Here is a 71,784-nt window from a genome sequence, read left to right as displayed (position 1 = left end):
CTTCTTCCTAAGTGCCACATCCAATCTTGCTTTGAACACCTCCAGGGACAGCGACTCCACCACCTCCCTGGCAGCCCATTCCAGTGTTCAATCTCTCACTTCTGGGAAGGACTTCTTCCTAAGTGCCACATCCAATCTTGCTTTGAACACCTCCAGGGACAGCGACTCCACCACCTCCCTGGCAGCCCATTCCACTGTCTGATTGCCCTTTCCATGAGGAAATGATTCTTAACATCCAACCTAAACCTCCCCTGGCACAGCTTCAGACCATGCCCACTCCTCTTGACACAAGTTGCCTGGGAGCGAAGCCTGACTCCCACCTTACTACAGCTTCCCTTCAGGTAGCTGTAGAGTGTGATAAGGTTCCCCTTGAGTCTCCTCTTCTCCAGGCTGAACACCCCCAGCTCCCTCAGCCTCTCCTCATCAGACTTTCCCTTCAGTCCCTTCCCCAGTCTCATTGCTCTCCTCTGGACCCCCACCTTACTCCAACTTGCTTCACCAAATTCCTTCACTAGCTTTCTTGTAGGGCCCTTGTAGACCTGTTCCACCAGAAGTGCCTCACCTCCCAGTATTCTAGACCTTCATTTGTGGGACATGTAAAACAAACCCAACCCTCATTAGAAAGGTTTTTAGAAGTGTTGATGTAGTTAAAGGTCTGGGAAATAAAACATCTGTCCCATTTTCAATCATTTCCTAAACCCATGCATCAAAATGGGAGGATTCCTTTTTCTCTGCTCCCTCTCACTAAGTTCATTTGAGTTGAGTAGAGAAGTGAAACTACTTTGTGGCTCAGGTGCTGGAGGAAGGGGAAAGTTGTCTAAATTCTTGGAACTGGAATAGGATTCTTGTTTGATCTTGGTCCAGTCATTGTGGCCAGCAGGAGCAGAGAAGTCATTCTGCCCTGTGCTCAGCACTGGTTAGGCCACACCTGGAGTCCTCTGTCCAGTTCTGGGCTCCTCAATTTAAGAAGGACATTGAGACACTTGAAGGTGTCCAGAGAAGGGCAACAAGCCTGGGGAGGGGTCTGGAGCACAGCCCTGTGAGGAGAGGCTGAGGGAGCTGGGATTGCTTAGCCTGGAGAAGAGGAGGCTCGGGGAGACCACCTTGCTCTCTCCAATTCCCTGAGGGGAGGTTGTAGCCAGGTGGGGGTTGGTCTCTTCTCCCAGGCAAGCAGCACCAGAACAAGAGGACACAGTCCAGGGGAGGTTTAGGCTGGAGGTGAGGAAGAAATTCTTCCCAGCAAGAGTAATTGCCCACTGGAATGTGCTGTCCAGGGAGGTGGTGGAGTCCCTATCCCTGGAGGTGTTCAAAAAGGGATTGGATGTGGCACTTGGAGCCATGGTTTAGTTAGTCATGAGGTGTTGGGTAACAGGTTGGACCTTTGAGCTCTTTTCCAACCTGGTTGATTCTATGATTCTATGATTTAGTTAGTTTATCTGCAGCAGAAGCCTGCTAGCCACTTTTCTCAATTCAGTAAGGACTTCAGAGGAAAAAAACAGCCTGTTGGACAAGACGACCTTTGGGGTCCCTTCCAACCCAATGCATTCTATGATTCTGTGATTTCTAATATGCCAGAAGCAAGGGAACAACTCCTGACTGGGGCTTTTATGTGTGACACAAATAATAGTAATTTATGCAGAGAGGTAGGAAACTTGAAGTCCTTCCATATCCCTTATGAAGGGTTATTTAACATCTCAGCTCCCTGTGCTTCTGAATTAAGCAGTGTTAACCTCATTTACAGAAGGAGCTTGCTTTTAGGAGGTCAGGAGCAGGCAGCAAGCTGCAGCAGCAGGAGCTAGCAAAAGGTACTGAACTCAGAACCAAGCTGCTCTGATTCCACTTTCTTTAATGTGTTCTTTCTAAATATCCTCCAAGCCCTGCTCTGCAGCAGCTTCTGTGTTGATTAGTGACAGGAATTGAGCAGAAAGTGACTGCAGTGCCAGAAAGACTCGGGGGCACTGAATCTGGAATGAGCCAAACAGATTTAAAGCTACCTAATGTAGTGACATCTTGAAGCAGCCTAGGGCACAGAAGTTTGCTCTAAACAGAGGTTTCTAGCCCACAAGAACTTGAGTATTTTTTCCTGAGTAAATGATGCTGTGGCATGTGCTCTAATTAAAATCCTGTTGGGCTTGCTCCATCCTCTTACAGAATCACAAAGAATCACAGAAATTAACCAGGCTGGAAAAGACCTCAGAGATCACCAAGTCCAACCTGTTACCCAGCATGATCTCCAGAGCTTGCTTCTTCACCTTCCTCTGCCTCACCTTCCAAGCCCTCCTTGCTTACATTCCAGCCATGCAGACCATCAATGCAGCCAATCCCATCTAAAATGGACCACATGAATGGAATGGGGAACACCTCAAAGAACAAAGTTGGTGTAATTCAAGCTGTATGATGTATTACAGTCCAAAGATAGAATAGAATAGAATAGAATAGAATAGAATAGAATAGAATAGAATAGAATAGAATAGAATAGAATGGACTGGACTAGGCTAGGCTAGACTAGACTAGACTAGACTAGACTAGACTAGACTAGAATAGAATAGAATAGAATAGAATAGAATAGAATAGAATAGAATGGAATGGACTGGACTGGACTAGGCTAGGCTAGACTAGACTAGACTAGACTAGACTAGACTAGAATAGAATAGAATAGAATAGAATAGAATAGAATAGAATAGAATAGAATAGAATAGAATAGAATAGAATAGAATAGAATGAAGAGTTAACCAGGTTGGAAAAGACCTTTAAGATCATTGAGTCCAACCTATCCTCCAACACCATCTAATCAGCTAAACCATGGAACCAAGCACCCCATCCAGTCTCTTCCTAAACACCTCCAGTGATCATGACTTGGGTGGTGGAACACTGGAAAAGGTTGCCCAGGAGGTAGCTGAGGCCCCATCCTTGGAGATATTCAAGGTGAGGCTTGACAAGGCACTGAGTAACCTGATCTAGTTGAGGATGCCCCTGCTGACTACTAGAGGGGATGACTTTGGAGGGTCCTTTCCATAGTCTTAAAGCCCTTTATAAGACTAGGCCACACCTTGAGTTCTGTGTCCAGTTCTGGGGCCCTCAGTTTAAGAAGCACATTGAGACACTTGAAGGTGTCCAGAGAAGGGCAAGGAGGTTGTGGCCAGGAGGGGGTTGGTCTGTTCTCCCAGGCAAGCAGCACCAGAACAAGAGGACACAGTCTCAAGCTGCACCAGGGGAGGTTTAGGCTGGAGGTGAGGAGAAAGTTCTTCCCAGAGAGAGTTGTTAGCTTCTCGAATGTGCTGCCCAGGGAGGTGGTGGAGTCCCCATCCCTGGAGGTGTTCAAGAGAGGATGGGATGTGGCACTTGGAGCCATGGTCTAGTCCTGAGGTCTGTGGTGCCAGGTTGGACTTGATGATCTTTGAGGTCTCTTCCAACCTTGGTGATACTGTGATTCTGTGATAGAATTAAAGCCCTTCATAGGGCACCAAAAGGGACAGCTCTTGTAAAAGACAATGAAATGTTTATCTTGTGAAGCTTGGGCAGAAGAAAGCCTTCAACTGATGTTTAGAAGAGTCCTCTGAGCCAGGCTACTTGGGCTTCGGAGTGTCCAAACTTAGACACTTACGGAAACAAAGTAATTCATAACTCTGTGCTTTTGGAAAGTCTGAGGCAGAAGGCATTATTTTTTATGCTCTGCAGGGGCCGTGTTTTCCTCTTTGGTTTGTGCACAGTGGCTTTGCTCAGCTATTTGGTGCAACTGGAATGAACTGAAGAATGTCAGAGACTCCTAAACGCGCTCTGCCTTAGGTAGAGGACGGCGTTAGAACGCGAGAGTCGGGGTGGCTGGCAACGGAAAATCCCAAGGGGATGTGTGCCCTGGAGCCTGAGAAAAGAGGCTGCACTTGATATTTGCAGCTTGCCTGCTATTCCCCCCCCCAAGAATCCCAGCGAGCTGCCTTTTTGAACAAATAGTTTTATATGCCACATCCTCACCATTGATCACTCTGTCAGAGACTGCAACGAGAAAATAGATTCCCTTGGCTTGTTTAGACTGGTTTCCCCAGCGCTAAACAGCACTTGCCATTTAATGTTTGGTCTTTGCAGCCCTCACAGCTCAAGTGAGAGAAAGCTTTGACCAAAGCATTATTTCCTTTTTCATTTAATTTGTTTTCTTTCTTTCTTTTCTTTCCCTCTCAACACTGAGGAAGGAAAAAAAATTGCACAGGGAAGAATTTGAGGAAATTAAATTTTCATGACCCCAAACTGGGCACAGTCAGCCACAAGGATTTTGTCTGAAAAGGGGGGGGGGGGGGGGGGGGGGGGAAAAAGAAGCCCTGATATTAAAAATTCTCTTCACATTCCTTTGGGAGGGGTGCTAAAACCATTTGCTAATGTGGAAGATCCCTTTGTACAAGAGCTGGTATCCAGCACCAGGTCTCCCTCCCCTTTCACAGCTGCGTAGGCTGCCTCCGCTCTTACTCACGCTCAGCGAAATACCCCCGTGGCAATGACAGTGGTTACTTCCACAGAAAATTAATACTGGGAAAGCATTTCTGCATTTTGTGCTGGGCTCGAGGGTGATAAATGTTTTTCTCTTGCTGAAAAAAAAACCAAAAACACAACACAAAACAAAAGCCACTTGCATTTTCTGCTTTTGTTCGTCGTCTCCTCCCATCTGTTTTGTTTCTCTTCGCTGGAAATGAGAATAACAGCTGACTCTCTGTGGATTGCCCGTGGTCTTTGGAGGGTTGGAAGGCCTCTGTAATATCTTTGAAGCTCCTTTTTTACAAGTAATTCTGTCCCAGTTCCTGTGAAAAGCTGGATAATTCTTTCATCAGATCATAATTGTGGCAGTGAAAGGACTAGACCTACTTTCTGCTTTGTCAAGAGCGAGAGTTTCGTGACCGTGTGGCCCACTGGACATCCAGCACGTTATGTTTCCAGCCCCAGAGCACAAAAGCATTTGTCTCAAATGCAAGCTCACTGCAAGGGTGATAAAATTGTTTCCTGCACCCAAAGTAGCAGACTCAGTATATCTTTCCAGATGGCTGTAAAAACATTAAAGGAGGTGTTCAAGAAGTGTGTCGACCTGGCACTCTGGGATGTGGTTTAATGGCCATGCTGGTGCTGGTGTGGCAGTTGGACCTGATGGTCTCTTCCAACCAAAACACTTCTATGATTCTGCAATAAACATTGCCTGAGAAGTTCCTGGGCATGGATTCTTTGCTGTCTGAGACCTCAAAATGTTTCCTTCTGTAGAAATTAGGTTGGCTGTGGGGCCCAGCTGTCACGCAGATCTCCCCGATTCCCTTATCCCTGGAGCTAATAAGGGCAGGAAGAAGTGTCATCTGGTTCCTTGTAAACTTTTTGTTGTGTGTAAACTTTTTGTTTACAAGGAACCAGAGGTTCCTGCCCAGGGAGGTTGTGGAGTCTCCCTCTCTGGGGAGGGAGCTCACCTGGATGTGTTCCTGTGTGATCTGGTGTAGGTGATCCTGCTCTGGCAGCGGTGTTGGACTGGATGAGCTTTCAAGGTGCCTTCCAGCCCCTGAAATTCTGTGATTCTGTGCTTGGGCTAAGATCTGAAAAATGAGATAGAAGGCACTGAAAACATAGTAGACTGCATGGAGAACCTAAATGGCTCACAAGTACTGCTTGACTTTTAAGCTTGAGATCTGTCGGATGCTGACAGACAAGGGATGTGTTTTGTCGTTCACAGCACTAGCTTAAAACTTCAACCCCCTTATTAGCATGAATTTTGGAAGGGCTCTCCCATGTGGTAATCAACCATCCTCTCTTTCCTGACCATGGCCAGCAAACCCATCTCTTTTCCCCCCCCGGCCAGCGATGACGGCGACTGTGTTATTGCACAGCAGCCGTGGGGCCTCCTTCTCTGGCTTCGAAACCACAAAAGCCCAAATGTTAAAGACATTTTGAGCCTGGAGTTGACCATTTCTTTTGGGTTGTTGGTTGTTTTTTTTTTTGCCTTCTCCTTCACTTCCCATGCCTGATCAGGATTGGAAAAGGAAGTGTTGAAAGACTATACTTATGCATTATTCATTGAGCACTGACACAGTGCTTGGAGTTTAACGACCCAGTGAAATACCACAAAAAAAGGCTATGTTACGGTATTTCAAGCCCGACCAGAAAGAGAAATTACTGGAAGTTTCACAAGAATACCCTGTTTTTGCAAGACTTCCAGGCTAGTTCTGGAGATCAAAGATGGTCAGGCAGCCTGGATGAAACCCAAATGAACGTTCAAATATTGGGTCCTTAGCCAAACCAAAGCGAACCTCTGAATCGTAAGGTTTGTTCTTCCTCCTGTCCTTCACTATTGTAAGTGCTCAGGTTAAGCCCTGCCTGGTTCAATGTGGAGTTTCTGTTTGCTGCACAGACAGTGTTTTGGGTGCCCTGTGTATGATTTTTTCCTGGTTTGCTGACAGGTTTTCAGATATTGGTTTTGAAGAATCACAGAATCAGCCAGGTTGGAAGAGACCTCCAAGACTTGGTGCCATGGTTTAGTCATGAGGTCCGTGGTGACAGGTTGGACTTGATGATCTTTGAGGTCTCTTCCAACCTTGGTGATTCTGTGATCATAGAAACATAGAATTATAGAATCAATAAGGTTGGAAAAGACCTCAAAGATCATCAAGTTCAACCTGTCAGCCAACACCTCATGACTAACTAAACCATGGCTTCAAGTGCCACATCCAATCCCTTTTTGAACACCTCCAGGAATGGGGACTCCACCACCTCCCTGGGCAGCACATTCCAATGGCAAATTACTCTCTTGCTGGGAAGAACTTTCTCCTCACCTCCAGCCTAAACCTCCCCTGGCACAGCTTGAGACTGTGTCCTCTTGTTCTGGTGCTGGTTGCCTGGGAGAAAAGACCAACTCCCACCTGGCTACAACCTCCCTTCAGGTAATTGTAGAGATGGCAATAAGGTCTCCCTGAGCCTCACCAAGTCCAACCAATCACCCAGTCCTATCTAACCAACTAGACCATGGCACTCAGTGCATCATCCAGTCTCTTCTTAAACACCTCCAAGGACTTGGTGTGAAATCTGGTGAACCACAGCTGTACATGGAGCTGATTCATATCCAAGTGAATGTGAGCTGGTCCTGTAGCAGTTATTAGAAAGAATGATTGCACTGTTCTGCTGTGGGAAACAGAAGAGTGCTGACACACCTGAGCAAGGCTCATTGCATTGTGCCTTATGTGTTAGGGTGGGTGTACTGCTGCACACCAGTGAAGTGCCTTTGTGTTTTGGGGTCTTTTTAAACTAAGTGTTTGCAGAGAATTATCATTGTGTGCCTCAGCCAAAGACTTTCAAATGCTTGGCCTGTGCTGTTAATGCTGCACTGCATATCTACAGCTTTACAGACTCACAGAAGCATTCAGGTTGGAAAAGACCCTCAGGATCACCAAGCCCAACCCAGGACCCTACTCTACAAGGCTCACCCCTAAACCATATCCCCAAGCACCACATCCCAATGACCTTTAAACACACCCAGGTTTGATGACTCAACCACCTCCCAAGGCAGCACATTCCAGTGCCTGACCACTCTTGCTGTGAAAAGATGTTTCCTAATGTCCAGTCTAAACCTATCCAGTGGCAGCTTGAGGCCATTCCCTCTTGCTCTATCACTACCTGTGAGAGGAGACCAGTACCAGCCTCTCTACGAGCTCCTTTCAGGGAGTTTTTACACAGCAATGAGCTCTCCCCTCAGCCTCCTCTGTTTCAAACTAACCATCCCCAGCACCTTCAGTCATTCTTCATAAGATTTATTCTCCAGGCCCTTCCCAGCTTCCTTGCCCTCCTCTTTAGGTCCAGCTTTGATAAAAATGAAGGCAAAATGTGGACTTAGCTGCACATCTATGCCTCATCCTACGCAGGCAAATAAATCTTGCTCTTGCATAAAATCAATATTTAGTGGTCAAATTTCCCTTGTTTCCCCACTAATAGTGGATGGAGTCATATGGCTCAGCTGTAAACTCACCAGCTGGAAGCAATGAGATGAACTGTCCACAGCAACATGAAAGATAGAGATGCCTGGTCAAAGCCAGCCCAGCTGTGGAGATCCACGGGGAAGGAGAGAAGGGAATTTTATGGAGACACACAGTCAGTCTCTCATGATACTGTAGGAGCTGGGGGGGAGGGGGGGAGCTAATCTTTACATTTAACTATTAAATTAGGGAGGGCAAAGCCTACACAATACCAATGGTATTAGTCATGTCTGGAGGGGCATCCAATACCAGATGTCACTTTTCTGATCTTTCATGCTCGGCTCTTCGAGTTTTTGGCACGTCAGGGTTCGCATCTGAAGACAATTTAAGTTATAACAATACAATCAGCATGTCTAACTATTTTTGCCTTTCTCTCTGCTATTTTGGGAGCTAGGCTATGGCAAGCCTCTGCTGGTTAACCTAGAAGCCTCCCTTGTCCCCTATCTCCAGCCTCATGAGGTAATGCTGGGGGATGTCAGGGGCTGGTGTTAAGGAGCGGTTGTTTGACAAGCGCTACTGGTTTTACACTGCTCTGCTTGTTTATGGGCTGCACAATTAGTCATCTGTTAGCATAGCATAAGGGGGTGTGGGGGGGAAAGGCCTGTTGGCAGTAAAATAGCAGATTTTCTTGGTGGAAACCATTTGATTTCAGTGCACATCTCACTGTTTGAATGGGAGCACAGTGCTGCACGATGTAACAGGAAGGGTTTGTTAATTTGTTTAACGAGCACACAAAAGCTTACTGCGGGCAGAAGGAAATAATATGTGAAGGGAACTGTGTGTGGAGGAGCACAGCCTGCTCCTCTGACTTGCTGCAAGATAAAGTCATCTCCCTTTATGCAGATTATTCATGTTTATTTATGACATTCTTCGAAAGGAAAGACACTCACATGCCGCGGGGCTGTGGCCCAAGGTAAATAGCTTGTCATAATATACCTTGCAAATGATAATGTGAAGCACAGGAAAGCCAGGGAGGAGGTGCACATGCATTCCAAAGCTGGGAAGGTATTGAATGTTTAGGCTTAAGGAGCAGATAGTTTTGATTGGGGCTATTTCCCCTGTACCTGTGTGCTGGATGAATTACTCTGCACGAACGAGAGCCATTGTCCTGTGTTTATTCCCTTCTGCTTTTGTCCACCAGTCACTGTGGTGTCTGCCCCTTTCCCAGAGATGTTCTGTATAACAAATGTGTGGAGTCTGACAAGGAATGGGAGGTAATGCAGCATCAATGCCCTCTGGGGTTAGGGACTGCTCTGCTTAGTTTTGTGTCTCTGTAAGCTCACCATCCAAGCATCTGTACGGATGAAATCTTGACTCGAGGTCAATGCAGAGAACTTTCCACTGGGGGAGCTGGTAGCCTGGGTTTGAACAGTAACACCAGGAGCTGCATCTGTGCAGTCCTTGTTGCACTCAGGCTTGTTGCTTTCTATTCACTGTTTGGCTCCAGAAAGGGCTTAATAAGGGGGAGCACATGAGATGGATTAATTCAGTGAGGGATTTTTATGAATGATGTGAATAAAGAAATGCTTAGGTTGAGGCAAGGCTGAGGTTTGTGCCTTGAGCACAAGCCCTGTGAGGAGAGGCTGAGGGAGCTGGGGTTGCTTAGCCTGGAGAAGAGGAGGCTCAGGGGAGACCTCATTGCTCTCTACAACTCCCTGAAGGGAGGTTGTGGCCAGGAGGGGGTTGGTCTCTTCTCCCAGGCAAGCAGCACCAGAAGAAGAGGACACAGTCTCAAGCTGTGCCAAGGGAAGTTTAGGCTGGAGGTGAGGAGAAAGTTCTTCCCAGAAAGAGAGATTGGCCACTGGAATGTGCTGCCCAGGGAGGTGGTGGAGTCCCCATGCCTGGAAGTGTTCAAGAGGGGATTGGATGTGGCACTTGGTGCCGTGGTTTAGTTGTGAGGAGGTGTTAGGTATCAGGTACTAGGCTGGACTTGATGACCTCTGAGGTCTTTTCCAACCTGGTTGATTCTATGAAACAAGAGGCCATAATAGTAAGATGATATTGCAAGATTGCCCTGAGGTGAAGTGAGGTCTTGGGTGAGAGGTTGGACTTGATGATCTCTGAGGTCTTTGCTGGAATTTGGGGTGATTTCTGTTGTACAGCTTGTTAATATTTTTTTTTCTGAGATATTTAACTGAATAGTCTCTTTTTTTTTTGCTGAAATATTGAGATTGCTGAATATTTATTATATGTTTTCTTTTCTTTTTCATGTCAACTACCTACTGTTGGAACTGGACCTTGCTATGCAGGCTGACCATTGTATAAAGTGTTTAAAGGAGATTCAAGCCTCTTGTCCTCATTCTCTAATCATGGATCCCATCCAAGCCTCCCTTCTGCCACTCTCCTCTTCTCTTGTGAGATAACATCTGGAGGACCATGTCCAGCTCTGGAGCCCCCAACACAGGAAGGACATGGACCTGCTGTTTCAGGTCTAGAGGAGGGTTGCACAAATAGGCTAAAGCATCTCTCCTATGAAGAGAGGCTGGCAAAGTTGGGGTTGTTCATCCTGGAGAAGAAAAGGCTCTGGGGAAACCTTACAACAGCCTTCTGGGACTGGATGGGCACTTGGTGCCATGGTTTAGTTGATTAGATGGTGTTGGGTGATAGGTTGGACTTGATGATCTCTGGGGTCTTTTCCAACCTGGTCAATTCAATTCAATTCAATTCAATTCAATTCAATTCAATTCAATTCTATTCTATTCTATTCTATTCTATTCTATTCTATTCTATTCTATCCTATCCTATCCTATCCTATCCTAGCACTGTCATGTACTTCATTGGCCATTGGAATGTGCTGCCCAGGGAGGTGGTGGAGTCACCATCACCGGAGGTGTTTAGGAAGAGACTGGATGAGGCACTTGGTGCCATGGTTTAATTGATTAGATGGTGCTGGGTGATAGGTTGGACTCAATGATCTCAAAGGCCTTTTCCAACCTGGTTAATTCTGCATTCTATTCTATTCTATGTTATTCTATTCTGAAGGTGGCTACAGGAGAGCTGGGGAGGGACTTTTTAGAAGGGCTTGTAGTGGTAGGACAAGGACATGGGGATTTAAACTAGAGCAAGGTAGATTTAGATTGGACATTAGGAAGAAGTTCTTCACTATGAAAATAGTGAGACATTGTATTGTGTTGGCATGGGAAGTGGCCACATCCGTGGGAGTGTTTAAGACCAGAGTCTGAGCAACCTGTTGTAGTGGCAGGTGTCCCTGCTCATGACAGGGGAGTTGGAACTGAATGGTTTTCATGATCCCTTCCTACTCAATCCATTCTATACTTCTGTGACTGAGCTGTCATCTAAAGATCATGATCCCATGTGTAATCCCATCAGATCCCATCAGAATGAAGATTTACCTTGGGTTCTTCTTTTTTTGAGCATCCCCAGTAATTAAACAAAAAATGAAGCCAGAGAGTTCTTGAGCACAGCAAAATGGTACAGTTTTGAAGGAAACAACAGTGGCTCATGAAATGCCATCATATCAGGGAAACAATGACACAGCTGGGCTGGGTCTGGCCTTCTGCAAAGCCCAGAGGAGTCTGCATCTGGCATTTTGCTTCAGATCTTATTCTGAATGTAGTAAAACATTGGCATTTAACACATCTAAGTGCTGGGTTCTGCACTTGGTCACAACAGCCCCATGCAGTGCTACAGGCTGGGGTCAGAGTGGCTGGAGAGCAGAAAGGGAGCTGAGGGTACTGGTTGACAGCAGCTGAACAGGAGCCAGCAGTGTGCCCAGGGGGCCAAGAAGGCCAATGGCATCCTGGACTGCATCAGGAACAGTGTGGCCAGCAGGAGCAGGGAAGTCATTCTGCCCTGGACTCAGCACTGGTTAGGCCACACCTTGAGTCCTGTGTCCAGTTCTGGGCTCCTCAATTCAAGAAGGACATTGAGAGACTTGAAGGTGTCCAGAGAAGGGCAAGGAGGCTGGGGAGGGGTCTGGAGCACAGCCCTGTGAGGAGAGGCTGAGGGAGCTGGGGTTGCTTAGCCTGGAGAAGAGGAGGCTTAGGGCAGACCTTCTTGCTGTCTGGAACTATCTGACTGGAGGTTGTAGCCAGGAGGGGGTTGGTCTCTTCTCCCAGGCAAGCAGCACCAGAACAAGAGGACACAGTCTCAAGCTGTGCCAGGGGAGGTTTAGGCTGGAGGTGAGCAGAAAGTTCTTCCCAGAGAGATTGGCCACTGGAATGTGCTGCCCAGGGAGGTAGTGTAGTCCCTGTCCCTGAAGGTGTTAAAAAAAACACTTGGATGTGGCACTTGGAGCCATGGTTTAGTTGTGAGGAGGTGTTAGGTATCAGGTACTAGGTTGGACTTGATGACCTCTGAGGTCTTTTCCAACCTGGTTGATTCTATGAAACCAGAGGCCATAATAGTAAGATGACATTGCAAGATTGCCCTGAAGTGAAGTGATTCAAAGATGCCAGCATGACACCTCAACTATTTTCTAATACTTTTTTAGTTTTGTTTTGATTTTTTAATGTCTTTAGTCTTACAGAAATTGCCTCCCACAGTCCTGGGAATTAGAAGCCAGGACAGATTTCGTCTCGTGTGTGTGCGGTTTTCCCCTCTCTTCCCTAAAGAGGCAGGATTATGTAACCTAATAAATTGGTCTCATTACAGAGCCACTGACAGACAGACATACAGGCTGCTGGCAGTGGGCATGAGTGCTGATGGCAACCTTGCTGAGGGGGTGCTGGAAGCGAGCAGTGGATGAGGCACTCAGACACTATCTTGGCCGAAGGAAGTCATGCCTGTTGCATAAAGCAGGGGGAGATAAGGATGTCAGCAGCGTAGAGGGTGACATCCATCAATCAACTTCTTCATTAGAGCAAGAATGAGCTCTGTGGGTCCCTGGGAGGGAGAAGGAACTAGTGATCCCTCATCTCACAGGTGGCAAGTCTAAAAAAAAGGCTAACCTTTCACATTTCCAGGGGCAGGCAGGATGAAGAATGTGTTTTTAATGAATTACCCATAACCACACACACAGAGCCCTACACAATATCCTACTTTCATATCTCTCTCCCCTTCAGGACAAAATAATTCAATTGAAAAGTCTCTCCCTTATTTATTTTGCAAAAGCAGGGCAGTCTGTCCCACCAGGGTGTGCAAATAGATGTGTGTCATCTACACCAGGAAGTATGTTTTCCAGGGCTCTGGCCAAGGAAATAATTCTTTCTCATGAAGTGCAGAGAGTGATTTTCTGCATTTCTATTTCACTCCAAAGGACAGAGGGGGGAAATGGTAGGAGGAGGAAATGTGCCAGAAGGTAACGTGACTAAAGGCTGCCCAGGGAGGTGGTGGAGTCCCCAGCCCTGGAGGTGTTCAAGAGGGGATTGGATGTGGCACTTGGAGCCATGGTTTAGTCATGAGGTCTGTGGTGACAGGTTGGACTCAATGATCTTTGAGGTCTCTTCCAACCTTGGTGATTCTGTGATTCTGTAAAGGAGCACTCCCAGCATTTTTACTCAACTGAAGTAGGAATGAGACGATTAATTAAACCTCAAACTATGAATTAGAAGCTTAATTAAACCCCAGGCCTTAGGGACTGAAGTATGAAAGAGTCTGGTCCTTTCTGCACACCCAAATACATTCCACAGTGCATGGAGGAAGATTTTTGTATCCCTCTCAGAAATGGCACTAACCACTAGAAGCAGAAGAGAGTTTGCATTTTGAAAACTGAGGATGAACACAAAACCCTTGGGGGGGAAAAAAAATCATCTTTAGGCCATCCAAAGATAGCCAAGAGAATTAAACCGATGGAGGAAGCTTCTGAAAGGCTTTTAATCATTCCCATTACATTGCAAAAAGAAGAACAGGCCTGAGATAAGAACCCTGCATGCTGTCAGGTAGGGTAGGGTAGGATAGGATAGGATAGGATAGGATAGGATAGGATAGGATAGGATAGGATAGGATAGGATAGGATAGGATAGGATAGACCAGGTTGGAAGAGACCTTCAAGATCATCACGTCCACTCTAACAGCCATATAAGTCTGACCAAGCTGGCAGGCTGAGAAATATGTGGTCAGCACAGAGCAACTGCACATAAGTGCTTCCAGAGGATGAGGAGGGCATGGAAACCCTGAGCTACCCACTGAACAGATCTTTCTGCCACCAAGCACAGAGCAAAGCCACTAGAGTGACTTAGATCCTAACCAGTTCCTAAATTCAGAGATAGGTCCAAATCTCTCCACCTGTTTCCCTTCCTTGATCACGCAGGGAGCCTTTAGGAAACCAAACCAAACCACACCAAACTGAAACAAAACAAAAGAAAACAAACTGAAACAAACCAAACCAAACTGAACTGAAACAAACTAAACCAAACAAACCGAAACAAACCAAACCACACCTAAACAAAACAAAACTGAAACAAACCAAACTGAAACAAACCAAACCAAACCAAACTGAAACAAACCAAACTGAAACAAACCAAACCAAACCAAACTGAAACAAACCAAACTGAAACAAACCAAACCAAACCAAACTGAAACAAACCAAACTGAAACAAACCAAACCAAACTGAACTGAAACAAACTAAACCAAACAAACTGAAACAAACCAAACCAAACCTAAACAAAACAAAACAAAACTGAAACAAACCAAACCAAACCAAACTGAAACAAATCAAACCAAACCAAACCAAATCAAATCAAACCAAATCAAATCAAACCAAACTGGAACAAACCAAACAGAACCAAACCAAACCAAACCAAACTGAACCAAACCAAATCAAATCAAACCAAACTGGAACAAACCAAACAGAACCAAACCAAACCAAACTGAACTGAACCGAACCAAACCAAACCAAACCAAACCATCCAAACCGAAACAAGCCACACCAAACCAAACTGAAACAAACCAAACCAAACCAAACCACACCCACAAAGATAAAGACAACCTCAGGTGAGGAAAACATCCTTCCATTTGATGATGGCTGAGCGCTGGAACAGGCTGCCCAGAGAGGTTGTGGGATCTCCATCTCTGGAGGCATTCTAAACCCACCTGGCTGTGTTCCTGCGTGATTTACTCTGGATGATCCTGCTCTAGCAGGGGACTAGATGATCTTCTGAGGTCCCTTCTAACCCTCAACATTCTGTCATTCTGTGAGCTGGTCTTATATGGCTTACAGCATCCTACATGAAGCTCTGGAGCTAGGGCTTAAGTGCTAAGGTGATGCCGAGCTGACTTTACAGGACTGCTCCTCTGTAATGCTGCAGGGTTTACAAGATCAAATCTGCACTCATTTCTCTCACTGAACACTCACTGATCTTAACTTTCTCCTTCACAGGGAAATGGGGATTTGGCCCTGCCTGCAGATGAAATCCCTAACGTCCCAAAATAGCCAGACAAAGGAGGAGGGGGAAAGTTTGTAGGACAAGGAGGATTTCTTTCCCCTCGCTTCTCACATGATAGCCATGTTTTGGCAGTGGTAATGAAGCCAACAAGGAAAAATGTTCCTGAGAGCGAGGCCTCAGCCTCTGACAGGGAGCACAGTTTCTTGTGTATCATTATTATCTCAGTGTTCACCTCAGAGTGTGTGCATTAGATTAGGTTCAGCTTTCTTCCTCCAAAAGCATCAGCAATCAATCAGGTTGGAATTGAGAAAGAGCTAACAGGGCCTTTATTTTTGCAGGTCATTAAAGCTGACCCAAGGGACCAATTTTCTGTACTTTTGCTCAGTTTCCTTCTGATTCCAGTCATTAAGAATGAGAAACACACGGTCCTGTGGGGAGACAATGGCCCAAATTCTCCTCTTGCTCATGCCGATGGGTTCTGTTAAAGTGGAGCTGGAATAAATGAGAGGAAGGTTTGTCTGACTTTCTCTTGGCAGCTTTGACTCCAGTCCACACGAGGCTGAATTCCTTTCTCAGTGAAAGGTGCCTCAAAGGAAACCTGAAGTGACTGAATTAAATTGCACTCCAGCCCTGCAAAGATCAGGAGGTCAGATTCAAACCTGGTGCGAGCAGTGGTAATGAACTTGCCCACACACAGGGTCTATTCTTTCTCTCAGGGCTCTGTCTAAACTCAGGTGTATCATTAATGTATGGGATATGATTTTGTCTCAGTGATGCTGAGCTACATTACATTTTAACCCACTGACTGAACTGAAGCACCAGGAAACGACCTGGCCATTCCCCTGCAGAAGTGTGCATAGGAAATGTTGTGTCACTGCTGCTGCAAGGTGAATTTCTGTGACTGAAATAGGCACTTGTCTTAGATTGCTGCTTCCCATTGGCAAGGGAGAAGTGGGAGAAATTCAGGATGGTCATTTCAGTTGGAAGAGACCTCTAAGATCATCATGCCCAAGACCACCATAGCCATTAAACCATATCCTGAAGTGCCCTGTCCACACAGTTTCTTGAACTCCTCCAGGCAGGGTGACTCCACCACCTCCCTGGGCAGCCTGTTCCAATGCAGCTGAGGACTGGAGCACTTCTCTTATGAAGACAGGCTGAAAGAATTGGGGCTGTTCAGCCTGGAGAAAAGAAGGCTCTGGGGAGACCTTACACAGCAGCATTTCAATGTCTGAAGGGCACCTACAGGAAAGCTGGGGAGGGACTGTTTAGAAGGGCCTGTGGTGATAGGATGAGGGGCAATGGATTTTAACTGGAGCAGGGGAGATTAAGGTTGTACATAAGGAGGAAGTTCATTACTATGAGAGTGGCGAAATCCTGGAACAGGTTGCCTAGAGATGTGGTTGAAGCCCCATTCCTGGAGACATTCAAGGTCAGGGTTGATGTGGCCCTGGGTAGCCTGCTCTAGTTGACTATGTCCCTGCTTACTGCAGGGCAGTTGGACAAGAATGACCTTCAAGGGTCCCTTCCAACCCAGTACATTCTATGATTGAGTGCCAAATACTAGCTGCCCTTAATCTAAAAACTATTAGAATAGAATAGAATTAACCAGGTTGGAAAAGACCTCAGAGATCATCAAGTCCAACCTACCACCCAACACCATCTAATCAACTAAACCATGGCACCAAACACCCCATCAAATCTCTTCTTAAACACCTCCAGTGATGGTGACTCCACCACCTCCCTGGGCAGCACATTCCAGTGGCCAATCTCTCTTGCTGGGAAGAATTTCTTCCTAACCTCCAGCCTAACCCCCCCTGGTACAGCTTGAGACTGTGTCCTCTTGTTCTGGTGTTGGTTGCCTGGGAGAAGAGACCAATCCCCACCTGTATACAACTTCCAGTCAGATAGTTCCAGACAGCAAGAAGGTCTGCCCTGAGCCTCCTCTTCTCCAGGCCAAGCAACCCCAGCTCCCTCAGCCTCTCCTCACAGGGCTGTGCTCCAAACCCCTCCCCAGCTTTGTTGCCCTTCTCTGGACACGTTCAAGTCCCTCAATGTCCTTCTTAAACTGAGGAGCCCAGAACTGGACACAGGACTCAAGGTGTGGCCCAACCAGTGCTGAGTCCAGGGCAGAATGGCTTCCCTGCTCCTGCTGGCCACACTGTTCTTGCTGCAGACCAGGATGCCATTGGCCTTCTTGGCCACCTGGGCACAATTCTTGGTAGTAACACTGTCCTTGATTTATTCTGCACCAGCAGCTTCTTGCAGGCTTCTAACATCCCACAAAACCTTCTGACATTGAAGATATTGCAGGTGGCAACATGAAGCAGCGGTGCAGAAACTCTTACTGCTTTACTAACCCCAGCCATGCACTTCCTGATGCTCCCAGACACTCATCTGGTTTCCTGATCCGTTTTTACCCGTCGTGATTTGATGTCAACATCTCCCAAGCCAGTGCATAAATCCACCAGGCTCGGATTCTGTTTCCTAAATCCTGGCTGACATGTTTTAGAAGGAGTTGTGTAAGTTGACCTAGCTGTGAAGAGTGATATATGAGCTCTCCCCCTCCCTTCCCTTTATGTTTTTTTAGTTATTTATTCAAAGCAATGCAGTCAGAGCTCATCTGTACAACTTGCCAGGCACCCTGCAAAATGAAATAGTGATGACACGCCGAGGAATCTGAAAACACTCAGAGCTGTCTTATTGTGAGATAGAAATCAGACTGAAATTGATCCTGAGAGGAGATAAAACCTCTGGGAAGAATAAGGGAAAAATAAAGGGGGTGAGGGGTGAGGGTTCATGATCACAGTGAGTTTGTGCTTCACAGATAAGATGAAAATATAAATGGAATGGAATGGAATGGAATGGAATGGAATGGAATGGAATGGAATGGAATGGAGTAGAATAGAATAGGATAGAGTAGAGTAGAGTAGAGTAGAGTAGAGTAGAGTAGAATAGGATAGGATAGGATAGAATAGAATAGAATAGAACAGAATAGAATGGAGTAGAATGGAATGGAATGGAATGGAATGGAATGGAATGGAATGGAATAGAATAGAATAGAATAGAATAGAATAGAATAGAATAGAATGGAATAGAATGGAATAGAATAGAATAGAATAGAATAGAATAGAATAGAATAGAATAGAATAGAATAGAATAGAATAGACCAGGTTGGAAGAGACCTTTGATATCATCAAGTCCAACCTATCACCCAACACCATCTATTCAACTAAACCATGGCACCAAGCACCCCATCCAGTCTCTTCCTAAACACCTCCAGTGATGGTGACTCCACCACCTCCCTGGGCAGCACATTCCAATGGCCAATCTCTCTTTCTATGAAGAACTTCTTCCTAACATCCAGCCTAAACCTCCCCTGGCACAACTTGAGACTGTGTCCTCTTGTTCTGGTGCTGGTTGCCTGGGAGAAGAGACCAACCCCCACCTGGCTATAACCTTCCTTCAGGTAGCTGTAGACAGCAATAAGGTCTCCACTGAGCCTCCTCTTCAGGTGGGTAACTTTAAGAAGCACACTGGTGTCTTCTGCAGGAGCTGTTGGAGGGACAGTACCACCTTTCCAAGCCATTTGTGTTGCACATCAGATGTCTGGCACTAACTGGCCTGCTCTGAGTCTCCCGGGAAGCGATAAATTTGCCCACTTCCTTGTTTATCAAGAGATCAAAACTCTCCTCTGAATTACTGTCATCCCTTCTTTCAAACCCATTCCCCTCGTGTTAATTAGTTAGGTAATCACAGCCAGCACTTTTTTAGGGGGATGGGGTAGAGTGGGATTGACTTGGTAGGTGAGGAAAGATCAAAGCAATGCTCTAGCAAATTATTATGGTAATTAGTGTTAGTCTTGTAGTTGATCTCCAGGGGGGCTTTTAATAGAAGCAGTGAGAGCTTGGGAAAACCTGCATGCAGGGTAAGCATGCACTTGAGGGAACAAAGCTTGCCAAGCTCACAGGGCAGGGGGATTGGAGATGAGTGGCACAAGGGGAAATTAAAAGGCATATCAAGCAGTGAAGGGGAGAAGTGATCTGAGTAGCTGCACCGCTTTTGGGCTGCAAGAGACATGCTGCATCTCTGGGTTCCCCTTCAGCCCTGCACAGAGCTCTAATAGTCCTTAGATATGTTGAGCCTTAGCCAAAAGGGCAGCTGTTGCTGGTGATTACATCCACCACAGAAGCACAAATGTCAGAGGCAGACAGTAGGTAAATGCACCTCCTGCCTGCCTGTTATCTCCCCTATGTCTGCTGGCACTTGCTGCAATCTAGTTTTAAGTGATTCAAGCCCTGGATTACAACTTTTCCCTTAAGAGGCTGTTATGCTGCCAAGTGAGGAGGAAGAATTTCTCCTTGAGCTGCCCAGCACATGGTGGGGGAACACTCTTCTTCGGGGAGGTGCAGCACTCTTCTTTGGGGAGGTGCAGCACTCTTCTTTAGGAGGTGCAGCACTCTTCTTTGGGGAGGTGCAGCACTCTTCTTTGGGGAGGTGCAGCACTCTTCTTTAGGAGGTGCAGCACTCTTCTTTGGGGAGGTGCAGCACTCTTCTTTGGGGAGGTGCTGCACTCTTCTTTAGGAGGTGCTGCACTCTTCTTTGGGGAGGTGCAGCACTCTTCTTTGGGGAGGTGCTGCACTCTTCTTTGGGGAGGTGCAGCACTCTTCTTTGGGGAGGTGCTGCACTCTTCTTCGGGGAGGTGCTGCACTCTTCTTTGGGGAGGTGCAGCACTCTTCTTTGGGGAGGTGCTGCACTCTGGGGAGGTGCAGCACTCTTCTTTGGGGAGGTGCAGCACTCTTCTTTGGGGAGGTGCTGCACTCTTCTTTGGGGAGGTGCTGCACTCTTCTTTGGGGAGGTGCAGCACTCTTCTTTGGGGAGGTGCAGCACTCTTCTTTGGGGAGGTGCAGCACTCTTCTTCGGGGAGGTGCAGCACTCTTCTTTGGGGAGGTGCTGTACTCTTCTTTAGGAGGTGCAGCACTCTTCTTCGGGGAGGTGCTGCACTCTTCTTCGGGGAGGTGCTGCACTCTTCTTTAGGAGGTGCTGCACTCTTCTTTGGGGAGGTGCAGCACTCTTCTTTGGGGAGGTGCTGCACTCTTCTTTGGGGAGGTGCTGCACTCTTCTTTGGGGAGGTGCAGCACTCTTCTTTGGGGAGGTGCAGCACTCTTCTTCGGGGAGGTGCTGCACTCTTCTTCGGGGAGGTGCTGCACTCTTCTTTAGGAGGTGCTGCACTCTTCTTCGGGGAGGTGCTGCACTCTTCTTCGGGGAGGTGCAGCACTCTTCTTCGGGGAGGTGCAGCACTCTTCTTTTTGGAGAGGTGCAGCACTCTTCTTTGGGGAGGTGCTGCACTCTTCTTTGGGGAGGTGCTGCACTCTTCTTTGGGGAGGTGCTGCACTCTTCTTTGGGGAGGTGCAGCATGTCCCCCGCTCCTACTTCTGCAGTATGGCTCCATGAGCTGGGGAGCATGGAGCATGAAGGTGTGGGCATACTGGCTCCCTGTGAGTGTCTTTCCCTAGGAACATTCCCCCCAAAAGCCCACATGTGGTCACCAGTGCAAGGTCACAGAAAGACTGGTTAGACACTGGGATGTGCTGCCCAGGGAGGTGGTGGAGTCACCATCACTGGAGGTCTTTAAGAAACGACTGGATGTGGCACTTGGTGGCATGTTTAGCTGATGTCATGGTGTTGGGTCATAGGCTGGACCTGATGATCTCAGAAGTCGTTCCCAGCCTCAATAATTCTGTGGTTCTGTGAGGATGCAGAGCCAGGGTAGAAAGAGACTCTGCATTGTCTCCAGCCAACCTTGTGACTGTTTGCCCGATAGTGAGGGGAGCAGTTGAAGCTCTCCCTGATCCCTTCATTTGTACCCAGCCTCCCAACACAGTGCCTATTTTTTCCCTAGCCTAAGTGCTTCCCTGTTAAGGCATCCATAGGGATATGCACAGGCAGGGTCCTTCCATGTTACTGCTTGGTTTACTGCAGGGTCTGTAGAGGTCCCCTGGAAGGACTCCTTTAGTGGTAAATCTATTTATCAGTACAGGTTAGGTGCTGACCTGCTGGAAAGCAGCTCTCAGAGAAGGATCTGGGTGTGCTGGTGGACAACATGTTAGCCATGAACCGGCAATGTGCCCTTCTTGTGGCCAAGAAGACCTCCTGGGTGAATTAAGAAGAGTGTGGCCAGCAGGCCAAGGGAGGATCTCCTGCCCCTCTACTCTGCCCTAGTGAGGCCACACATGGTATATTGTCTCCAGTTCTGGACTCCCCTGTTTAAGACAGACAGGGAACTACTGAAGAAAGTCCAACAGAGAGAGGGCCACAAGAGTGCTGAGGGGAAGAGAAGAAGAGCAGGCTGAGAGGGGATCTTCTCGATGCTGATCAGTATCTATAGAGTTGAGGTTCTGAGGATGAGGCTGAGCTCTTTTCATTGGTGTTCAGTGACAGGTCAAGGGGCAATGGCTATAGACTATAACACACCTCAAGTACTGTGTCCAGTTCTGGGCCCCTCAGTTTAGGAAGGAGGTTGACTTGCTGGAATGAGGCCAGAGAAGGGCAACAAAGTTGGTGAGGGGTTTGGAACACAGCCCTGTGAGGAGAGACTGAGGGAGCTGGGGTTGCTTAGCCTGGAGAAGAGGAGACTCAGGGGTAACCTTCTTGCTCTCCACAACTACCTGAAGGGAGGTTGTAGACAGGCAGATGTTGGTCTCTTCTCCCAGGAAGCCAGTACCAGAACAAGGGGACACAGTCTCAGGTTGCACCAGGGGAGGTTCAGGTTGGATGTTAGGAAGAAGTTCTATACAGAGAGAGTGATTGCCCATTGGAATGGGCTGCCTGGGGAGGTGGTTGAGTCACCATCATTGGAGGTGTTCAGGAGGAGACTTGATGGGGTGCTTGGTGCCATGGTTTAGTTGATTAGGTGGTGTTGGATTGGTTGGTGGGTTGGATGCAATGATCTTGAAGGTCTCTTCCAACCTGGCCTATTCTATTCTATTCTATTCTATTCTATTCTATTCTATTCTATTCTATTCTATTCTATTCTATTCTACAGGAAGTTTCACTTGATCTTAAGAAGCTTCTTCTCTTTGAGGGTGCCAGAGCCCTGGAGCAGGCTGCCCAGAGAAGATGTGGGATCTCCTTCCCTGGAGAGATTCCAAATTTGCTTGGACACATTCCTGTGCAACTTTCTCTAGGTGAGCCTGCTTTAGCAAGAGGGGTTTGGAGCAGCTGGTTTCTGGAGGTCCTTTCCACCCCCACTCTTCTGTGCTTCTATGCTTCTGTGATTCCATTTCTTGTGGCGCCCATGGGGGAAGCAGGGTGATGTTATTCACTGCTTGGAAAGGACAATGCTAATGCCAATGATGACAACGACCCAACCAGATCTCCTCCAGCTGGCCTGCTGCCAAGACCACAATCTGCCCACCCCTGCAGTCCCAGCATCTGGCCGCCTGCCAGCGCCACTGCCTGGCTGCCACCCCCCAGATTGGCAGGGCTCCTTTGCCAGGCTGGAAACTGCCTGTAGTCAACAGCTCGTTATTAGTGCTCTACTTTTCGCAGCAATTAAGTCAAGAACCATGGCACCTGTTCATCTCAGCTCCCTCCCAGGAATTCACATGCCGTATGGGAAAGAGATTTGCATGCCGGGGGTGGAGGGTTTGGGAGGGGGGGCAGGGGGGGAAAGAGCCTCCTTGCATCTGTTAAAGACAGACAGCAATGCACTCGAGGTTCTTGGGGGAATAGCAGGCTTGACGAATTTGCAAGAATTTGGAGGAGGACTGTTGGGGTTTTTATGTTTTACCCTGGGGGAGGTGGAAATGTCCCAGATAATTTGATTTTAAGTAGATGTTCACTTTGTGCTGTTAGGAATCCTCACGCCTCAGTGAAAACTCACTGAAGAGACCCCGACGACACCTCAAATCTGTTTGATGACGAGAGCCTAACTGCCTGAGTTTGGATGAACAATGCTTTAATCTGTGCTGCTCCCACGTACAAAGGCTCTGAAATGGACCTCGGGTTTGCCTGGGGATTTGCTGTGTGTATCTCCTCAAGCAGTGAACCCGAAAAATGGCATAATTGTTCCCCTTGCAAAGGATTACCTCATTCAGTCTAATCAACCTGACAGGACAAAAACAAACCAATCTTATTTAAAGATGGATTTTGCTTGCCTGCCTTCTTTTCTTTTTTTCTTTTCTTTTCTTTTCTTTTCTTTTCTTTTCTTTTCTTTTCTTTTCTTTTCTCTTTTCTCTTTTCTCTCTTCTCTTCTCTTCTCTTCTCTTCTCTTCTCTTCTCTTCTCTTCTCTTCTCTTCTCTTCTCTTCTCTTCTCTTCTCTTCTCTTCTCTTCTCTTCTCTTCTCTTCTCTTCTCTTCTCTTCTCTTCTCTTCTTTCTTCTTTTCTTTTTTCTTCTTTCTTTTCCTTTCTTTCTTTCTTTCTTTCTCTTTCTTTCTTTCCTCCTTTCTTTCTTTTCTCCTTTCTTTCCTCCTTTCTTTCTTTTTCTTTCTTTCCCTTTCTTTCTTTCCTCCTTTCTTTCTTTTCTCCTTTCTTTCCTCCTTTCTTTCTTTTTCTTTCTTTCCCTTTCTTTCTTTCTTTCTTTCCTGCTTTCTTTCTTTCCTCCTTTCTTTCTTTCCTCCTTTCTTTCTTTCCTCCTTTCTTTCTTTCCTCCTTTCTTTCTTTCCTCCTTTCTTTCTTTCCTCCTTTCTTTCTTTCCTCCTTTCTTTTTCTTTCTTTTTCTTTCTTTTTCTTTCTTTTTCTTTCTTTCTTTCTTTCTTTCTTTCTTTCTTTCTTTCTTTCTTTCTTTCTTTCTTTCTTTCTTTCTTTCTTTCTTTCTTTCTTTCTTTCTTTCTTTCTTTCCTCCTTTCTTTCTTTCTTTCATTCTTTCATCCTTTCTTTCTTTCTTTCCTCCTTTCTTTCTTTCTTTCCTCCTTTCTTTCCTCCTTTCTTTTTCTTTCTTTTTCTTTCTTTTTCTTTCTTCCTTTCTTTCTTTCTTTCTTTCTTCCTTTCTTCCTTTCCTCCTTTCTTTCTTTCCTCCTCTCTTTCCTCCTTTCTTTTTCTTTCTTTTTCTTTCCTCCTTTCTTTCTTTCTTTCTTTCTTCCTTTCTTCCTTTCCTCCTTTCTTTCTTTCCTCCTTTCTTTCTTTCCTTCTTTCTCTCTTTCTTTCTTTCTTTCTTCCTTTCTTTCTTTCTCTCTTCCTTTCTTTCTTTCTCTCTTCCTTTCTTTCTTTCTCTCTTCCTTTCTCTCTACTTTGGTTTTTTTTCCCCTCTCCAGGAAGATGTGGGTGTTAGGAGGCTATGCAGATGCTGTTGGTTCCAATTAAAATCAATATCTGCCCTGATTTGCGGCTGTTGTCTCTGTGACAGCGAGGGGGCTAGATAAGGGGAACCCATCTGCTGAGCTTTCCCAAAGGGGCTCCAAACAAGTGAATGACCTGCAGTGTTTATTATTAAGTTTTTCAAAGGGAAACTTGTTTTGGTCTAATTGAAGGAATAATACGAGAGAGGTTATTTCTGGTCAGTTCCCTGCTGTTTTCACTCCAGAGAATATATTCCAGGTGTTAGCTAGACGATGCTATGATACAGTATTGACTTTCCCCTTGTGTTTAGGCATGCTAGTGCCAATGGGCCAATAAACTGCAGCTCTGAATGCAAAGCCAGCCCTTTCAGAGGACCTTTCTTGTTTTTTTAGCTAACTATTTAGTAAGCCAGACGGTTAATGACTGCATTCATTTGCAAAAGCTCCGTTCCCCGGCTGCCAAGTAATGCAATTTTTCAAGCCCCCTCCTTCTTCTTTTGCATCTTTTTTTTTTTTCCCCTTCTTTTTTAATTTCCCTTCTTCTCTCTTGTACTCTTAGCAAAAGATTGGTTGTAAGAGTGTTGGTTTGTGCTAAATATCACCACAGAACTGTTGGGGGAGACCTTTGAAATCAACAGGTTGCCCAGGGAGGTGGTGGCAGCCTCCTGCCTGGAGGTGTTTGCAGCCAGGCTGGATGTGGCTGTGAGCAACCTGCTGCAGTGTGAGGTGTCCCTGCCCATGGCAGGGGGGTTGGAACTGGCTGAGCCTTGAGCTCCCTTCCAACCCTGACAATTCTATGATTCTATGATTACTGTCATTTTTAATGGCTTCACTTTCTTTCACTCTGCAACACAAATATTCTCCCTAGGGATTTAATGCTCAAGCATTTTAGCTCCAAATCCAATTGATGAGACCTGTGCTCAAAAATTCACACCTAAAAGCATTATTCTTTGTGTTGCTGAATCCATTTACCAGTTTATAAAAGATGACTGACATTCATCTGCATGGAATTTATCTCTACTCACTTCCCAGCTGCCTGCAACAAGTGAGGAGGAGGCTGCTGATACCACACCACAGATTCTTTACATTAGGAATGGTATAGCTGGAGTAGGGTTTCTGAAGTTGCCAGCTCAGGCTCACTCTGCACATACTCCTCTGGATCAGCCTCTGCAAATGCCAGCTGGATATGGATGGAAAGAGACAATTTAATGGATGCAGGATCAGACTTCCATTAGTAAAAGTTCAAGGATCAATTAATTCAGGGCTACCCCTCCCTCTGCTTTTTGGCTGTACCCACAGGCCTCACAGCAAAACAAATGTGAAAGCAGTGTGAGGTGTCCCTGTCTATGCCAGGGAGGTTGGAACTGGATGATCCTTGAGGTCCCTTCCAACTCTAACAATTCTGTGATTCTAAGTCCAACCACTCACCTAGAGCTGGCAATCCCACCACTGCTGAGCCACTACCACAAAACCATATCCCTAAGCACCATGTAGATAATGGTTTCTTCCCCTTCCTATGACAACATCTTATCATAGAATCATTAGGGCTTGAAAAGACTTCTAAGATCATCAAATCCAATCTGCTGCCTAACACCTCCATAGCCATTAAACCATGTCCCAAAGTGCCACATTTACTGGTTTTTTGAACACCTCCAGGGATGGTGACTCCACCACCTCCCTGGGCAGCCTGTTCCAATCCCTGACCACTCTTGCAGGAAAGATGTTTCCTAATGTCCAATCTAAATTTCCCCTGGCATGCTTGAGGCCCCAACTTCAGTCTAAATAATGGGAGAAAATGGGGCTCAAAAGTTAACAGAGGTTTCATGTGGCAGATGATAGATAATCATTACTGTATGATTCTTTAGAATCCTGAATAATGTCATCTCTGAATCATACATATGTTAGATATTGCCTGTATGTGCCTCTAAACAGACAAAACAAAACATAAGTGTCCTGGTTTCCACTGGTAACATGCAGAGCAGGCACAGAATCCTACAACTGTTGAGGTTGGAAGAGGCCTTTGAGATCATCAAATCCAAGCACTATCCCAGAGCTCACAACCCTACCACTGCTGCTGAACCGCTGCCCCTAAACCACATCCCTCAGCACCACATCCAGTGGCTTTTAAATACCTCCAGGGATGATGATACCAACTCCTTGGTCCAATGCCTGAGAACACTTTGACTCAGCCTAAGTCACTACTGGTGAAGTGACTACTGGTTCTGGCTTTGTGTCCTCAGGCTGGGTCATCCACATGGAACCATAGAATCCTAGAATCACCAAGGTTGGAAGAGACATCAAAGATCATCAAGTCCAACCTGGCACCCAACATCTCAGGACTAACTAAACCATGGCTCCAAGTGCCACATCCAATCCCCTCTTGAACATCTCCAGGGACGGGGACTCCACCACCTCCCTGGGCAGCACATTCCAATGGCTAACAACTTTCCCTGTGAAGAACTTTCTCCCCACCTCCAGCCTAAACCTCCTCTGGCACAGCTTGGGACTGTGTCCTCTTGTTCTGGCATTGGTTGCCTGGGAGAAGAGACCAACCGCCTCCTGGCTACAACCTCCTACAACTCCTTCAGGGAGCTGTAGAGAGCAATAAGGTCTCCCCTGAGCCTCCTCTTCTGCAGGCTAAGCAACCCCAGCTCCCTCAGCCTCTCCTCACAGGGCTGTGCTCCAGACCCCTCCCCAGCCTCCTTGCCCTTCTCTGGACACCTTCAAGTCTGTCAATGTCCTTCTTAAACTGAGGAGCCCAGAACTGGACACAGGACTCTAGGGGTGGCCTAACCAGTGCTGAACACAGGGCAGATTGACTTCCCTGGTCCTGCTGGCCACACTATTCCTGATGCAGTCCAGGATGCCATTGACCTTCTTGCCCCCCTGGGCACACTGCTGGCTCATGTTCAGCTGGCTGTCAACCAGTACCCCCAGGTCCCTTTCTAGAGGAGGAATGTGCTCAGGAAACTAATCTATGAGCAGTTCTCTGGAGTTAAATTAGGGACTGGGAAGAGCAAGGCTTTGCAGTTTTCATTGCTGGAAAGAACAACTAGAAGAAGATCCTCAGTTTAGGTGGAATTGAAATAAAAACTCTCAGAATGTTAATAAAAACCAAACCCCACACTAAAAAAAACAACTCCTTTGTTTGACTTGTTAGTTTTTCCTCTTTAAAAATGCTATAAAATACTATACCCCTTAAAAAAAAACCAAACCCAAACCAGTTCAGTTTCAAACAGTATCTTTTAACTTTTCCAAACTCCTCCAATATCTTTTTCTTTAGATTCCTTTAGACCTTAAATGAATGTGATTTGAGTTCCAAAATGTTCTTGAGTCTTGTATGAAACTCAACATGCTGAAGGGAGCTACAAGACAGCTGGGGAGGGACTTTTGAGGGTGTCAGGGAGCGATAGGGCTGGGGGGGATGGAGCAAAACTAGAAATGGGGAGATTCAGATTGGATGTCAGGCAGAAGTTGTTCCCTAGAGGGTGGTGAGAGCCTGGCACAGGTTGCCCAGGGAGGTGGTGGAAGCCTCATGCCTGAAGGTTTTTGCAGCCAGGCTGGAGGTGGCTGTGAGCAACCTGCTGCAGTGTGAGGTGTCCCTGCCCATGGCAGGGGGGTTGGAACTGGCTGAGCCTTAAGGTCTTTTCCAACCCTAACAGTTCTATGATTCTGTGCTGGTAATGTGGGCTGCAAATAAAAAAAAAAAAGAGGAAAAGAAAAAGGAAAGAAGAATGAATTGTCTGTATGGGAAATGAATATGCATTTAATTGTCATGGAATTTATACAAACAACAGAGGGATTATTTTTTGTTGGAAATACTTAGTGTGTCTTCAGGGATATATTTTTAATCATTCTTAAGCCATTTAGAGTCCTGGTTGACATTTTCTGTACTCTCTTAGAATTCCTTCCTGCCTTCCTTCCTTCCTTCCTCTTTCTTTCTTTCTTTCTTTTCTTTCTTTCTTTCATTCTTTCTTTCTTTCTTTCTTTCTTTCTTTCTTTCTTTCTTTCTTTCTTTCTTTCTTTCTTTCTTTCTTTCTTTCTTTCTTTCTCTTTCTTTCTTGCTTTCTTTCTTGCTTTCTTTTTCTTTCTTGCTTGCTTTCTTTTTCTTTCTTTCTTTTTCTTTCTTTCTTTTTCTTTCTTTCTTTTTCTTTCTTTCTTTCTTCCTTTCTTCCTTCCTTTCTTCCTTTCTTCCTTTCTTCCTTCCTTTCTTCCTTCCTTCCTTTCTTTCCTTCTTCCTTTCTCTTTCCTTCCCTCCCTCCTTCCCTCCTTCCCGCCTGCCTTCCTGCCTGCCTCGCTCCCTCCCACCTTTCCATTTCCCCCTCTATCTGCTCTCCTTTCCCCATTTTCTCCCTCCTTACGTAACACCTGTGCTGGGGAAGGGGGGACACCCCACCCCACCCCAAAAGGTCTGACCTCTCCACAGCTCCAAAAGGAATTATTCACTCAAAATACTGCACGAATTGCGAATGTAAACAGGAAGAGAAGTTTTTAATTAGACCTAGGAGAAGAAGGAGCTTAGCCCCAGGATCTGTGGTGTGGAGATGATGGGGCCCTTCCAGCAGCTCTTTTCCTGAAGTCTGCGTGGCCTGACGCCAGCTACTTTTTCGCTCCTGCAAGAAGAATCAGGTTAATCAAAACGATGACAGCCAAACGGACAGAGGAGCAGGACTCAGCCAAGCCTCTTTTGTCTCAAGCTCCAGATGGAATTAGAAAGTTAAAGCACAGACAGCACGGCCAGGATGGCCGGGCCCTCATGTGACAAGCCCTGTCTCCAAATCGTTTCCCATTAATTTGCAACTGTCAATCACCTCAGCATTCTGCTCCGGAACAATGGCTGGCCCCGGATCACAGCTTCTCCCCAGCGCCTCGCACCAGCGCGGCGGAGAATGAGCGATTTTAAATCATCTCGCCCTCCCTCTTTCTCTTCTTGATTACTAAAGGCTCCTCGGTGCAGTGCGACTGCCTTGGTGTTAAGAAAATAAGCTGCTTGGAGGGCCAAGGGACGCTTTACAGGGACCCAGCCCCTAATAAAGAGCTACAACACTTTAATGGACTGCATTTAGTGGCTGCCTTTGGTCTGTGTGAATCACAAACTTTGCAGCCTGGCACCCAAGTACAAATAAATGACGGCAGCGGGGAGGGTGAAAGTTGGTTTGAAGTCAGCTTGAAAGCAAGGGGAACAAAAAGCCAAGATTCACCACCCCTCTGGAGGAGGGGGAGACAGCAGCATCTGTTTCACCCAATAGCTCATGGGTGGCTTCTCTTGCCCAGGGTGACCTTACCCACAGAGGAGTCGAGCGTGGGTTCCAGTCACCGCTTCAGTCAATATAAGGAGAAGCACCACCAGGAGAAACTGAGAACATCTTTCCTCAGCTGTCTATAACTCACTGCTTTCTGCACTTTCTTGGAGGAGGCAGGGTGGCTGAGTTCAAAGTCAAGGGAAGGAATGAAGCATGTTCTCTGGTTTTGCACGGTGCCCAGCCAGAAGATATAGGGCAGGCAGATGACTGCAAGTTCTGCAGTTCTGTGGCTTGATCTGTAACCCCTGGGAGAAGAGGGCTGGAGGGCTTAGATTAGAGGGCTGGAGCACCTCTCCTATGAGGACAGACTGAGGGACTTGGGGCTGTTCAGTCTAGAGAAGAAAAGGCTCTGAGGAGACCTAATTGTGGCCTTCCAGTATCTGAAGGGGGCTACAAGAAAGCTGGGGAGGGACTTTTGAGGGTGTCAGGGAGGGATAGGACTGGGGGGAATGGAACAAAACTAGAAGTGGGTAGACTGAGATTGGATGTTAGGAAGAAGTTCGTCCCCATGAGGGTGGTGAGAAACTGGCACAGGTTGCCCAGGGAGGTGGGTTGGAGGGGGGCTGGAACTGAATGCTCCTTGAGGTCCCTTCCAACCCTAACAATTCTATGATTCTATGTTTGGTGATATCCTTAGGTAAATTCTCTGGAAGAGAAGAAAGAATCATAGAATGGTTTAGGTTGGAAGGAACATTAAAGATCACCTAGTTCCAACCCCACAGCTATGGGCAGGGACACTTTCCACTAGCCCAGGCTGCTCAAGGCCCTGTGCAACTTGGCCTTGAGCACTTCCAGGGAGGGCTCATCCACAGCCTCCCAGCAGCAGTTCAAACCACACTGAGAAGAGGCTGGAGGGGAAAGCTGTCTGAACCCCAAAATGTAGGTCACCAGAGATGTTTCACCTAGGCATGAACCTGAACCAAGTGTGAGGAAATTTCTGTGTCAGATCTCTCTTTTAGGAACAGCTTTCACATTTCAGTAACGTACTAAACCAAAATTTGGGATCCAAACAGCATTCAGGCCTTAAAGTATTTGGGTTAAGATCATATTCCAGCTCCCTTTCAACACCACCCCCTCACCTCATGCTCTTTCACTGTCTGCATAGTGACAGCGCTTCAGGACCCCACTGATGAGCACTCTGGATGTTTGGAAGCCTTCATCTCCAGCTCCTAGCTGTAGCTCACTGGCTCAGACACGGTGTTGACATGTAGGTGAAGCTCACTGAACAATGCCACTTCATAAACGTCCCATAAAGGCTCAGCCTTGTGCTGGGGGGGATGGCTTTATTTATGGGGGAGCAAAAAGCTGCGTGTGTATGTGGATGTGCTCTGTAAAAAGTCCATTAGCCAAGGTGTAAGTGAAATGGATCTGACCCCTGTGCCATTAACATGCTGTCTGCAAAGCTGCCGCTTCAGAGCATTCCTGACCTCGCCCCAAACCCTCACTGAGAGCTGAAAGTGAGAACAGGGCTAGAGGATGGCTTTTGGGTTTTAGGTGAATCAAGCAGGGCTTTGTCTGAGCAGAATAAGGATTAAAAAAGGTAGGGGGGGAGGGCGGGGGGGGAAGAAGAATAAAGTAACCCAGACCCATGATAAATCTTGGTCTTTTTCCAAGTCTCACTGAAAGCTCTAGCCAAAAAGTAAGAAACAGTATCTGAAATGTTTGTGAGGGAAGGAGGCTGTGCCAGCACTCATCCAGCAACATCTGAGAGGAGAGAGGATTGTGTATGCGATTGCCTTAGACTTGTTGTCATTATCAATTAAGCTTAGAGAGCTCATTTGATATGCCGGGCCATCCTGCACGCTTGCCAGCGAGGCAAGGCTCTGCTGCAGCTGCGGCCCTGAGGACCCCTGAAACAGAAATTCTGAGGAGGAGAAGGGAGGGAATGGAGCCAGCGAGGTGATCCTGGCCGTGCTGCGCTTCTCCTTGAGAAAAGTCACTTTGGATGGGGGCCCGGAGCTGGCACTCGGTGCACCTCATCGCGTGGCACTTGTCACTTGTCAATCCTCCTGCCTCCTGCGAGCACAATGCAGTCTGGTGAGGAGCTGCTTTTGCTGCGTCCTCATCTCTAGCCAAAGGCACTCTTGAAGATGTGCAAAGCAGCCCTGTTGTGAGCGGCTTATGTCTCATTTGCATGCCAAAAGGTTTGACACGCTAGGTGACTACCTCTTGGAATGCTGCAGCTTCAAATAGGGCCTTTTCTCCCTGGCTTTTGCTAGTGTGAGCGCTCCTGTGCCCTGAGCTTCAGAGGCAGCTCATCTATAGCTGCACTCCGCACCCTGGGTGAGATGCCCACACATGCTCACAAGCATCACTTTGCTCCATCTCCCACACTCAGCACACTCTTTTAGCACAGCTGTGACCAGCAGGACCGGGGAAATGATTGTCCCCCTGTGCTCAGCACTGGTGAGGCCACACCTTGAGTCCTGGGCTCAGTTTTGGGGACCTCCCTACAGGAAGGACACTGAGGTACTGGAGCAGGTCCAGAAAAGGACAGCAAAGCTGGGGAAGGGTCTGGGGAACAGGGCTGGTGAGGATGGCAGAGGGAACTGGGGCTGTTTAATCTGAAGAAGAGAGAGACTGAGGGGAAACCTCATTGCTCTCTACAACTCCCTGAAAGGAGGTTGTAGCAATGTGTGGGTTGGTCTCTTCCCCCTAATTACAAGTGATAGGGCAAGAGAAAATGGCCTCAGGTTGTACCAGAGGAGGTTTGGGTTGGCTATGAGAAGAAACTTCATCAATAAAAGGGTTCTCAAAGACTGGCACAGGCTGCACAGGGAGGTGGCTGAATCCCCATCCCTGCAGGTGTTTCAGAGAGGCAGAGATGTGGTGCTGAGGGGCATGGTTTAGCACCAGCCTTGGTAGAGCTAGAGAATGGTTGGACTCAGTGATCTTAAATGAGGATGAAAATGATTCTATGAAATTCCATCCCAGTTTGAGAGCCTGCTGGGAAAGCAACATGTACCCCTCACAACTCCTCTGTCCATCTCTGCTTTCACATTTGTTTTGCTGTGAGGCCTGTGGGTACAGCCAAAAAGCAGAGGGAGGGGTAGCCCTGAATTAATTGATCCTTGAACTTTTACTAATGAAAGTCTGATCCTGCATCCATTAAATTGTCTCTTTCCATCCATATCCAGCTGGCATTTGCAGAGGCTGAGCCAGAGGAGTATGTGCAGAGTGAGCCTGAGCTGGCAACTTCAGAAACCCTACTCCAGCTATACCATTCCTAATGTAAAGAATCTGTGGTGTGGTATCAGCAGCCTCCTCCTCACTTGTTGCAGGCAGCTGGGAAGTGAGTAGAGATAAATTCCATGCAGATGAATGTCAGTCATCTTTTATAGACTGGTAAATGGATTCAGCAACACAAAGAATAATGCTTTTAGGTGTGAATTTTTGAGCACAGGTCTCATCAATTGGATTTGGAGCTAAAATGCTTGAACATTAAATCCCTAGAGAGAATATTTGTGTTGCAGAGTGAAAGGAAGTGAAGCCATTAAAAATGACAGTAATCATAGAATTGTCAGGGTTGGAAGGGAGCTCAAGGCTCAGCCAGTCCCAAGCCCCCTGCCATGGGCAGGGACACCTCACACTGCAGCAGGTTGCTCACAGCCACCTCCAGCCTGGCTGCAAACAGCTCCAGGCAGGAGGCTGACACCACCTCCCTGGGCAACCTGTGCCAGGCTCTCACCACCCTCATGGGGAACAACTTCTTCCCAACATCCAATCTCAATCTCCCCATTTCTAGTTTTGTTCCATCCCCCCCAGCCCTATCACTCCCTGACACCCTCAAAAGTCCCTCCCCAGCTTTCTTGTAGCTCCCTTCAGATCCTGGAAGGCCACAATGAGGTCTCCTTGGAGCCTTCTCTTCATCATCCACTCATCTTACCTTTGCATTTGTTGTACAGAATGCTGCTCTTCTGAGCATTTCCATAAGCAGAAAGGGGCAAAGAAAGAAAACTGTTAGTTCCATGTATGCTTTAGAGCAGCATAAGCCTGTGCTGCTCCCACTGCCATCCACCTTTAGCATCTTGTTCACACCTCTGTCCCATCACCTCCCAGTGCTGGCAGAAGCATCTGTGATGCTGTCTGGTGATCCAGAGAGTAGTGAACTGATCAGAATGAAAGACATAATTGCCAGAAAGTAAAAAACTGAAAGGTTTGGTTTATCCATGATCATTTCCTTCAGCATTTCACCATACCTTTTCTATGAGCTTCATTTCAGTAGTAAAGCTGTCCACAGCTGCTCTGATCATAGAATCATAGAATCACCAAGGTTGGAAGAGACCTCAAAGATCATCAAGTCCAACCTGTCACCCAACACCTCATGACTACTAAACCATGGCTCCAAGTGCCACATCCAATCCCCTCTTGAACACCTCCAGGGATGGGGACTCCACCACCTCCCTGGGCAGCACATTCCAATGGCTAACAACTCTCTCTGGGAAGAACTTTCTCCTCACCTCCAGCCTAGATGTTGTGACAGGATGAGAGGGAACGGATTTAAGATAGAAGAGGGGAGATTTAGATTGGGCATTAGGGAGAAATTCTTTCCAGTGAGGGTGTGGATACACTGGAACAGGATGCCCAGGGAGGTCCCTGGAGGTGTTCAAGGCCAGGCTGGATGATGCTTTGAGTAACCTGGGCTGGTGGGAGGTGTCTCTGCCCATTGCAGGGGCTTGGAACTGGATGATCTTTAAGGTCCATTCCAACTTAAGCCATTCTGTGACTGTGATTGTTGCTCTTTTGCCTAGTCCAGCTCTCTTTGTGGATTCTCCTTAGCTGGTTTTGAAAACAGAGGCTAATCTCCTAACCTGAGCAAACATTTGGGAACAAATGAGAGCAGCTTGCTTTCAGCAAAGCAGCAGTGCTAGGACTGAGAGCAGAATCCATGCTGTCAGACTCTCTCCTGTGATTTAATGACCAAATTAATGATCCCCTTTGTGTGTGTGCCTGAAAAGGATCTCATGCACACCAACATCCAGAGCAATTTGGAGGCTAAGGACATCTTTAGATGCTACCTTCCAGATCTCTGCTGATAATGAGCTAACCTGCAGTGGGAACACAGCAGTTTAAAGATGATCCTATCCAGTGCTGGAAACCAAAGCACATGCAGCTTCCCTGCTCTAATTGGTCTGACAGTGTAACCTGTGTCATTCATGATTTCAGAGCTTAGGAAATACTTTTCTCATTAAGGCAGGCAGCATCTACCACAAAATATCCCAAATTCCTTCTATTTAAATGTGAAGTAAAGCAAGCTTCCCTCTGAGCTGCTAGAGGAGGGCACATGTGATGAACAGCTGTGTGCAAGGAGAAGAAGGAATGGCATTCATCTGAGAAAAAGCAAGCAGTGCTTGCCTGCAGGCAAAATGACCTACCTGAGTGACTGGCACAGGAAGCAAGCAGCCTGCGTGCTTGGGTTGTGACTCTCACTGACATTAATTCATTGTGTGCAACAGGAAGATCCCCATCCCTGGAGGTGTTTCGAAGAGGCAGAGATGTGGTGCTGAGGGCCATGGTTTAGCTCCAGTCTTGGTAGAGCTAGAGAATGGTTGGACTTGAACACCTCCAGGGACAGGGACTCCACCACCTCCCTGGGCAGCACATTCCAATGGTTAACAACTCTCTCTGGGAAGAACTTTTTCCTCACTTCCAGCCTAAGCTTCCCCTGGCACAGCTTGAGACTGTGTCCTCTTGTTCTGGTGCTGGTTGCCTGGGAGAAGAGACCAACCCCCACCTGGCTACAACCTCCCTTCAGGGAGTTGGAGAGAGCAAGAAGGTCTCCCCTGAGCCTCCTCTTCTCCAGGCTAAGCAACCCCAGTTCCCTCAGCCTTTCCTCACAGGGCTCTGCTCCAGACCCCTCCCCAGATTTGTTGCCCTTCTCTGAACACCTTCAAGTCTCTCAATGTCCTTCTTAAACTGAGGAGCCCAGAACTGGACACAGGACTCAAGGGGTGGCCTAACCAGTGCTGAGTATAGGGCAGAATGACTTCCCTGCTCCTGCTGGCCACACTGTTCCTGATGGAGGCCAGGATGCCATTGGGCTTCTTGGCCCCCTGGGCACACTGCTGGCTCATGTTCAGCCAGCTGTCAATCAGTACCCCCCAGGTCCCTTTCTGTTTGGCTGCTCTCCAGCCACTCTGACCCCAGGCAGATCCCATCTGAGGAAGCAGCACCTTCATTTCAATGAGATAGTTCTTCCCATTAATTTTTGACCCCCTTTATTCAAACTCTGCCTTCCAAAGGTGATCAGCTTGCTGAATTCCCTTAGCTCAGCCCAGAGATGCAGGCAGCAGAACCTAACATTTGCATTCTCCTTACTTCAGCTTACCTTCCATCAGGGCTGATGCAGGAATACTCTCAGACTTCCTTCACAGGGGTACTCTGTGTCTTGCAAAGCAGAATTCTCTCAGATTTCTGGAGGGAAAGAATAATGTTCTCCCTTTACAAGAAAGGAATCATTGCATTAAAATTCAGTACTAATCTATGCTGCATGGTTTCCCTCTTGTCTTTGATTTTCCTTCTTAATTGCATTCTGTGGCTTTGAAACCTTTGACAAGAGCACAAAACCTCAGCAGCACTGACAATCTTGCTTTCCTCTGGTGGTGGCTTGAAATTACCTCCCCCCTAACTAGTTAGGAGAAACTACCCCTAAAATACATCACCAGGCTGGCTCAGTTTGGGATGGAAGCAGAGTCTCCCCACCTCCAGCTTCATTCCATTCCCCCCAGTCCTATCCCTCCCTGACACCCTCAAAAGTCCCTTCCCAGCTTTCTTGGAGCCCCTCAGATCCTGCAAGGCCACAATTAGGTCTCCTCAGAGCCTTCTCTTCTCCAGACTGAACAGCCCCAGCTCTTTCAGTCTGTCCTCATAGAAGAGGTGCTCCAGCCCCCTGCTCATCCTTGTGGCCCTTCTCTGGACACCTTCCAGCACCTCCAGATCCCTCTTGTCATAGGGGCTCCAGAACTGGAGGCAGTGCTCCAGGTGGGGTCTCACCAGAGCTGAGCAGAGGGTTTTGCTCATTTCTGTTGCACTTTGCCTTCAGAACAGGTTTTTTCCACAGCCAGGTTGAAATGTCCATGGACAGGAGCCCTTTCTCAGCCCCTGAAATCTTGAAGCAGCTAAAAGATGAGGATCAGAACCAGCTCAGAAGTAAAGCAGCAAGAAACTCAGAGTTAAATATCTGAAGAAATGAATCTCTCTTGGGTGTTTTTTTGTTTCAGCTAGAAAAGAGAAACGTTCTAGTTCAGAATTTCCCCCAAACCACTAAAGCTTAGAATAACATGCTCATTCTCTTTCTGTCCTCCCTGCATAATACACTTGTGAGAGGTCTTTGCTGTCTCTGCTGTGCTTTTCTCTGCCTCTGAAGAGCGAATGGGCTGCAGCCTTAGCAGAGTGCTGGGAGTGCTGCAGCTACTGAGCCCTGGGGTTTGTTTAACTCATCTGTACTTGTGTGTTTCCCTGGGGCATTCCACTGGGAGAAAGTTACAGGCAGTCAGAGCCTTCCTACGCTTGCCAATTAGGAACCTCAAGCCCACACTTTCTCCTTTTCCTTGCTTTTCTTGATTTGAACAGATTTTGCTGCCTGGAAGCTTCCCCATGGGCTCGGGAGGCAGATTACACTTTTCTCCATGGGATGTATCCAGTTGGCCACAGGAGATCTGGAGCCTATCTTTATTTATGCTACTAACCTACTTTGGGCAAGCTGCTTCCTTGCTCTGTGTCTTTGTGCCCTTGCTCACCAGCTGAGATTAGAAAAGGCTCAGGGCAGAGCATGGCTGTAAAAATCACAATGAGTTTGGGCAATACTTTCAGCACAGTGGGGGCCCTCGGCCAGTGATGTTCTGAAGCTGTTGCTGAAGGACAAATGAGAGTAAGATCCCTGCAGCTGCTTTGCAGCCACATCTCTCAATAACTCTTACATCTCACTCTGTATCCTCCTTCAAGCCATTTGCTATCTCATTTGTCCTTTCCTTTTGCCCCCACCAGCTTAGGGAGATTTTGAGATGCTTTCCTCTTTATATCTCACCCTCTATCCTCCTTCAAGCCATTTACCAGCTCATTTTGTCCTTGAAATAGGTAACCTTGAAGCAGCTAATATAAATTCCCAAGCATGAAGCACAGAATCACCAAGGTTGGAAGCGACCTCGAAGATCATCAAGTCCAACCTGGCACCACAGACCTCATAACTAAACCATGGCACCAAGTCCAATCCCCTCTTCAACCCCTCCAGGGATGGGGATTCCACCACCTCCCTGGGCAGCACATTCCAATGATGAATGACTCTCTCCGTGAAGAACTTTCTCTTCACCTCCAGCCTAAACTTCCCCTGGCACAGCTTGAGACTGTGTCCTCTTGTTCTGGTGCTGGTTGCCTGGAAAAAGAGACCAACCCCCACCTGGCTACAACCTCCCTTCAGGGAGTTGGAGAGAGCAAGGTGGTCTCCCCTGAGCCTCCTCTTCTGCAGGCTAAGCAACCCCAGCTCCCTCAGCCTCTCCTCACAGGGCTGTGCTCCAGACCCCTCCCCAGCTTTGTTGCCCTTCTCTGGACACCTTCCAGCATCTCAATGTCCTTCTTAAATTGAGGGGCCCAGAACTGGACATAGGACTCAAGGTTTGTATCTTCTTTTTATTGTGAGAGAGAGATTCCATCCTAAAAGTTATCTTTGCTAGATCATATCTTCCCACCAAGCAGTAGGTGGGACACAACCAGTCTCATCACCTGCACCAGGCAGCAGAGCCCACCTCTTGGCACCTAGGCTGTCACAAGTCATTGTCTGAACTCTTGCAGAAAGATGCAGTGGTGACATCTTCTTCAGACAGACAGCAAGGTCAGCTCACAGCTAGAAAGTTCTTGAGTCCAGAAGAAAGCACAGGAGGACTCCAGTAATCACAGAATCACTGCATGATAGGGGTTGGAAGGGACCTCTGAAGATCATCAAGTCCAACCCCTCTGCCAGAGCAGTATCACCCAAAGCAGATCACACAGGAAGATTTCCAGGCAGACCTTGAAACACTCCAGAGACAGACCCATGCTGGCAATCTCTTGCCTTCCTTAGGTCTGCCTCTGACTTTGTAAGGCACACATCTGAAGGAGGTCATCGCTGACCTTTGCACATGGTGCTTTGGTGGGCAGTTTTCACACTTTCATCCATTTTGGGAGACTTAGGACTCTGCTCTCTGGGCAAACCAATCAGGTAAACCAAATCTGGAGAGTTGATAGGTTGCATGGCTTAGTTGATTAGGTGGTGTTGGATGATAGGTTGGACACGATGATCTTGAAGGTCTCTTCCAACCTGGTCTATTCTATTCTATTCTATTCTATTCTATTCTATTCTATTCTATTCTACTCTACTCTACTCTACTCTACTCTACTCATATTCTATTCTATTCTACTCTACTCTACTCCAACCTGACTGCCATAGGCAGCATCAATGATGTAGATAAGCAGACAGCAGTTCTCTTCTTTCTTCCTATTGTGTGAGCTTCTCTTCTCTCCTCTCTTCTCTTCTCTTCTCTTCTCTTCTCTTCTCTTCTCTTCTCTTCTCTTCTCTTCTCTTCTCTTCTCTTCTCTTCTCTTCTCTTCTCTTCTCTTCTCTTCCCTTCCCTTCTCTTCCCTTCCCTTCCCTTCCCTTCCCTTCCCTTCCCTTCCCTTCCCTTCCCTTCCCTTCCCTTCCCTTCCCTTCCCTTCCCTTCCCTTCCCTTCCCTTCCCTTCCCTTCCCTTCCCTTCCCTTCCCTTCCCTTCCCTTCCCTTCCCTTCCCTTCCCTTCCCTTCCCTTCCCTTCCCTTCCCTTCCCTTCCCTTCCCTTCCCTTCCCTTCCCTTCCCTTCCCTTCCCTTCCCTTCCCTTCCCTTCCCTTCCCTTCCCTTCCCTTCCCTTCCCTTCCCTTCCCTCCTCTTCCCTCCTCTTCCCTCCTCTTCCCTCCTCTCCTCTTCTCTTCTAATTTTGAAATAAAGAGATGAAAATCTGCTGAGCAAAGCGGCCTTGCTTCAAAAGAGTGGAAGCTATTTGTTGATTTCATTGGGCTTTGGATCAGGATCCATGTGTCTATTTTTTGATGCCTATAATAATGTTCCTGTACATCACGTGAAAGCAGCCAACTGTTCCTCATATCCAGAGCTGTTCTGCAAGCAGCTCAGGGCCTCCTGACAGGCAGCATGAGTCAAAATCAGCAGCAGATTATTGGAGGCACCAAATCACGCCATGGACTTGTTGTTTGGATAATAAAGTTCAGGGGTACAGAGGATAATCTCATCAGAGAGACAGGGTGACCAGCTCTCAGTTATCATCCCTCTGTAGACTTCCTTTTGAGCTAATTAAACCTTAATTCTCCACAGGAAGCAGTTTCTGCAGATGCCTGCAGTAACTTGGCTGCACAAGATTTAACCTATCTCTCTCGGTTTTATCTGGAGAAACAGGAAAAGTGATGTTTCAACATGTGGAGACCTAAAGCAGGGCTCAGACTTTTCCATTAGTGCCTTAGCAGCTCTCATCTGACACAGGACTCACTCCTGTCTCCAAGAATAAAGATCTCTTTCTGTCGAACCACCACTCTAGGGCAGAACCGTGGAGGAGCTTTGAAGCTGGGGAGTTTCACTCGGCGTGCTGTTTCCTTTCTTTGGTACGACAGGGAAAGCTCTCTGCCCCTCCAGATTTTACTTGCACATCATCATTCACTGCCTTCTTTGTCTGAATAACATTATTTCAGTTGTTCCCAGCTTCAGAGCTTCATAAACCATCAGGTTCCTTTACAGCCCCACCGGAGCCGGTGCCTTTTTGTCGCTCGGTGGCCCCGTCTGTGGGATTTCTCTTTGCAACTGTTCTTCACAACCACAAAAGGTAGAAAGCATTCCTCCTGAAAGAATGAAACATGACAGCTTCCTGTAACTGCATGACTTCAGGAGCTGGGAGGGGGGGGGGTTAAGAGAAAGCAATCTCTCTCCTAATAAAATCACGGGTGTTGGCAATTCTGTTCCTGCCTTCGAGCGCTTAATTTTCGTGGCAGGTTCCCACAGCACAGTATCAAAGCACAGCTGACTTCTCAGAAACAGCATTTAGCTCCATGGCCAGCATTAAAATTTATGGGAGAGTCAATCCCTGCTGCTCACTAATCTCCTGTGAACCCCAGTGCAGCAATGCATTTACGAATCACAGTACCGCAGTACATCAGAGGTCGGAAAGGACCTCCGGAGATCATTGAGTGCAACCCCTCTGCCAGAGCAGGGTCACCCAGGGTAGTCTGCACAGGAATGCATCCAGGTGGGGTTTGAAAGTCTTCAGAGAAGGAGACTCCACAACTCCCCTGGGCAGCTTGTCCCAGAGCTCCATCACCCTCACCATAACTTTCTCCTCATGTGATTACTGAAATGTGAAAGCTGTCTCTAAAAGAGAGATCTGACACTAAAATTTCCTCACACCTTGAGCTGTGCCTTGGTTCAGGTTCATGCCTAGGTGAAACTTCTCTGGTGACCTACATTTTGGGGTTCAGACAGCTTTCCCCTCCAGCCTCTTCTCAGTGTGGTTTGAACTGCTGCTGGAAGGCTGTGGATGAGCCCTCCCTGGAAGTGTTCAAGGCCAGGCTGCACAGGGCCTTGAGCAGCTTGGGCTAGTGGAAAGTGTCCCTGCCCATAGCTGTGGGGTTGGAACCAGATGATCTCTGCAGTTCCTTCCAACCTAAACCACTCTGTGGTTCTTTCTTCTCTTCCAGACAGTTTACCTAAGGATATCACCAAACATTGTTCCTTGTCATATTATTGTGCACCACTGAAGAGAGCTTGGCCCCTTCCACTTGACACCCACCCCTCAGGTATTGATAGACATTGATCAGAATGCTTGTGTCAATGAGAATAGGATAGGATAGGATAGGATAGGATAGGATAGGATAGGATAGGATAGGATAGGATAGGATAGGATAGCATAGACTAGACTAGAATGGAATGGAATGGAATGGAATGGAATGGAATGGAATGGAATGGAATGGAACATAACAGGATAGGATAGGATAGGGTAGGGTAGGATAGGATAGGATAGGATAGGATAGGATAGGATAGGATAGGATAGGATAGGATAGGATAGGATAGGATAGGATAGGGTAGGGTACGATAGGATAGGATAGGGTAGGATAGGATAGAATTCCCCAGGTTGGAAAAGACCTTCAAGATCATCAAGTCCAACCTATCACCCAGCACCATCTACTCAACTAAACCATGGCACCAAGGGCCTCATCCAGTCTCTTCCTAAACACCTCCAGTGATGGTGACTCCACCACCTCCCACTTGGAACAATTCATGAACCTGGAGGTAAAGTTTCCTCATGGTTCTTGAAGATTTAGATGGGTTGTTTAGTGTTGTAATAAACCTCTAACATCTGGTTTAACAAAACATTAAATGTGTGCCTCTTTGAATTCCACAATTGATTGAGTTCCTCTGCTGACTGGATACTTTCCCATGTTGTGTGACAAGTCCACTGCTAGGCTCAATGACATCCAGAAGCCCCTGGAAGAGCTCATGGCAATTCATGGCACTGCAGTTCAGCTCTCTGTCTTGCCCTCATTCCAGAGACCTGGGACTGCCATCCAACAGCTGATCTTTGGAGCTGACCTTTGTAGGGGGCCTACAAGAAAGTTGGGGAGGGACTTTTGAGGGTGGCAGGGAGTGATAGGACTGGGAGGGATGGAGCAAAAGTAGAAATGGGGAGATTCAGATTGGATGTTAGGAAGAAGTTTTTCCCCATGAGGGTGGTGAGAGCCTGGCACAGGTTGCCCAGGGAGGTGGTGGCAGCCTCCTGCCTGGAGGTTTTTGCATCCAGGCTGGATGTGGCTGTGAGCAACCTGCTGCAGTGTGAGGTGTCCCTGGCCATGGCAGGGGGGGTTGGAGCTGGCTGAGCCTTGAGGTCCCTTCCAACCCTGACAATTCAATGATTCTATGATTCAGTGATTCTTTTCCAACCTGAATGTTTCTGTGATTCTGTGACAGGACAAGGGGCAATGGGTACAAAGTAGAGCACTGGAGGTTTCACTTAAGGAGAAACTTATTTAAGGCTGCCCAGAGAGGTTGTGGAGTCTCCTTGTCCACAGACATTCAAAACCCACATGGACATGTTCCTGTGCAGCCTGATCTAGGAGAGCTACTCCAGCAGTGGGTTTTGACTAGATGATCTCTGGAAGTCCCTTTCAGCTCCTACCATTGTGTGACAGGAAGGCAGCACAGTCAGCAGCCCATCCCAGCCCATCAAACAGAATGTGACACCAATAACAACTGCAGGGTAGCTTCCCACAGCTTAAGCATTATTGAGTGGTGAATTTCCTGGGAGGGCTGCTGGAGATGTAAGGAGACCCTGAAGTTCTTCTTGCACCAGCACCTTAAGTGTTCTCTTCCAACCCTACCACTCCTGTGATTCTGTGTGTGCTCAGCAATGCATTGGTTAAATCCATCCATGCAAATTCAGATCCTTCTCACAAGAATCGTATTTTCAAAGCCTCCTTAGATCATGTTCTGCTACCAGTTGGTTTCCTCTCTGGTCTTTCAACTCTCCTTGTGCTTTTCTAGCTGTTAAGCTAAATTTATCTTCCTTGAGGGTCCTGTCCTGGAAGCTGTCCTGGAAGGATATGACTATGAATCTCATCCAGCCACTGGAACAAGATTAGATTAATCATAAACCAAGTTTATTATGGAATGACTTATCTCTCTGAATAAACACAGGTTATAAACACAGCTTTGGCTGCCCATTCTAGTATTGAAAAGGGGGGGGTTGAAATGAAGGAAGTCCCATACTGGTCAAAAAAAAGAGTAGCAGACTAAAAACACAGTCAAGATAAGTGTGCTCCTTAGGAGCTATGAAGGGAAGTAGACAAAACATTCTTGCTCCATAGGCTAAAAATAAAGCTGCTCAAAAGGGTCACTCTGGGGTGGGTTTTTTTCATAGAAGTTCAGAATTAGATATGATACATGATACAACTGCCTCTCACAGGAAATTCTGAAGGTATTATTGTTTGGGTCACATTTCAGCTGGCAAGGATTGGGAGAGACAAATACAATAAGCATTTGAGAGCAGAGGAAAAGAAATGCTGCCACATTCTCTGCTTTGCTCAGAAGTGACTCCCGTGGCAGGGGGGGTTGGAAGTGGATGATCCTTGAGGTCCCTTCCAACACTATCAAATTCTATGGTTCTACTCTAGGTTGTTAGGGTAGTTAGCCATAAAATATGGAAGAGATTCATCAGCACAAAATAAAAGGGAGCTGGGATTGCTTAGCCTGGAGAAGAGGAGGCTCAGGGGAGACCTTACTGCTGTTGACAGCTACCTGAAGGGAGGTTGTAGCCAGGTGTGGGGGTTGGTCTCTTCTCCCAGGCACCCATCACCAGAACAAGAGGACACAGTCTCAAGCTGTGCCAGGGGAAGTTTAGGCTGAGGGTGAGGACAAAGTTCTTCCCAGAGAGAGTTGTTAGCCACTGGAATGTGCTGCCCAGGGAGGTGGTGGAGTCCCCATCCCTGGAGGTGTTCAAGAGGGGATTGGATGTGACACTTGGAGCCATGGTTTAGTCATGAGGTCTGTGGTGCCAGGTTGGACTTGATGATCTTTGAGGTCTCTTCCAGCCTTGGTGATACTGTGAATCTCTCCAGTTATAAAATTCCTCTGACATTACAAACCACTGCCTCATACTCAAACAAAAGTAAGTATTTAATGGTCAGGCATTGAAATGGGTTGGACAAGGAAGGTGATGGAGCCACCATCTATATTGCTCTCTACAACTACCTGAAGGGAGGTTGTACCCAGGGGGGGGTTGGTCCCTTCTCCCAGACAACCAGCACCAGAACAAGAGGACACAGTCCTGAGCTGTGCCAGGGGAAATTTAGGTTGGATATTAGGAAGAAATTCTTCCCAGCAAGAGAGATTGGCCATTGGAATGTGCTGCCCAGGGAGGTGGTGGAGTCACCATCACTGGAGGTGTTTAGGAGGAGCCTTGATGGGGCACTTGGTGCCATGGTTTAGTTGATTAGGTGGTGCTGGGCGATAGGTTGGACTTGATGTTCTCGGAGGTCTTTTCCAACCTAGTCCAATTCAATTCAATTCAATTCAATTCAATTCAATTCAATTCAATTCAATTCAATTCAATTCAATTCATTTCAATTCAATTCAATTCTATTCTATTCTATTCTATTCTATTCTATTCTATTCTATTCTATCCTATCCTATCCTTTCCTTTCCTATCCTATCCTATCCTATCCTATCCTATCCTATCCTATCCTATCCTATCCTATCCTATCCTATCCTATCCCTGGAGGTGTTGAAGAAGTGTGTGGACATAGCATTTTGGGACATGGTTTAGTGGCCATGGTAGTGTTGGGTTGTTGGGTTGATGGTTGGATTCAATGACCTCAGAGGTCTTTTCCAACCAAAACCATTCTATGATTCATCCAAAATGCATGTTCTTCATCTCCCCATCCCAGAATTAGACAATTCATTGTATGTCCCAGAAAAAAAGCCTTTACCAGGTATAGTTTTTGTGGATCCACATGCAAAATGAGACTTTAAAGTCTCCCCTATAGGAAAAAATGAATAACAGTATCTAATGTTAGGTCTGGTTAATTTGTAATGGTGTTTTAGATTATGTTTTGCTTAAGTTCTTAATCCAGATCTGGACTAGTACAGATAGATCCATGGATTCATAAAATCACAGAGTGGTTTGTATTGAAAGGGCCCTTGAAGACCATTTAGTTCCATCCCCATGCCATGGGCAGGGACCCCTCCCACCAGCTCAAGGTCTCATCCAACCTGGCCTCAAACACCTCCAGGGAGGGGGCATCCACAACTTACCTGGGAAATCTGTTCCAGAGTCTCACCACCCTTAGTGTAGTAACCTCATAGGTTACTACTAGGACCTAGTATCATTGAAATGGGTCTGATGTCTCTGTTGCATCTGGAGGCAGAAATCACCGGTTAACAGGTAAAAGGCTTTTCCCAGCACCCTCCTTCTTCACCATTTGAATCTAAAAGGTGCTGTTACATCAGAAAGATTTCTGCCCAGTGTCTAATCCACCAGTTCATCACCTTGAGCAAAGTTTCTTCCACTGGCACTGAACACACAGGCTGAAGCTGGCAACGAGCCCTCACAGAGCCACGCTACCCCAGAGAGCAGAACCTGTCCAAGGAAAGCCAGGAGGGAGAGTTTTCATCTTGCTGTTAATAAAGGGGCCTCGTTTTTAATCTCCTCTCTTTCATGGTGAATTCAGCAAGTGCAGGCTAATAACAGCTCTGAAGCCTTGTGTGCCTCTCAGCTTATGACTTTAAAATGAATATACAGAGAGTCACACTGGATCTGGTGCTGTTTCAGTGGTGCTTTTCCTCACGACCTTTAACATTCTGATCCATACCCAAAAAAGCCTTAAGACATTCCAAAGGCTGAGGTACTAGAAGACCTGAATGCCATTGCCAGTGCATTTAAAGAATGTAAATAGGAAAATCAGAATAAACCAGGAGATTGAGTCCCTTTTTTCTCTTGGACTACTGAAAGTTTATTCAGCTGTTCCCGATGTCTTTAAGCTAATTTTTCCTTCAGCCATCTGTCCTAACCTTTTTTTTTTTCCTCCCCTTTTTCCTCCCTTCTGTGAAAATAGAACTCTCCCTACATGCTACCCTTTGGTGAAAATACTTATTTTAACTTCTTCTTGACTTCATGCAGAGAGAATTCAGGCTTTACATGGCATGAAGCACATCAGCATGTCCCTCCTCGGCGTATCGCTGTTCAAAGGCTTCGGTTTTCCAAGGCTGTTTTCTTTACCCCTTCAGAGCTGAAAATATTACTCCTCCACAAGCACCATTTAAGACCCAAGTGTCAATGAACCAGGCAGTGAAGTGACAGTTACTTAAACAGCACATGATTCCAGACAGGTTTAGGAAATTCCTAACACTTTGTGCCCTGTTTCTTTCCTGGATACAAAGGGACAGATTGTGCCTGACCCTGGGGGGATGCCTGAGAGGCCAGGTGGGAGGAGGGGGAAGCCAACAGGCACATGGTGCTTTCCCTTTTGCTTTTCCTTCTCCTCCATGCATGCTCTCCCCATGCTGAGCAGCTGGGATGGTCTCTTTTAGAGGACACAGTCTCAAGCTGTGCCAGGGGAAGTTTAGGCTGGAGATGAGGAGAAAGTTCTTCCCCGAGAGAGTTGTTAGGCATTGGAATGGGCTGCCCAGAGACCTTCAAGATCATCATGTACAACCCATCATCCAACACCATCTAATCAACTAAACCATGGCACCAAGCACCCCATCAAGTCTCCTCCTAAACACCCCCAGTGATGGTGACTCCACCACCTAACTGGGTAGCACATTCTCAATGGACAATCACTCAATCTATGAAGAATTTCTTCCTAACATCCAGCCTAAACCTCCCCTGGCACAGCTTGGGACTGTGTCCTCTTGTTCTGCTGCTGGCTGCCTGGGAGAAGAGACCAACCTCCACCTGGGTACAACCTCCCTTCAAGTAGTTGTAGAGAGCAAGAAGGTCTCCCCTGAGCATCCTCTTCTCCAGGTGGTGCAGTCCCTATCCCTGGAGGTGTTCAAAAAGGAATTGGATGTGGCACTTGAAGTCATGGTCTAGTAGTCATGAGGTGTTGGGTGACAGGTTGGACTTGATGATCTTTAGGTCTTTTCCAACCTTACTGATTCTATGAGTCTATGATTCTTTTCTTCAGCTGTGGGGATAAGAGCTGGTTGAGTTCAAGTGACTGGAAGCAGGGCAAGTTTTGCCACTGAGTGCGGCAGGGCCCTATTGTATCCTAAGCACAGAGCTGAGGGACCAAAAGAAATCATTGATGAATTTCTCTTGCCATGTTTCCTTCTGATACACCCTGGGTATCTCTGCTCTTAGCTTTCCATGAAGTCATCATTGTCAGAAGCCTTGACTGCAGGACTCAGCCTATGGACAGCTGCACAGTGCAGGCAAAACACTTCTAGCACAAAGAGTAAAGAGAAACTGGATCTGTGGGCTGGTGGCTTGGAGATTCATAGAATACAATGGCTTCAGTTGGAAGGGACCTTAAAGATCATCTGGTTCCAACCCCCTGCCATCAGCAGGGACAGCTCCCTCTAGATCACGCTTGAAGCCATGGTCTTAAGTACTTCCATGGATGAGGTACCCACAGCCTCTCTGGGCAACCCATTCCAGTGTCTCACCACCCTCACTATAAAGAACTTCTTCCTAAAGTCCAACCTAAATCTACTCTGCTTAAAAGAAATATCAGTCCTGAGATAACAGAGAGAAGAGAAGAGAAGAGAAGAGAAGAGAAGAGAAGAGAAGAGAAGAGAAGAGAAGAGAAGAGAAGAGAAGAGAAGAGAAGAGAAGAGAAGAGAAGAGAAGAGAAGAGAAGAGAAGAGAAGAGAAGAGAAGAGAAGAGAAGAGAAGAGAAGAGAAGAGAAGAGAAGAGAATTAACCAGGTTGGAAGAGACCTTTGAGATCATCAAGTCCAACCTGTCACCCAGCACCATCTAATCAACTAAACCATGGCACCAAGCACCATATCCAATCCTCTCTTGAACACCTCCAGGCATGGGTACACCACCATCTCCCTGGGCAGCACATTCCAGTGGCCAATTACTCTTTCTGGGAAGAACTTTCTCCTCACCTCCAGCCTAAACCTCCCCTGACACAGCTTGAGACTGCGTCCTCTTGTTGTGGTGCTGGTTGCCTGGGAGAAGAGACCAACCCCCACCTGGCTACAACCTCCCTTCAGGGAGTTGTAGATAGCAGTAAGGTCTTCTCTACTACTCCGACAAATACAGGTAGTCATGGCTGTCATCACCTTAAGCTGTAGGTCAAACTCAATGCTCTTCAAGGTCTCTTCCAACCCAAACAGTTCTACAATTCTGTGATTTAACAGTAAGTAGATCAATTCCTACCCAAGATGCTTTCTTTTGGTATGAGAACACTAAGCTGCCAGCACAAAAAAGGTGAAGCCTCCTCTGACTTGCCATAAGCCAGTTCAGAATACATGCAAGAAAAGTCTTTGATGATTTAATGTATGGGAAAGGACTTTGAAGCCTTAGAGTTTGCTATGAATTCTCTCTGCCTTGAAGGTCCAGTAATGAAAGGGGAATAGGCTTTGATTTAAAGACCAGCTTGAAAACATTCAGCTTTGTATTTAGATGCAATTAGGCCCACAGCATGCTGCCCATCCAGTCCTCCCTGTAATTATTATCTTAAACACAGGACTCTCTGGCCTTTTGTTCAAGCACTGCTGATATGATTTCCAGGATGCTGCAGGTGTGCACCTCCCTCAGCAGCAGCTGACAACAGCATTCATTTGCTGTGCCACACCACCCTGCTTCCAAAACAGTTTTCCTTCTTTCATGATATATTTAGCAAGGGGCAATTTGCAGTTTGGAAAATGAAGCCAAGCCTTACCAAACCTGGTTACACACACACAGGAGCCTACAACTAAATCAGCTTTCAAGTTCTTGCTAATCCACTCCAGTGCCTAAGTAAGGCTCTGAATTAAATGTCTTTATTTTTCTTCTCATGTTTTCCCCTCACACTCAAGCTTGATGATGTTGGGCCTAATTGGACTTGATGATCTTTGAGGTCTCTTCCAACCTTGGTGATTCTGTGTTTCTGTGATTCTGTAATTACAGGCTCACAGGCTCACAGGATGTTAGAGGTTAGAAGGGACCTTCAGAGATCAGAGAGTCCAAGCCCCCTGCCAGAGCAGGACCATAGAATGCAGCACAGGTCACACAGGAACACAACCAGATAGGTCTTGAAAGTCTCTAGAGAAGGAGACTCCACAACCTCTCTGGGCAGCCTGCTCCAGTGCTCTGTGACCCTTACAGTAAAGAAGTTCTCCCTTGTGTTGAGGTGGAGCCTCCTGTGCTGCAGCTTACATCCATTGCTCCTTATCCTATCCCAGGGAGCAAGTGAGCAGAGCCTGTCCCCTCCCTCCTGACCCCCAGCCCTCATATGTGTATAAACAGTTATTAAATCCCCTCTCAGTCTTCTCTTTTCCAGACTAAAAAGCCCCAGGTCCCAGGTGGTTGAATCCCCATCCCTGCAAGGATTTAAAAGAGGCAGAGATGTGGTACATGGTTTAGCCCCAAACTTGGTAAAGTTAGAGAATGGTTGGACTCAATGATCTTAAAGGTCCTTTCCAACCAAAATGATTGTGATTCCAGGCAGGTCATCAGAGAGAGAGCAAGATGGGAAAGGAGAAGGTGAAAGAAAGAAGGAAAGAAGAAATATGATGGTGTCAGAGATGCAGTGTGAGGGAGTGACTAATGTCTCATTGATTGCAAGGGAAGAAGAGACCACTGCCTATCTGGCACACCATGGAACTTCATACATGGAACTATTTTGGACACATCTGGCTCAAGGAAGCTCTTATCAAGTCACTCAGACTTACTCACAGCTGTTTCAATGAAAGTACTGCTTTCATTTATCTTCCCTTCACAGAAACAGAGCACACTCATCTGTGTGTATTGTGTATGCATATGGTGCAAGAAGCCAGGAGCCAAATGGGCAGCATCACAGGTTGGACTCGATGGCCTGCATTAGGAATAGTGTGGCCAGCAGGAGCAGGGAAGTCATTGTGCCCCTGGACTCTGCATTGGTTAGGCTGCACCCTGAGTCCTGTGTCCAGTTCTGGGCCCCTCAGTTTAAGAAGGATATTGAGACACTTGAACATGTCCAGAGAAGGGCAACAAGGCTGGGGAGGGGTCTGGAGCACAGCCCTGTGAGGAGAGGCTGAGGGAGCTGGGGTTGCTTAGCCTGCAGAAGAGGAGGCTCAGGGGAGACCTCATTGCTCTCTACAACTCCCTGAAGGGAGGTTGTGGCCAGGAGGGGGTTGGTCTCTTCTCCCAGGCAACCAGCACCACAACAAGGGGACACAGTCTCAAGCTGTGCCAGGGGAGGTTTAGACTCGAGGTGTGGAGAAAGTTCTTCACTGAGCGAGTCATTCGTCATTGGAATGTGCTGCCCAGGGAGGTGGTGGAGTCCCCATCCCTGGAGGTGTTCAAGAGGAGATTGGACATGACACTTGGTGCCATGGTTTAGTCATGAGGTCTGTGGTGACAGGTTGGACTCGATGATCCTCGAGGTCTCTTCCACCCTTAGTTATACTGTGATACTGTGATACTGTGATGATCCCTGAGGTCTTTTCCAACCTTATTGATTCTGTGATTCTATGATTGATTGGGGGCCTGGGAGCTGTGTTCCCATGTCAGAGCACCATTGCCACTCTTGGGCAATATGCTCTTGCTACTCTTCCTCCACTGAGTTTCCAGATCTGTGCTTTAGAATCATTAAGGTTGGAAAAGACCTCTAAGAGCATCGAGTCATCAAGCTAACCCCACCACGACCACCAAACCATGTCCCAGAGTGCCATGGCCACACATTTCTTGAACACCTCCAGGGGTGGTGACTCCACCACCTCCCTGGGCAGCCTGTTCCAATCCCTGACTAATATTTCAGTGACGAATTTTTGCCTAATATCCCATCTACGGTGCCTCATAGCATGCTGCATTCCTGCCACAGCCCTGGAATTGTTTGCCTCTTGTTTCTTACAGCTTTTTCCCAGAAAAACAACTGGCCCAGCCTGGCTTCCCACTGCTCAGCAGACATTGCTTGTTGTGGGCTCTGGCTTGCTGCTAAGAGTAATGTGCTGAAATGTCGACACTGGTACGGCATCCGGCTACATTCAGATCATAGAGTCATAGCATCATAGAATCAGTCAGGGTTGGAAGGGACCACAAGGATCATCTAGTTCCATCCCCCCTGCCATGGGCAGGGACACCTCACACTACATCAAGCTGGCCAGAGCCTCATCCAGTCTGCTCTTAAACACCTCCAGGGCTGGGGCCCCAACCACCTCCCTGGACAACCCATTCCAGGACTTCACCACTCTCATGGGGAAGAACTTCCTCCTCACCTCCAGCCTGAATCTCCCCAGCTCCAGTTTCATTCCATTCCCCCTAGTCCTATCACTACCTGAGATCCTGAGAAGTTCCTCCCCAGCCTTCTTGTAGCCCCCTTCAGATACTGGAAGGCCACAATTAGGTCACCTCGGAGCCTTCTCTTCTCCAGACTGCACAGCCCCAACTCCTTCAGTCTGTCCTCACAGCAGAGCAGCTCCAGCCCTCTGCTCATCCTCCTGGCCCTTCTCTGGACACCTTCCAGCACCTCCAGATCCCTCTTGTAATAGGGGCTCCAGAACTGGAGGCAGTACTCCAGGTGGGGTCTCACCAGAGCTGAGCAGAGGGGGAGAATCACCTCCCTTGACCTGCTGGCCACACTTCTCTTGATGCATCTAGGCTGAGTAATTCTACTGACAATGGTGGAATACTTCATGGTTAACAGACAAGGGCAGACTGTGAACTACCCCTTAGAAGTTCCTGAGACAACAAAAATTGTTCCATGTTTGCAGAAACATTGCTCCATGTTTGTATCACTGCATCATCACCAGTGAGTGTGATGGGACACAGATTCCATCAGCTAAACAGCTTTTAAACTCTTCATCTCACCTGCCAATGGAAGCTTTTGCCTTATTGTTTCCCCTCATGCTTATTCTTCTGTTCCATAGTTTCCATGTCATATACTGTGATGGTATCACACTCACAATATATTGTTTAACCTGGAGAAGAGGAGGCTCAGGGGAGACCTTATTGCCATCTACAGCTCCCTGAAGGGAGGTTGTAGCCAGGTGGGGGTTGGTCTCTTCTCCCAGGCACCCAGCACCAGAACAAGAGGACACAGTCTCAAGCTGTGCCAGGGGAAGTTTAGGCTGGATGTTAGGAAGAAATTCTTCCCAGAAAGAGAGATTGGCCACTGGGATGTGATGCCCAGGGAGGTGGTGGAGGCACCATCACTGGAGGTGTTTAGGAAGAGACTGGATGGGGTGCTTGGTTTAGTTGATTAGGTGGTGTTGGATGATAGGTTGGACTTGATGATCTCAAAAGTCTTTTCCAACCTGGTTAATTCTATTCTATTCTATTCTATTCTATTCTATTCTATTCTATTCTATTCTAATTCCTATTCCTATTCCTATTCCTATTCCTATTCCTATTCCTATTCCTATTCCTATTCTATACTACTCCTATTCTATTCTATTCTATTCTATTCTATTCTATTCTATTCTATTCTAATTCCTATTCCTATTCCTATTCTATACTATTCCTATTCTATTCTATTCTAGTCCTAGTCCCAGTCCTATTCTATTCTGTTCTATTCTATTCTATTCTAATTCTTATTTCTATTCTTGTTCTATTCTATTCTATTCTATTCTATTCTATTCTATTCTATTCTATTCCATTCCTATTCCTATTCCTATTCTATTCTATTCTATTCTATTCTATTCTATTCTATTCTATTCTATTCTATTCTATTCTATTCTATCTTCAGAGGGCTCTTCTTAAGCATTCTGTGACCCTGTGGTAAAGCTCATATTGGTGTCAGGGTCCTGGGCAGACATCCATCTCCAAAGTCTTTCCCCTGGATTGCTGTCTGATTTAAATGAATACTCCAATTGATAACCAGACTCTGCTACTGGTTGTGGGATAAATTCCCTTCATACAGACACAATCTGTTTGAAATTCACAGGGCACCACAGCTGTATCTGTCTGGGATTTGTTGAACTGAACTCAAGAGCACAAACCACTCCAGGGCTTGGATGTCCAACAGCTTTTAAGAGGGACAGTAGAAAGGCTTTTTTTGGACCAAAGGTTTCCTCATTTCATTTGTGACTAATATGAGTACTGTCTGGGAAGCATCTTAGCAGATTCAGGCTGGATAATTACATTACTGCTACCAGACAGCACCAGTCAGAGGCTTGTTTCCACATTCTGTGGCTGATGCTAGCTCCTTGCCTTCACCATGGGCAAGATGTCCATCAGGCAGCTCCTGAGGTGAGCCCAAAGGAGCAGAAGGGATTCTCTGTCTGGGAGGAAGACATTTAACTTTCTCTCAGAATCCAGGTCCAAATTTTTCAGCTTCTGAGTCTGCATGCTCCACAGTTTGCTGGCACAGACTGCTGATGCCCCCAGAAGTGGGGCAGAGACCCTTCACTTTAACACAGGACTTGAGACTAAGCTACAGACTTCGTTCCCGCCAGAGAAACAAAGGCAGCACTCTGTCCACCGTGTCACTCAGCCTCTTCCCACTGCTCTCCCCTTCCAGCACACAGCACTGTGGCTGCAGCCTTCCATCTCTCAGTAGAACAAGCCCCAGCCCTGCCATGTGGTAGAGGCATGTCAATCTATTTTGATGTTGGGAACCAAAAAGCCAGGGATGAAAGAGCACCTCAAGATTTACAGCCCTGCTTTTAATTCATCTCAGGGTGCTGATTACTTGTGGCACTAAATCAACCTCTGCTGCCCGTCGGGATAGGGAACACCTGGGAAGGAAAACCTTGATCTGCAGGGTGGGAGGACAGTGGCTCACCTGCAGTAACCCTGCAGCCCTGCAGATGGCTGCACCAAAGCTCTTTGTGACAGCCTGCAGTAGTGTGTGTGTGTGTATGGATGGTGGGGGGGAGCTGGTGGCCCGGTTATCAGCAGGCTCTGACCCCACAGTGACAGAGATACAGCAACGACCTGATAGCATGATGAGCGACCTTTGTTTTAGAAAACACAAGTGCAACGTTGCAGACAGCCTGGAAAGCTGTCTGCAGCCCAGAACAATGCTGTTGCACAACTGCAACCCCATTTCTCTTTAAAGCAAACAAGCCAAAAGAAGAAAATTCTAACCCAGTTACTCAACAGCTCAGGGGAGTGCCAAATAGGTTTCTTTTGGGGGGCTGAGGGTGGAGGATAAAATGAAATACAATTTTAGGCTGGAGTAAAAGAGCCCTACCTAGATGTTGTTTTCTTTGGTTAAAGTGGGAGCCCATTTCTGATATCCTCTGTGTCCACCAGGCTGAGCACATCCATGGGGCCACATCACTGCAAAAGCAGTGGCAGAGAGGGGCCCTGCCTGATGCCTTTATCACAGAATCACAGAATCACCAAGGTTGGAAGAGACCTCAAAGATCATCAAGTCCAACCTGGCACCACAGACCTCATGACTAAACCATGGCACCAATTACCACATCCAATCCCCTCTTGAACACCTCCAGGGATGGGGACTTCACCACCTCCCTGGGCAGCACATTCCAATGCCTAACAACTCTCTCTGTGAAGAACTTTCTCCTCACCTCCATCCTAAACTTCCCCTGGCACAGCTTGAGACTGTGTCCTCTTGTTCTGCTGCTGGTTGCCTGGGAGAAGAGACCAACCCCCACCTGGCTACAACCTCCCTTCAGGGAGTTGTGGAGAGCAAGAAGGTCTCCCCTGAGCCTCCTCTTCTCCAGGCTAAGCAACCCCAGCTCCCTCAGCCTCTCCTCACAGGGCTGTGCTCCAGACCCCTCCCTAGCATCATTGCCCTTCTCTGGACATGTTCAAGTACAACATACAACCTACCTGAAGGGAGGTTGTAACCAGCTTCATTCCTGGAGGTTTCTAAGGCCAGGCTGGATGTGGCTGTGAGCAACCTGCTGTAGTGTGAGGTGTCCCTGGCCATGGCAGGGAGGTTGGAACTGGCTTATCCTTGAGGTCCCTTCCAACCCTAACAATTCTGTGATTCTGTGTGCATCTTGCTCAGAGCCATTGCTGTGAGCTTGAATTCTTACAGAGTGGCTCTCCATATATTTGTTTGTAAGCTTTCTCACCTTAGCTAGCTCCCCCCCCAGATTTTGAAGCCCCCAAGGTAATGTTTATGCAGAGAACCTTTTGAAAGTGATGATGAATAGAATACAATAGAATAGAATACAATACAATAGAATAAACCAGGTTGGAAGAGACCTTAGAGATCATCGAGTCCAACCTATTATCCAACACCATCTAATCAACTAAACCATGCAACCAAGCACCCTATAAGTCTCCTCCTAAACACCTCCAATGATGGTGACTCTACCACCTCCCCAGGCAGCCCATTCCAAAGGCCAATCACTCTCTCTGTGTAGCTATAGAAGGGACTCCTCCCTTTTGATACAACTGCTCTCCAAGAGCTGTGTCACAAAAAGAAGCAGAGTTTTGGAGGTTGTCCTTCCTTTTTTTGACCTTTCAAGGCAGCCATGAAGTAAACTGAAGAGGAGATATAAATCATGGAATCATAGAATCATGGAATGGTTTGTGTTGGAAGGGAGCTTAAATATCATCTAGTTCCAACCTGGGACACCTCCCACCAGCCCAGGTTGCTCAAGGCCTCATCCAACCCGGCCTTGAACACCTCCAGGGAGGGGTCATCAACAAACCTCCCTGGGCAGCCTGTTCCAGTGTCTCACCACCCTCACTGGAAAGGATTTCTTCCTGATCTCCTGTCTCAATCTCCCCTCCTCAAGCTTCAAGGCATTCCCTCTTGTCCTATCACTACAATTCCTTGTACGAAATTCCTCCCCAGGTTTCCTGCAGGTCCCCTTCAGGTGCTGGAGATGCATGATTGAAATATTTCTGAATTAGAAGATATCCTAAATGAAGCTACTGAAAGACAGAAGTGATTTGCCTACCAGGGTCCACAGTGGTAACAGAATTTACTGCAAGATCAACACCTACAGACATAGCTACAGATAGAAAGCACTCAGAAATACTGTTGAGGCTGCTTAAGTACAGCAGCCAGGACAAAACCACCAGAGACAAAACCAGGATTTTGACTTACCTTTAAAGCAAAAAAAAAGAGAGTTTTTAGACATTTTTGTTATTTTAAGGTATATTTTCATCATTTCTTTTATCAAGTGAGAATTCTGCTCACAGTTTCTTCCCAGCAGGAGCTCTAGTCTGATGCTGCATTCTCAAAGTGCAAAGGAGGGAAGCCATGCCACAAAACATGGGAAGGGGGGGTGGGGAAAGAATGGAATGGAATGGAATGGAATGGAATGGAATGGAATGGAATGGAATGGAATAGAATAGAATAGAATAGAATAGAATAGAATAGAATAGAATAGAATAGAATAGAATAGATCAGGTTGTGGAAAAGACCTTTGAGCAATCATTGAGTCCAACCTATCACCCAGCACCATCTAATCAACCAAACCATGGCTCCAAGCACTCTATCAAGTCTCCTCCTAAACACCTCCAGTGATGGTGACTCCACCACCTCCCTGGGCTGCACATTCCAATGGCCAATCTCTCTTTCTATGAAGAACTTCTTCCTAACATCCAGCCTAAACTTCCCCTGGCACAGATTGAGACTGTGTCCTCTTGTTCTGGTGCTGGGTGCCTGGGAGAAGAGACCAACCCCCACCTGGCTACAACCTCCCTTCAGGGAGTTGGAGAGAGCAAGAAGGTCTCCCCTGAGCCTCCCCTTCTGCAGGCTAAGCAACCCCAGCTCCCTCAGCCTCTCCTCACAGGGCTGTGCTCCAGACCCCTCCCCAGCCTCCTTGCCCTTCTCTGGACACCTTCCAGCACCTCAACATCTTTCCTAAACTGAGGGGCCCAGAACTGGACACAGGACTCAAGGTGTGGCCCAACCAGTGCTGAGCACAGGGCAGAATGACTTCCCTGCTCCTGCTGGCCACACTCTTCCTGACACAAAAATCCTTGGTACCAATTTGAGCTCTGTTGATATATGCAATTTGTAGGAATGTCATAGTTTAAATACCCCAAAGAAAGGAAGAAGAAAAGAAATAATAAAGGGCATTTTTGTGGTATTTCTACTGGAAGAGGCTCAGCAACAAATAATGTGGCAATATTTCTAACTGCAAGAGCACAAGGAAGCCTTCTTTTTGTTGTTGTTGTTGGGATGGGAGAAATAACATGACTAAACTCTTTGGCCCAAAAGGGCCTTTCTGACATTCTTTCTGCTGGAAAGCAGTAGGTGGGAATGTTTTAATGAGAAATGTGGGAATTTCTTCATAGTCAGCCTTCAGGGGCCTGATCTCCACTGAAGAAGAAAAAAAGATGGGTTAAAGCTTGCTCTTGGAGCTTTCTCTGTCAGCCTCATTAACCTCAATGCAAGCCACATCTTCCTCTCTTCAAGGAGTGGGTTGTGTTTAAAGGAGGTCTCTCTCTGCTTCCTTCCCATCAAAGCAGATATGAAAACACTCCAGGAGCCACTGTCAACAGCACAAAAACTCTTAGAAAAGCAGTCAAGAAACCATAATCAATACTGTGTAAAACCTACACAGAAATATTTAGACCCATTTACAAAATGTTCTCAGCCACATGGTTGCCCTGAGCCAGTACTCCCCAGGGCTGCCTGCTCAATGGCATCATGCAGAGCCATCTCCTCTGCAGCTGAGTCTGAGATGTGAGAGTATGGAGATGCTTCCCTGGAAACCTGAGCTTTAAGTGTCAGTCCCAGCACTTCCCTCCTGCCTTTCCTGAGCACTGTTACAGCTCTTCTGTGCCCTTCTGTGTGTGCAAACCAACCATGCCACCCTTTACAGACACTGGGGGTTTGTCAAGGGGTGACATCTCAGCTGCTCTCTCCTCTCCAGGACTTGGCTCTGTAGGACAACTTTTACAGTGGTTGCAGCCCTCCTTACCTAGGCAGCCCTCTACCTTGGGAGGTACCCAGCTACCTTGGGAACTCATCTGATACTGTGACCTACTAGAGTAGGATCCACAAAGGCTGGGGAGGGGTCTGCAGCACAGCCCTGTGAGGAGAGGCTGAGGGAGCTGGGGTTGCTTAGCCTGGAGAACAGGAGGCTCAGGGGAGACCTTCTTGCTCTCTCCAAGTCCCTGAAGGGAGATTGTAGCCAGGTGGGGGTTGGTCTCTTCCCCCAGGCAACCAGCACCAAAACAAGAGGACACAGTCTCAAGCTGTGCTAGGGAAGGTTTAGGCTGGAGGTGAGGAGAAAGTTCTTCCCAGAAAGAGTAATTGCCCATTGGAATGTGCTGCCCAGGGAGGTGGTGGAGTCCCCATCCCTGAAGGAGTTCAAAAGAGGCTTGGATGTGGCACTTGGAGCCATGGTTTAGTTGTCAGGAGGTGTTGGGTATTAGGTAATAGGTTGGACTTGATGATTTCTGAGGTCTTTTCCAACCTGGTTGATTCTGTGTGATTCTGTAATTCTCTGACTTGGGAAAGGAGAGAAAAAAGAAGAGGGAAAAATTCCTGGAGCCATTACTCCCTCTTCAGATGCCAACTATTTTTCAAGGCATGTTCCAAACCTGGCTGTGAAGCACAAACTTGAGGGCATTTAGATCGAGTGCCAGAACTTAAGCTATGATACCAGTCAGCCTGACCTACATAAAATGCCAAGGCACTCGTTCCTTCAAACCCACAGTGCATGGGAACAGGGAGGACTTTCAGCTTGACTCAGCTGCAGCGTGCTTGTTGTTCTGAAAGGAAGCCAAATGCTGAAGGTTATTTGAATATATCTGTCTGTACCTTCATTTTTCACTTCAGAGTGCAACTGAGTGACTCAGTCATGGTGAAGTGAATGTTCTGTGCAGTTCCTATCTATCTGAACCCCTTTCTTCTTTCTCCAACTTGCTGCTGAGAAGCCAAGTCTGCTGGAAATCACTCACAAGTCATTTAAAGAAATGATAGTTATCCTTTGTCCTGCCCATAAAAAAAAATCTCTGCAGATATTTCTTCTTTCTCAGAAGATTTATTATGAAGAGATCACAGAAGCATAGAATGGCATAGGTTGGAAGGAACCTTGGAGATCATCTGCTTGGAGATCACCATGGAGATTATCTAAGGGCAACAAAGCTGGGGAGGGGTTTGGAGAGCACAGCCCTGTGAGGAGAGGCTGAGGGAGCTGGGGTTGCTTAGCCTGGAGAAGAGGAGGCTCAGGGGTGACCTTCTTGCTCTTTCCAACTCCCTGAAGGGAGGTTGTAGCCAGGTGGGGGTTGGTCTCTTCTCCCAGGCAACCAGCACCAGAACAAGAGGATGCAGTCTCAAGCTGTGCCAGGGGAGGTTTAGGCTGGAGGTGAGGAAGAAGTTCTTCATAGAAAGAAAGATTGGCCATGGGAATGTGCTGCCCATGGAGGAGGTGGAGTCACCATCACTGGAGGTGTTTAGGGAGAGACTTGATAGGGTGCTTGGTGCCATGGTTTGGTTGATTAGATGGTGTTGGGTGATAGGTTGGACTTGATGATCTCAAAGGTCTCTTCCAACCTGGTTAATTCAATTCAATTCCATTCAATTCCATTCAATTCCATTCAATTCAATTCAATTCAATTCAATTCCATTCCATTCCATTCCATCCCATCCCATTCCAGTCTATTCTATTCTATTCTATTCTATTCTATTCTATTCTATTCTACTCTACTCTACTCTAGTCTACTCTACTCTACTCTACTCTACTCTACTCTACTCTACTCTACTCCAACCTGCCTGCCATAGGCAGTATCAATGATGTAGATAAGCAGACAGCAGTTCTCTTCTTTCTTCCTATTGTGTGAGCTTCTTGTAATTTGGGTAGCAGGCTAAAGGGTCTCAAAGGCATGGAGACACTCCTAAGGAGGACACTACCTCTTTGTTCAGTTGCTTAAGCTGTTTATCAGGCTGCTGTTACTGGCAGGCTCACTCTAGCCTCTGTTGACTGAACAACCTCTAGCAGGGTTGTTCAGAAAATAACTGGAAGGCAGCACCAGGTTTTCAGGTAACTTCATCCCGTCACTGCAGAGCTGACAATCTGGCAGTCAAAATGACCTGATAAGCTTGTAATGGGAATCCCTGGAGGCACCAGGGGTGGGTAAAGCAGGGCTGAAGCTGCTTGCTTCTCCCAGGTTTCCCTGGAAATGTGTTTTTCACAAGGCTGAAGTGCTAGTAGACTTGCAGCAAGAGGATGTTCCCCTTTGCACCAGTCAGCTCACAAGGGTTACCTACACATTTTTCCAGGAAGCTGTGTGGTCACTCACTCAGCTATGGGTGGCAGCCCTAGCTGTGTGGGACAGGATGTGGTCACCCAGGGCAGAGGCTTCCCTTGGAAAGGAAACAGCTCCCAGACAGGTCCTGAGCTGGTGGGTGTCAGCAGCTCTACCCTCCATGCTTCCTGGAGGGAAAGGGAAGGCTGGAGCCCACCCATCATCACTGCAGCATCAGTGCCTTTGCTTGCAGGAAACTCCTGGCAATCATGCCAGTTTGGAGGGTAGAAAGTTGGGGATCAGGGAAGTTAACACCTGAAACCTGAAGGTTTGTCAGTCAGCACTGGGGGTGAGCACTGCAGCTTCTGGTGTTGACTCTCCCATCATTTTCCAGTTTGGGCTCTAGTAGCACACACTCAACAGCACATCTTCAGGAGGAATTCCCCCACCCCCGTTTTTCAGTTTCATTTTATTTGATTGGAAAAGGCTGAGAGGGGATCTGACCAATGTCTACAAATATCTGCAGGGTGAGAGCCAAGAAGGGGCCAGGATCTTTTCAGTGGTGTCCAGTGACAGGACAAGGGGCAATGGACACAAACTGCAACCCAGGAAGTTCCGCCCCAACAAAAGAAAAAGCTGTTGGGCTGCTTAGGGCACAGGAGCAGGATGCAGACAGGACAAGGGCTAACAGGCACTAGTGTGAATAGAAGTTCCACCTGAACATGAGGAGGAACTTCCTTAATTTAAGAAGGAACTTCCAATGGACACAAACTGCAACCCAGGAAGCTCCACCCCAACAAAAGGAAAAGCTGTTGGGCTGCTTTGGGCACAGGAGCAGGATGCAGACAGGACAAGGGCTAACAGGCACTAGTGTGAATAGAAGTTCCACCTAAACATGAGGAGGAACTTCCTTAATTTAAGGGTGGCAGAGCACTGGAATGGGCTGTGAAGAGAGGTGCTGGAGTCTCCATCTCTGGAGACATTCAAACCCTGCCTGGACTTGTTCCATTGTGACCCTTTCTCGGTGAACCTGTCATGGCAGGGGGGTTGGAGTCAATGATCTCCAGAGGTTCCTTCTAACCCCTACCATTCTGGCATTCTGTGATTGTGTGGCCCCCAAGCCCAGGAAACCCAACACACATTTCCTCCAGGAATGTTACAGCTCCCTGGTGCTGGTTCCCTCCAGCTGTGCCTCACTGGTGCCGACCTGCTCCAACCTTGCACATCCCCTGTGCCAAGGCATGCAACCCACCCTCCTTTTCCTGTTGCTGGGAGGTTTTGGACATCTGAAAACTTTCAGCACTGTTAGTGGGGAGCCTCACCTGATTTCCTCATTCACACATGTTCCTGGTGGTGTTCTGTGTCTTCTTTCACGGCTATGTTGTGTTTATTTGAGAGCAGGGCTTTTATGCCCATTGCCCCCATCCTTCCTTTTCTTCCTCTTCCATTTGCAGTTGGAGAAGATGCTTTTAAGACTAATCTCAAAGCCCATCTGTTTGAAAGGCATGGATTTGAGAATCAGTTAGGCTGGGAAAGGCTTTCAAGATCAGCAAGTCCAACCACTGACCCTGCTCTACCAAGTGACAAGGAACAAGAGGTTCAAGCTTGAACACAGAAGATTTCACCTCAACACAAGGAGGAACTTCGTTACAGTGAGGGTGCTGGAGCCCTGGGTGCAGAATCCCAGAGAGGTTGTGGAGTCTTCTTCTCTGGAGACTTTCAAAACCCACTCTGATGCATTCCTATGCAGACTGCCCTGGGTGATCCTGCCTTGGCAGAGGGATTGGATTCAATGATCTCTGCAGGTCCCTTCTAACCTCTAATGTACTGAAGGGAGGTTGTAGCCAGGTGGGGGTTGGTCTCTTCTCCCAGGCAAGCAGCACCAGAACAAGAGGACACAGTCTCAAGCTGCACCAGGGGAAGTTTAGGCTGGAGGTGAGGAAGAAGTTCTTCATAGAAAGAGAGATTTGCCATTGGAATGTGCTGCCCAGGGAGGTGGTGGAGTCCCCATCCCTGGAGGTGTTCAAGAGGGGATTGGATGTGGCACTTGGTGCCATGGTCTGGTCATGAGGTCTGTGGTGCCAGGTTGGACTTGCTGATCTTTGAGGTCCCTTCCAGCCTTGGTGATTCTGTGCTTTCCAAAGCCTGTGGAGGATTTCTGAAGCCAGATATTTCTTCACACCTCATGACTCCAGAGGAACAAGCACACAGGTATGGCTATTGTAATTTATTCATTGAGCCAAAAAAAATCCTGATAGCACCTAATTTTCTGCCACATGTGGGGGCTGTGCCCCTTGGTGCTATTTAGGACTGACCTTGGGGGTGGTGGTGGTGGGGGAGTTTCTTGCAAAGATTTATCTGCCTGTCTGTTCCCAGAGGTTTTTTTCTCTTGTGGAGCTGTCTGTCTAGAATTTCCACATTATGAATGGCTCTTGTTTTGGTGAAGTTTGAATTATTTTCATTAGCTGGTCACCTGGGGCCTGCCCAGAGTCAGGCTCAAGACTTCAGACAAGCACCACAGCTTTTGCAATCAGTCTCAGTCTCTCTCTCCTGTCATCCCCAAGGAAATGAAAGGCAGAGATGTTTGTGCTTCAGGTTAATGTTTTAGAAGTGTTGGAGGCAGGAAGCAAATGGACTGAGACAGAAGTTCCTTGAGGATGTTTTGTTTCAGGCCTGAGGACTGAGGCTTTCCTCAGCAAAGGCCAACCAGCAAGAAGTGAGCAGGGGTAGGGTCTGCCTTTAGGATGTGGCTCTTCTCCCAAGCACCCAGCAGCAGAACAAGAGGACACAGTCTCAAGCTGTGCCAGGGGAAGTTTAGGCTGGAGGTGAGGAGAAAGTTCTTCCCTGAGAGAGTTGTTAGCCATTGGAATGTGCTGCCCAGGGAGGTGGTGGAGTCACCATCCCTGGAGGTGTTCAAGAGGGGATTGGATGTGGCTCTTGGAGCCATGGCTTAGTTGTCAGGAGGTGTTGGGTATTACCTATTAGGTAGTAGGTTGGACTTGATGATCTCTGAGGTCTTTCCCAACCTGGTTGATTCTATGATTCTATGATTCCAACTCAATCCATCCTACGGCTGTAGGGCTTGAGGGAGATGCTCCAGCCCTCTGATCACTTCTGTGCCTCTCCTCTGGACCCTCTCAATAGATCCATGTCCTTCTTGTATCAGGGGCTGCAGAGCTGGACACAGTCCTCCAGGTGAAGTCTCAGAAGAGCAGAGTAGAGGGGGAGAATCCCTTCCCCTGACCTGCTGGCCATGCTTCTTTTGATGCAGCCTAGGATAGGTAGGTTGTCAGGACGTGTTAGGTATTAGGCAATAGGTTGGACTTGATGATCTCTGAGGTCTTTTCCAACCTAGCTGATTTGTGATTCTATTGACCAAAGTTTATTATCCTGGGTAGAGAACAGTATGGCACATAGGAGGTTAGCAACAAGAAACACAGAACCATGGAATTGTTTGGGTTGGAAATGACCTCTAAGACCATGGAGCCCAACAATTCTCTAACTACCAAGGGTGGTGCTTAAACCATGTCCCCCAGCACCACGTTTCACCTCTGCCTGCATCCATGCTTCACTGTATCCTTCTCTCTGTCTTTCTGCCATCCTGACCATGTGTTGTTCTTGTCACTTCTAATTCTGTAAGGCACTTTGGTGTGGTTTTTGTTGAACAAAGCAACAGCAAAGCCAGGTCAAAACCAGGTCGTGCTCTTCTTGTTTTGCTACATCTCTTTGCGTGCGTAATGAACTCTTCCAGGTTCCACACCAACTCTTCCTTACAACCAGAGCTGAATTTCTGCAGGTAAACACATCCCAGCAAACAGAGTGGTTCCTGGCTGCTTGCTCACCCTGTGCCCTCTGCCTGCCAAAGCCAAAAGCAGGAGAGCTCAGGGTACATACTGCATGAGGAGCCCATAGGAGGGAGCCCTGCAGCTTGCTCAGGAAACATTTTGTGATTACTTTCCTTGGGAGAATTTTCCCTTTCCCCTGTTCCCCTCCTCACAATGCTTTGTGGGTTGACCTCTGATGTCTGAAGCCTGCTTCTGCTTTGTATCGTTTGTCTCTTTGTGTACTGCTTTCTGTGTCTGCTCCTTTGCTTTGCTTGTTTCAGTCTGCACTAAGGCACCTCGAGTATTGCTTTGGTCTTTGGGGCTATGATCCAATGTGCAGATCTAAGCAGTTGAATGGCTAGGAAAAATACAGCCCTCAGGGAAACAGTCCCATCTTATGTCCATGAAACACTCCCTAGTCTTAAAAATCTCATCAACACAGGGGGCTTCTGCTCTGGCTTCAAAGGGAACAACTTGTACCTCCAGATGATGATGTGGATTCACAGTATCCCATAATAGCATAGAATCAACAAGGTTGGAAAAGACCTCAAAGATCAGGATGGTTCCTTGCTGACTGGTCAGCTTGATGTCTTCCCTTCCCTCCCTGTGCCTCACCTCTAGATGTTTCTTAGCAGGCTCAATCCTCTTCTTGCACAGCTCTGTTCTTCCTCAAGCAGGCAGTTAAAATAGTTTCTACCCAATGGTACTTCTAGTATCTTACAGGAAGATCATGCTGCTTCTTGTAGGAAGATCATGCTTCTCCCATGCTGCTATTTGTGACCATTCATAGAATCATAGAATCAATAAAGTTGGAAAAGACCTCAGAGATCAAGTCCAACCTGTCACCCAACACCTCATGACTACTAGACCATGGCTCCAAGTGCCACATCCAATCCCCTCTTGAACACCTCCAGGGATGGGGACTCCACCACCTCCCTGGGCAGCACATTCCAATGGCAAACAACTCTCTCTGGGAAGAACTTTCTCCTCACCTCCAGCCTAAACTTCCCCTGGTGCAGCTTGAGACTGTGTCCTCTTGTTCTGGTGCTGCTTGCCTGGGAGAAGAGACCAACCCCCCTCCTGACTATAACCTCCCTTCAGTACATTAGAGGTTAGAAGGGACCTGCAGAGATCATTGCATCCAATCCCTCTGCCAAGGCAGGATCACCCAGGGCAGTCTGCATAGGAATGCATCAGAGTGGGTTTTGAAAGTCACCAGAGAAGAAGACTCCACAACCTCTCTGGGATTCTGCACCCAGGGCTCCAGCACCCTCACTGTAACGAAGTTCCTCCTTGTGTTGAGGTGAAATCTTCTGTGTTCAAGCTTGAACCTCTTGTTCCTTGTCACTTGGTAGAGCAGGGTCAGTGGTTGGACTTGCTGATCTTGAAAGCCTTTCCCAGCCTAACTGATTCTCAAATCCATGCCTTTCAAACAGATGGGCTTTGAGATTAGTCTTAAACCCAGCTCCTCCAACTGCAAATGGAAGAGGAAGAAAAGGAAGGATGGGGGGAATGTAGTGAAAAGCTAAGCTTTAACTCCAACTTCTCCCTACTTCAGTCAGCTAAATGACAGTTCTGAGCAACAGCTGGAATGCAAACTCCCCTTCCTTTAGAAGAGCAAATACTCCATCTACTACTACAATAGGTGGAATCCATCCAATCTGCTCCAGCCCGTGGCCCCACCATGCTGGCTGCATGCGCTCAGCCCCGACCTCCCAGTTTGCATGGCAGCCTGTAGCGGTTGAGCCTGCCCAGCCAGCTGGCTGGGGTGAATCAACAAGCTGGAACTGACAAAACATTATTATTTTTTTTTTTCCCTGACATATTTAGAATATTTCACTGGGGAGAAATCTCTTCAGATTCCACATCTGATTCTCCAGCCTGCCCTGGGAGATTGGGCTAAAGAAGGCGGCGATGTGAAGTCATGCATATGCCAATTAAAAACAAACACAATGGCTCGGATTCCATCCTCGATTGCAGCCACACTGCAGCCTCTGTGGTTGCAGCAGAGTAAGTGAGGACAGGGTTTGACCTGGTGCCTTGAAACAGAACTCACAGAAGTGATGGACGAGCGCAGACTCGACTCGTAAGGCTTCGGCGAATCTCATCTGAGAAAACCCTGGGAGAGCAAAAAGGTCTCCTGTCGAGCAGGGCTTGAATGCTCTGAGGAGGAAGCAAGATAGAAAACAGTTATTTGCCAAAAAAATAAGGTCATTATTTATTTCCTGACAGTGTGAGGCAGAGCTTGTGTCAGATTTTGTGTCATCAACAGCTACACATACTGTATGGCAAGTGATTAAATACACAGATCGCTGCTCCGGCGAGCTGCTTGCAGTTTGAGAAACCAAAGCCACTACAATCAGCTCTACCCACTGAAAGAAAACTGCTTGGTCACGCTGTGACCACACAGAAGGGGCTGCTCATCAAAGGGATTTGCCTGCAGGACATCGCTGAGCGAGAAGCATCCCTCATACCTAACCCAGCGGCAGGCAGCACTGGGCTGGCTGGGGGCACCAGGCCTCTGCTGACTCCAGAGGGGGTTTGCATGGAGCAAAGGGACAGAAACTAGAAATGGGGAGATTCAGACTGGATGTTAGGAAGATGGTTTTCCCCATGAGGGTGGTGAGAGACTGTCACAGATTGCCCAGGGAGGTGGTGGCAGCCTCCTGCCTGGAGGTGTTTGCAGCCAGGCTGGAGGTGGCTGTGAGCAACCTGCTGCAGTGTGAGGTGTCCCTGCCCATGGCAGGGGGGTTGGAGCTGGCTGATCCTTGAGGTCCCTTCCACCCCTGATAATTCTATGATTCCAAGAGATTTCATGAGTGCCTTTTTCTCTCCTTTCACTCTGCTTTCTGTCCTGAAGCACTGACAGTAGTTGGATTTTGAAGATCCCACCTTCTGCATGTCCAAGAACTTCTTCTGGAAGTCTTAGGTTCAGGCTAGATGTTAGGAAGAAGTTCTATACAGAGAGAGTGATTGCCCATTGGAATGGGCTGCCTGGGGAGGTGGTGGAGTCATTGGAGGTTTTCAGGAGAAGACTTGATGGGGTGCTTGGTGCCATGGGTTAGTTGTTTAGGTGGTGTTGGATTGGTTGATGGGTTGGACGCGATGATCTTGAAGGTTTCTTCCAACCTGGTTTATTCTATGTATATTCTATGTATGTGTATTCTTAGAATAGGTAGCCCAGGCAGGTGGTGGGGTCACTGTCCCTAGAGGTGTTCAAGAAACCTGTGGCTGTGGCATTTGGGACATGGTTTAATGGCCATGGAGGTGTTGGGTTGATGGTTGGACAGGATGATCTTAGAGCTCTATTCCAACAGAAACGATTCCATGATTCTCTGGGTCTTTAGTAGCAATTCAGCCCTCAAGAAGCATGCAAATCACATGTGCTGCTGCCAAGGCATGGAAACTATAGGAGCAACCTGAAAGTTTCCCCATTCTTGTCTCACCCATGACCTGAGTGAGGCCATTCTGAAGCTCCTGTGCAGCCTCTTGCCTGTTTCCATCACAGCCCTCTCTAGCAGGGCACTGCACCCACTCACCACATAGTCCATCATGTCCACCCGAGCTGATGATGGATCTGAAATGGCAACCTGCATGACTTTATAAAAGGCTGTGATTTAGGGCATGTCTGCACCATGTAGTGTCTGGGGAGCTCTGTGTAGTATCATCCTATCTGCTTTATCTCACTGGCCAAGGGTTAGGAGTTTTTGTTTTGTTTTGCGCTCTCTAAGCGCCTGCTCTGTCATCTGTGTACCACATTGCACTCTGTATTCATCAAAGATATGTAGCACTCCACAGGCTGAGTGCTCCAGGACTCTGAGATTCCTATCACAACTCCAGCCCTCCTTAAAGTAGGACCTTGTGTTTGCCTTGTGCATGAAAAATAAATGCCTTTGTCAGAAAATGCAGCTGGGCACTGCTGTTCTTCTTAGTCTGCAGCCTCCTTCTACCCCTAGCAGCTAGATGCAGCTGGGCACTGCTTTCATTCTTACTCTGCAGCCTCCTTCTACCCCTAGCAGCTAGATGCAGCTGGGCACTGCTTTCAGTCTTAGTCTGCAGCCTCCTTCTACCCCTAGCAGCTAGATGCAGCTGGGCACTGCTTTCATTCTTACTCTGCAGCCTCCTTCTACCCCTAGCAGCTAGATGCAGCTGGGCACTGCTTTCAGTCTTAGTCTGCAGCCTCCTTCTACCCCTAGCAGCTAGATGCAGCTGGGCACTGCTGTTCTTAGTCTGCAGCCTCCTTCTACCCCTAGCAGCTAGATGCAGCTGGGCACTGCTTTCAGTCTTAGTCTGCAGCCTCCTTCTACCCCTAGCAGTTAGATGCAGCTGGGCACTGCTGTTCTTAGTCTGCAGCCTTCTTCTACCCTTAGCATCTAGATGCAGCTGGGCACTGCTGTTCTTCTTAGTCTGGAGCCTCCTTCTACCCCTAGCAGCTAGGTGCAGCTGGGCACTGCTTTCATTCTTACTCTGCAGCCTCCTTCTACCCCTAGCAGCTGCCTTTGAAACTCTCATGAAGAGATAGTAGATCCTGTCTGTAGTAGAGGAGAAAATAAACCCCCCAGCTGCAATGAAACTCCTCTAAAAACCCTCTGTGTGCCTGAGGAGAACACAGCAAGGGAAAGGAAGTTTTATGTTTGGTCTTTGAATATTTGCTTTGGTTTCAGTGTGACTCTGTGTGCAATCTTAGCCTTTGGCATATTTTCATCATCATCACCAAAATATATGGTTTCAGAAGGAAACTGAAGCTTTTGCTCTGGATTATTTTACTTATCAGGCAGCTCCTCAGATCAGGGCCTCACTGTGCACTGAGTGTACCCCTGGTAGGAGGCAATCCCAGTACCTGCCATTAAACAGAAGAGAAAAAGGATGAGATAAAAGGTAATAGGCTCAGGGTCATGGAGCAAGGCACTGAATGCATTTCCTCTTCTTTCTTATTCAGTTCCTTGCATTGTTCCAGCAGGAGCTAAGATGATCCTGGAACTCACCAGGAAGAAGTAAGATTCCCATCAACTTCCTCTGCCTTAGGGTGCTGTCCTGAAGTGAACCATCCTACAGCTGGAATTTCATTTACTCTCATATGGTGTTGCCTGTGACAAGCAGATGCATTCAGAGTGAAACTGTCAAGCCTTAATGATTGGACTCAATGATCTTACAGGTCTTTTCCAACAGAAATGATTCTGTGGTGCTGTGGTGCTGTGATTCTCTGGTTCTATGATTCTGTGGTTCTATAATTGTATGATTCTGTGACTCTGTGATTCTCTGATTCTGTGACTCTGTGATTCTGTGACTCTGTGATTCTCTTATTCTCTGACTCTGTGACTCTCTCTGATTCTCTGATTCTCTTACTCTGTGATTCTGACTCTGTGATTCTGTGCTTCTGTGACTGTGATTCTCTGATTCTATGATTCTCTGACTCTGTGACTGTGACTCTCTGTGACTCTGATTCTGTGACTCTGTGACTCTGTGATTCTGTGACTGTGATTCTGTGACTGATTCTGTGACTCTGACTCTGATTCTGTGACTCTGACTCTCTGATTCTGTGACTCTGACTCTGACTCTGTGACTCTCTGATTCTGTGACTCTGTGACTCTGATTCTGTGATTCTGTGACTCTGATTCTGTGGCTCAGTGATTCTGTGACTCTGTGACTCTGATTCTGTGACTGACTCTGACTCTGTGACTCTGATTCTGTGACTGTGACTCTGTGACTCTGATTCTGTGACTCTGACACTGACTCTGTGACTCTCTGATTCTGTGACTCTGTGACTGATTCTGTGATTCTCTGACTCTGATTCTGTGACTCTGTGATTCTGATTCTGTGACTCTGTGATTCTCTGATTCTGTGACTCTGTGACTCTGATTCTGTGATTCTGTGGCTCTGTGATTCTTTGACTCTGACTCTGTGACTCTGATTCTGTGACTCTGTGACTCTGATTCTGTGATTCTGTGGCTCTGTGATTCTTTGACTCTGACTCTGTGACTCTCTGATTCTGTGACTCTCTGACTCTCTGATTCTGTGACTCTGTGATTCTCTGATTCTCTGTCTCTGTGATTCTGTGACTCTGTGACTCTCTATGATTCCCTGATTCTATGATTCACAAACCTTCCAGGAATGAAATCTTTCTCTTAAAGATGTCTACTTTCCTCTGACTCTTGGTAGAAATAGGAATTATTAGGAACAAAAGAGGAAAACAGGTCAAAGGCATGGCCATAGAAAGTTCCTCTCCACAAGAAACCAGGCTACAAAGGTTCCCTGAAACTTGCTGAGTAAGTCATGTGCCCCAGGACCAAAAAGCAAGTGGTCAAGTGATCATTTTCCATCTCCCTGTCCCTGACTTGTCTTCTTGCCAGTACTGATATCCATCAATATTAAGGGGCTAAGGAGCTTCTCAGCTGATGCTCTCAGGCTGATGAAAGCCTGCTTCACTAGCATGGGTATCAGCCTCTCTGATAGTCTCTTTTGCAGCACCCATCACTCTTCTGGACACAGTGACAAGGACTAACAAGCTTCCTCTTGCCACTGAGTGGAGAGCAGCTGCTGATAAAGGGGATCATATGCTGGGAAGGGAATGAGTTTTTAAGTAATCTGGGCAATGACAGGCTGGAGGGCTCTGCAGCTTGTAAGCAGCATGGACACTCTCTGACCTTGCTTTCCTTGCCTCATTTCACCTGATAAATGAGCACAGTGCACTGGGAGTTCAGATCTTCCTGCCTGTGGCAGTGCAAATCACTTCAGGGAGGGGATAAGTGAGAGGATTTGCTGGGAGACCTTTCAGATGCCTGCAGCTGGCAATCACTTCCCCAGGCTGTCTGGGCTCTGAAAGGTGACTCCAATGGAGGCCAGTGCAGGCTCTGCCAGGGTCACAGAATCACAGAATCAACCAGATTGGAAAACACCTCAGAGATCATCAAGTCCAACCTAGTACCTAATACCCAACACCTCCTGACAACTAAACCATGGCTCCAAGTGCCACATCCAAGCCTTTTTTGAACACCTCCAGGGATGGGGACTTCACCACCTCCCTGGGCAACACATTCCAGTGGCAAATTACTCTTTCTGGGATGAACTTTCTCCTCACTTCCAGCCTAAACTTCCCCTGGCACAGCTTGAGACTGTGTCCTCTTGTTCTGCTGCTGGCTGCCTGGGAGAAGAGACCAACCCCCACCTGGCTATAACCTCCCTTCAGGGAGTTGGAGAGAGCAAGAAGGTCTCCCCTGAGAGCCTCCTCTTCTCCAGGCTAAGCAACCCCAGCTCCCTCAGCCTCTCCTCACAGGGCTGTGCTCCAGACCCCTCCCCAGCCTTGTGCCCTTCTCTGGACACCTTCAAGAGTCTCAATGTC

This window comes from Dryobates pubescens, chromosome 28 (assembly GCF_014839835.1).
Source record: "Dryobates pubescens isolate bDryPub1 chromosome 28, bDryPub1.pri, whole genome shotgun sequence".
Lineage (NCBI taxonomy): Eukaryota > Metazoa > Chordata > Aves > Piciformes > Picidae > Dryobates > Dryobates pubescens.
Note: the sequence above shows the minus strand (reverse complement) of the source record.